The sequence below is a fragment of the Triticum aestivum genome, chromosome 5B (genome assembly GCF_018294505.1).
Source record: "Triticum aestivum cultivar Chinese Spring chromosome 5B, IWGSC CS RefSeq v2.1, whole genome shotgun sequence".
Lineage (NCBI taxonomy): Eukaryota > Viridiplantae > Streptophyta > Magnoliopsida > Poales > Poaceae > Triticum > Triticum aestivum.
The window spans coordinates 207,826,406-207,898,494 of NC_057807.1; the positions used below are offsets into that span (position 1 = coordinate 207,826,406).

At 48.9% G+C, this 72,089-nt stretch overlaps 1 protein-coding gene across 1 annotated transcript; it reads right to left on the reverse strand.

The window, feature by feature from the left end:
* Positions 1 to 21,539: 21,539 nt before the first annotated feature.
* Positions 21,540 to 27,272, reverse strand: LOC123111021 (uncharacterized). The gene is made up of 4 exons (XM_044531679.1): positions 27,260 to 27,272; positions 24,469 to 24,652; positions 22,189 to 22,275; positions 21,540 to 21,862 (listed from the first exon to the last, which is right to left on the reverse strand). Exons 2-4 carry the CDS (start codon positions 24,646 to 24,648, stop codon positions 21,773 to 21,775), a joined length of 357 nt encoding a protein of 118 aa, XP_044387614.1. The 5' UTR covers positions 24,649 to 24,652; positions 27,260 to 27,272; the 3' UTR covers positions 21,540 to 21,772.
* Positions 27,273 to 72,089: the final 44,817 nt, after the last annotated feature.

A 72,089-nucleotide genomic window follows, 5' to 3' on the forward strand; every position in this document is an offset into this window, starting at 1 on the left:
GGCCTCATGAGTCCCGCGCTGGCTCACGAGTGCCCAGATACACCTCGTCTAGCCCTGTCATGCAAGCCACGTGTCAGGGCGGGGCTGCGCACGCCCCGGGGGCTCCTCCCAGAGGGGACCCCCCTCCCACACACCAGTGGAAGCACCATGCTCCGTGCTGGCTGACGACACTGCCGAGGAGCGGCTATGCCCGTACACATACCGAAGCGCTATGCTCCGCACTGGTGATAAACAACTGAGGGCGGTTCATGACCGTATCAACCTCAGGGAGCCTAGAGCTCAGTGTCTGGCCTCACCGCAACACCTCCCCTCGGGAGCGTCACATGAGGGGGCTGGACACGGGGGCTGCGCCCGGGTCACGCTCGAGCACATGCCACCTAGCCAGTTCCCTCGGACCTAGTCATCGCGTGCCCCTCCCAGAGCGGAGCCAAGGTATGAAGATCATTTGAACGTCAAGGGGGAGTCTTGAGCATCGCTACTCAGGAGCCTAACTGGTCACGTATCATCTCACTCCTTAGCCCCGTCCTAGTGATCCGGTCGGAGTTAATGACAGTTGAGGTATGCGCGGGGCCAGGCCCTGCCAACGTAGAACGATAGATCTACTCCTATGTTCCCTCCCTATTTGTTGTTTGTGTGTCAAGGGGGACTCCTGAGCATCACGACTCGGGAGCCTAACTTGTCATGTAGCCCCTCACTCCTTGGTTCCGCCCTGGTGATCCAGTCGGGGCCAACAGCGGTCGAGATATGCGCGGGGCCGGGCTCTACCGACGTAAAACATAAAGCAAATAGGAAGGAAACCGCAAAACCTCGAAGCAAATCTAGAAGCAAATATTACAAACCATAATTGTCCTCGCGATACTAAACGCAAGTTTAAACGTCTCCATGAGGCGTAGTGCATGATGCAGGAATTAAACAGGAAAGAAGTCGCGAGAAGATCACAGAGGGAGTCCTGGACTAGGGGGTGTCCGGATAGCCGAACTATCATCACCGGTCGGACTCCAAGACTATGAAGATACAAGATTGAAGACTTCGTCCCGTGTCCGGATGGGACTTTCCTTGGCGTGGAAGGCAAGCTTGGCGATACGGATGTGTAGATCTCCTGCCATTGTAACCGACTCTGTGTAACCCTAGCCCTCTCCGGTGTCTATATAAATCGGAGGGTTTTAATCCGTAGGACAATCATAACAACAATCATACCATAGGCTAGCTTCTAGGGTTTAGCCTCCTTGATCTCGTGGTAGATCCACTCTTGTACTACCCATATCATCAATATCAATCAAGCAGGAGTAGGGTTTTACCTCCATCGAGAGGGCCCGAACCTGGGTAAAAACATCGTGTCCCTTGTCTTCTGTTACCATCCGCCTAGACGCACAGTTCGGGACCCCCACCCGAGATCCACCGGTTTTGACACCGACAATCACCCTTGGACAACACCGTCATCCGCCAGAGGATCTACCCCTGTGGTAGTGTTGCAACCACCAGCTCCACCTCCCGAGGCCGTTGGATTAGCAGCACTTGCCCCGGCCGCAGTGGCAAAGGCGCAGAACTTCGCCAGCAAGGCTTCCACCTCGCCCTTCACAGCTTTAGCAGCAGCGGCGAAGCGCTCGTTGTCCACGGGCTCCAGTAGCTCATCGAGATTGGTGCGAGGGTCGCAAAGGTAGACGTGGCTGAAGACGCGCGTTAGCGCCGCAGAAGAAAGGACGCGAGCCTCAGCCTCGGCCATGGGGCCTACGCCGGTCACAACTTCCTCGAGCGTCTCGACCAAGAAGGAAAGCAGCTGGGCGGGGCCGTCCTTGGCACCAGCCAGCGGCTTCTCCAAGCCGCTCTCGTAGAGCGTCTTCAGTGCCTTGCGAGATCTCTCCTCAAGGCGCGCGAAGGCCACGCGATACTCGGCCAGGACCTTTTCCTTGGCGTCCAGCTCGGCCCTCTCCGCCCTCAACTTCTGCTCCAAGGTCTCTAGCCGGCTGCGCTTAGCAGCCTGCGACTCCGACAGTCGCGTCACCTCGGTGTCGTGGTCCTTTACGGCGTCCTCCCGAGCCTTCATCTCCTTCCCCTTCGCCTGGTGGTCGCGAGCTTCTTTGGCCTGCTCGTCATGCAAGCCCTGCAACTCGGCCTCCAGCGCCTTAGAGCGGTCTTGGGCAACCGTGGCACCCTTTAGTGCCGCATCACGGGCGGCTACGGCCTGGGTGGTGGCTACGGCCTGGGTGGCGGCTTGGTTCTCCTCCTCAGAAGCTGCCGCGGCCCGCCTCAGCGCCACTCGGACGGAGGCGTCAGAATGAACCCAGCTGGAAACCAGCTCCAGGCGCCCGACTACCAGGAGGGAGTCGGTGCCTTGGAGGTCTTCTCGCAGCTGGCCCAACTCGGAGAGGGCATGGTCCAAGACAACAGAGGAGGCATAAGAATCCGGAACCAGCGGCGCAGGGGGAGCAGGCGGCAGCGTAACCATGGCTTGAGAGACTGGGGGCTCCCAAGCCTTGGGTACCTCAGCAGCAGCATCGGGCACCGGCACCTCCGGAACCAGCAGGCCACGGGGGCTGGCACCTCGCCACAGTGTTCCTCTAGGCCTCGCGAGGATGACCGAGAAGGGGAGGTGCGAACTTCACTGCCTCACCTTCCCGCGGATGAAGGCGCGGCCACGGTAGATGAGTCTGCCCCAGACGGAGCCACCGGGTCCCCCTTCTTCTTCTTCGCCGCAAGCGGCGGCCTAACCAATTGATGGAGAACGTCAAGCCCCGGCAGCAAAAACAAGAGCAAGATGAAGTTCGAGCACTTACTGGTCAATCGTGGCATAGGTCACCGACCTCTTGCCGAGCTTGAAGCCCGAGAGCCTCGTGGTCTGGGGTGCAGCCCCAAGAGGTCCAGAAGTGGAAAAGGGTGCAGCAGAAGGGCTGGAGGCGGCTTCGGGGGGAGCATGGGCAGAAGCAGCCCCTCGGGAGATCAGCGCCGACCTGTCCTCCTTCGGGATCGCAGGTGGATCCTCTTCCTCCCGCATGGCGGCGGCCTCGTCATCATCCGGCAAGGTGCGGAGGATGCTAGCCCTGCACCAGGGAGAGGTCTCCCCCGTCCCCTCAGTGGTCGCCTCCGAGTCACGCTCCTCTTCTTCTTCGTCTTCCTCTCCTCCCCCGCGGGAGTCGCCTAAAGACACTTCCACCGGCGCCGTCGCCCCCTGGGCCACAGGAGGCACCGCCGACACCAGGCCGCGCCCATCAAAGGTGGGCATGGCATCCACGACCTGTTTCTAGTCCTGACGGAGGAATAGGGGGGCAGGGACACTGTCGGTGTCAAAAACGGCGGATCTCAGGTAGGGGGACCCGAACTGTGCGTCTAAGCGGATGGTAACAGGAGACAAGGGACACGATGGTTTTACCCAGGTCCGGGCCCTCTTGATGGAGGTAAAACCTACTCCTGCTTGATTGATATTTATGATATGGGTAGTACAAGAGTGGATCTACCACGTGATCAAGGAGGCTAAACCCTAGAAGCTAGCCTATGGTATGATTGTTGTTCGTCCTATGGACTAAAACCCTCCGGTTTATATAGACACCGGAGAGGGCTAGGGTTACATAGAGTCGGTTACAATGGTAGGAGATCTACATATCCATATCGCCAACCTTGCCTTACACGCCAAGGAAAGTCCCATCCGGACACGGGACGAAGTCTTCAATCTTGTATCTTCATAATCTTGGAGTCCGGCCAATGATGATAGTTCGACTATCCGGACACCCCCTAGTCCAGGACTCCCTCAGGCACCCTCCAGACCTTCCTGGTCATCCCCTACCAAGAGGTGAAGAGCTGGGGCTAGATCCTCGTCAGCCAAGGCCGCCGGGTTCAGGGGAAGCTCGTTGTCTGCACCCCCAAGCATCCACAGCGGCTGCGAGTGTGCCTGAAATGGAGCCACCTGCTGCGTCAGGAACTCCCTCGGGAGCGTGGCCCCTTCCAACTTCACCGCCTTCGTGTAGCCCGGCTTCAAGTCGGCGTTCATCTTCTCCAGCACCAACTTCGCCCGGTCGTCTGTAAGCTTCATGCGAGACCACCCCTCGTCAGACTGGGGTGCCTCCGTTGGCAGCACCAACCGAGAGTGGATACATCTGGCATCCATAATGACCCACATGCTCCGTAAGTTGTCGACCCTCTTCCCGGTCTTCTAGATCGCGTTGGCCTTGGAGTACGCAATGAAGTTGGCGCACGCCGAGGTGTGCTCGCCATTGATTCGGAGGGAGAAGAAGTGGCGTAGCAAAGTCACGGACGACATCACCCCAACATGCGCCTCGCAGTAGTAGACGAAAATCGACAAAAGGAGAACGGAGTTGGGATGGAGATGAAGGGCCTACAACCTGTAATGGCGGAGGACGGTGTAGAAGAACTTGGAGAAGGGAGAAACCAGGCCGACAACGTCAGCGTTCATGAAGAAGGGGTAGAAGGTGCTCCCCTTAGCCTCCGGCTCGGTGGAGCCAGCCCGGAGTTTGGTATCCCCCATCTCGCTACCCTCCACCACTGTCATCAGGCATGTAGTGGCGAGATTCTTCTCCGACATATTGGGGCCGTCCAGGGTCGGCGAATACCAAGCCGACAGCGCGTCGACCTTGGCCTTGTGGGGCGGCATTGCTCGCCAAAGGTGAAGGAATGGAGCAGATCTAGAGATTTCAGAAGCAAGGGAGGAAGGAAGGGGATCTGGAGCAAGGCGAAGGAGAGCAACAAAGGCAAGCATTACCCCAAGCCAGCCTTTTTGTCAGTCGGGCAGTTGCCGAGGCAGCACGGGGAAGCAGAGACACCCACGTCCCATCAATCTCCACGCGACGACCAAGGCCACTGGCTGTTGGGGCCCGTGGCGCTCCGCACTTGCCCTTTGGCTTCGTTGCTAAGCCAAGTCCGAGCACGCCTTGGGCCCGGGGGCTACCGTGGGTGTTCTGGGAACGGGGGTCCCCAGACTTGCCTGCCTACGGCCTGCAACGTGGCTCAACTAGTGGCCCAGTACGGCCCGTCTTCATCAACAAATGCTCAAGACCCCCATGACGGGCCAAGCCTCGCGGGGCGGACGACGCAAGGCCTCCTCAGGGGCGGCCTCACTAGGCAGGCTCACGAGGAGGCGGAGAGATCAAGGTGAGGGGTACCTCGTGAGGTGCTCATGACGCAAGCCATGATAATCAAGACCAGGCGGGCGCTAGTCTACGCAGTGTCCTCATTTCCTCTTTGGTGCAACGGGGGCAAGTGTAGGCGCGGAGTACCGAGGCATCAGGCAAAGGTTTCCATATGGGTGCAACGAGACCAAGACCAGCAGAGCGGTAGGACGGAGGTCACCGTGGATCCCAAGACGGCGTCATCACCAGCACCTTTGGCAGTCGAAGACCACCTTTAGTCAGGATAGCTTGTACTAGCTGTCCCCTTTCTAAATGGCCGTTGTTGGCTCCCTTCCCGCTCAATATTTGGGAAGAGGACCAGGGCCTCTATAAATAGGGCTAGCCACCACAGTAGAAGAGGAACCTGATCAAAACCTAGCTCGTCTACACACCACCGAGCACAAGAACACCTCTCCTCGTGAGGCTGTTCTTCCTCTGTACTGTTCATCATCAGCCCAAGAGGCAATCCACCACACCACACACTGGATTAGGGTATTACACCACAATGGTGGCCCGAACCAGTATAAACCTCGCGTCTCTTGTGTTGTTCATCGATCTAGCCTAGCAATCGCGGCGAGGCTGAGTGCGAGTTTCGGTAGGGAGAAGATCTTCGTGCGCACCCAGAGTTCGAACCTTAAGGGTTTTGCCGGAACCGGATATCCGAAAACTACTACAACTGTAATGTGAAAATTTGGAAAATTCTAGGGGTCATTTCACCTTTTAAAGACATTTAAGTGATTTTCTAGCCATTTAATGATAGTAATTCAAATTTTAACTACATCAACATGCAATGCCTAACCATAACGGTTTGAAAAATCATATTTGTGTACTTGTGTGCGAGTAAATTCCATGTGCAGTAAATTAGAAGGCATTTTCAAACATATTTGTCTCATGACATGGACACATGCATATGTATGCATGCAGTGCCATGGCATTTTAATTCTAAAACGTTAAAACAACGATTAGAAAACATCAAACCTTGCTTCATGTAATGTCATGGCACCAAGATGATGTGGTAAAAAATTGGCATGTTTGACGAAAGTTTGGACACACACCCCTCCCAAACTGGAGCAACTCACTAGAAGGCTCATGGTTCCGAGTGGGAACAATGCATGTTTGATGATGAACAGGAGATAGCTTCCTCTTACAGCCTTCAATTTGTTTCTACGTTGAACTTGCACTACTACAACTGTACTGTGAAAATTTGGAAAATTCTAGCGGTCATTTGACCATTTAAAGACATTTAAGTGATTTTGTAGCCATTTAATGACCGTAATTTGAACTACATCTACATGCAACGGCTAACCATAACGGTTTGAAAAATCATATTTACGTACTTGTGTGCGAGTTAATTCCATGTGTAGTAAAATAGAAGGAATTTTTAAAACATATTGGTCTCACGGCATGGGCACATGCATGGAGTGCCATGGCATTTTAATTCCAAAAAATTAAGAAATGTTCAGAAAAACATGAAACATTGCTAGATGTATCGTCATGCCACCAAGATGATGTGGTAAAAAAATTGGCCTGTCTGACGAAAGTTTGGACCCACCCCCCTCACAAACTGGAGCAACTCACTAGAAGGTTCGTGGTTCCGAGAGGGAACAATGCATGTTTGATGATGAATGGGAGATTGCTTCCTCTTATGGCCTTCAAATTTTTTTCTATGTTTAACGTGCACCAATACAACTGTCATGTGAAAAATTGGAAAATTTCAGTGGTCATTTGGCCTTTTAAAGACATTTAAGTGATTTTCTAGCCATTTAATGACTGTAATAGAAATTTTAACTACATCTACATGCAATGTCTAACAAAAAGGTTTGAAAAATCATATTTGTGTACTTCTGTGCGAGTTATTTCCATGTGCAGTAAAATAGAAGGAATTTTCAAACATATTGGTCTAACGACATGGGAACATGTATGGAGTGTCATGGCATTTTAATTCCAAAAAATTAAAAAATGATGAGAAAAACATGAAACCTTGCTTGATGTAATGTCATGCCACCAACATGATGTGGTAAAGAAATTGGCCTGTTTGACAAAAGTTTGTACACAATCACCTCACAAACCGGAGCAACTCACTAGAAGGTTCGTGGTTTTGAGAGGGAACAATGCATGTTTGATGACGAACGGGAGATTGGTTCCTTTTACGGCCTTCAAATTTTTTTCCTACGTTTGACGTGCACTAATAGAAGTGTCATGTGAAAATTTGGAAAATTTCAGGGGTCCTTTGACCTTTTAAAGACATTTAATTGATTTTATAGCCATTTAATGACCGTAATTCAAATTTGAACTACATCTACATGCAACCGCTAACCATAACGGTTTGAAAAATCATATTTTTGTGTACTTGTGTGCGAGTTAAAATATCATTAGACGATGTAGATATCTGGTGTTCAAAAAAGAAAACGTAAAGATCTGGCAAGACAACCGCCCCCCATAGTGTCTTGCACCCTATCTCGCGGCTTGAGGTTTGGTAGGGGAGTGGCGGAGATCATTAATCAGAACCGGCTCTGTATTGGAAACCGCCAGCTATTATGTTCACACACGGATTCTGCTGCGGGAATCGTGTGTAATTATAACATCCCAATTATCAATTTGGATGTTATACATAGATCATCATATGCACATCATATTTTATTTGCATTTGGTTGTGATCCAATAAATCTTAAGCAACTCAAGGACCCCAAGGAGAGAGTTGAAGGTTTCATTTAAATTTCATATTTGAATTTATTCCAAATTTGAAAAGAGGATCAATAAATTTCATATTTTCAATAAACTTCTCTCCAATTATTTCCAACAATAAAAATAACGAGTGAAGATAAAATGACTTCTTCAAATCAGAGGAGAAATATTGGAGAAGAAATTTTGAAATCAAATAATTATTTTTATTTGAATTTTATTTGCATTTTATTTGAATTAGAGAAAAACATGCAAATAAAACTGCGCGCGTCCCAACTCAAGGACCCAAGGAGAGGGTTGAATTTTATTTGCATTTTATTTAAATGATTTGAATCTTAGGGACGGCGAAAATTGTTTCTGGAATTTTTAGAATTTTATTTTTATTTATTTGGATTTTCTTCATGGAAATCATTTAAAAAAACTGCGCGCGTCCCAACTGTGCCGGCCCAGCCGAGCCGGGCCACGGCCTAGCGCCGCCACCGCCTTCCCTGTCGCGTCCCGTGCACGCGCCGGACTCCGGCAGGAGTCCGGGTCGGTGTCCCCTCCGCTGCGCCCCGCTTGCCCATCGCGCAAGCCGAGGCCCCCCTCCTCGGGCCTTCAAATGCCGCCGCCACCGCCCCCTCTCCTCCCCAAGCTGCACCGCCGCTGCCTCCACCAAGCGCAGAAGCCGCCGCCCGTGTGTCGCCGCCGCCCACTGCTGCTGCCGTGCCGCCGTCACCTTCGCCTCGCGCCGCCGGGTCGCTAGGAGCCGCCGCCGCCGAAGCCCGACAGCGCTCACCTCGCCGGACGCCGCCGACCTGATCCGCCACCGCCGTCATTTTCACCCGCCATTGACCGAGTCGCTGGCCAAGTCCGGTTAACCAGTATAAACTGCCGGTCTTTTTCTCGGTTTAGTTTTTCGGTTTTTGGTTTTAGGTTTAGATCGGTTTTTAGTTTTAGTTCGTTATTTGACGAACGTTCACCAGTTAGTTACTTATAGCGAACGAATTAATTTGTTACGATCTGTTAGCTAACGTTCGTTTGGTAGGTTTTTCTTTTTAGTTTTATTTTTGGCCAGGGACCTATCTATGAATAAGTTTTATCGCGATTTAGCCCCTGATCTTAAAACTAGCGTACCTTTTTGCTCGTTTGTCCAAATTAGATGAAACTAACGCCTAAATATTCGTAACGATCTCTTCTTTCCAGTAAACCAACTTGACCATGATTTTGACAATTTAAAATTTGAGTTTAGTTCAGATTAATATTCGATCTTGTTTTGTTTGTATCTTGAGTTTCTTAACTCAGTTTGAGTTGATTCTTTTTGCAAATCCTAGCTAATCACATGTAACTACTGTTAAGATCTAGTCCACATGAAAATAATGCTGTTAGGTTTTGTTTTCTATTTAGTTTATGTTGGGGAATGTAGTAATTTCAAAATTTTCCTACGCACACGCAAGATCATGGTGATGCATAGCAACGAGAGGGAGAGTGTTGTCCACGTACCCTCGTAGACCAAAAGCGGAAGCGTTAGAACAACGCGGGTCATGTAGTCATACGTCTTCACAGCCCGACTGATCAAGCACCAAAACTACGGCACCTCCGAGTTCTAGCACATGGTCAACTCGATGACGATCCCCGGACTCCGATCCAGCAGAATGTCGGGGAAGAGTTCCGTCAGCATGACAGTGTGGTGACGATCTTGATGTTCTACCATCGCAGGGCTTCGTCTAAGCACCGCTACAATATTATCGAGGAGGACTATGGTGGAGGGGGCACCGCACACGGCTAAGAGATCAAGAGATCAATTGTTGTGTCTCCAAGGGGAGCCCCCTCCCCGTATATAAAGGAGTGGAGGAGGGGGAGGGCCGGCCCTCTCTCTATGGCGCGCCCTAGGGGAGTCCTACTCCCACCGGGAGTACGATTCCTAGTAGAACTAGGATCCCATCCAAGTAGAAGGAGTAGGAGAGAAGGAAAGGGAAGGGAGAAGGAGTAGGAAAGGAAGGGGGCGCCCCCCTCCCTAGTCCAATTCGGACTAGTCCATGGGGAGGGGTGCGGCCACCATTTGGGGCCTTTCTCTCCTTTCCCGTATGGCCCGTTAAGGCCCAATACGAATTCCCCTAACTCTTCGGTATTCCGAAAAATACCCGAATCACTCGGAACCTTTTTGATGTCCGAATATAGTCGTCCAATATATCGATCTTTACGTCTCGACCATTTCGAGACTCCTCGTCATGTCCCCGATCTCATCCGGGACTCCGAAATCCTTTGGTACATCAAAACTCATAAACTCATAATATAACTGTCATTGAAACCTTAAGCGTGCGGACCCTACGGGTTCGAGAACTATGTAGACATGACAGACACACGTTTCCGGTCAATAACCAATAGCGGAACCTGGATGCTCATATTGGCTCCTACATATTCTATGAAGATCTTTATCGGTCAAACCGCATAACAACATACGTTGTTCCCTTTGTCATCGGTATGTTACTTGCCCGAGATTCGATGGTCGGTATCTCAATACCTAGTTCAATCTTGTTACCGGCAAGTCTCTTTACTCGTTATGTAATGCCTCATACCGTAACTAACTCATTAGCTACATTGCTTGCAAGGCTTATAGTGATGTGCATTACCGAGAGGGCCCAGAGATACCTCTCCGACAATCGGAGTGACAAAACCTAATCTCGAAATATGCCAACTCAACATGTACCTTTGGAGACACCTGTAGAGCTCCTTTATAATCACCCAGTTACGTTGTGACGTTTGGTAGCACACAAAGTGTTCCTCCGGTAAACGGGGTTGCATAATCTCATAGTTGTAGGAACATGTATAAGTCATGAAGAAAGCAATAGCAACATACTAAACGACCAAGTGCTAAGCTAACGGAATGGGTCATGTCAATCACATCATTCTCCTAATGATGTGATCCCGTTAATTAAATGACAACTCATGTCTATGGTTAGGAAACATAACCATCTTTGATTAATGAGCTAGTCAAGTAGAGGCATACTAGTGACACTATGTTTGTCTATGTATTCACACATGTATTATGTTTCCGGTTAATACAATTCTAGCATGAATAATAAACATTTATCATGAAATAAGGAAATAAATAATAACTTTATTATTGCCTCTAGGGCATATTTCCTTCAGTCTCCCACTTGCACTAGAGTCAATAATCTAGTTCACATCGCCATGTGATTTAACACCAATATTCATATCTGTATATGATTAACACCCATAGTTCACATTGTCATGTGACCAACACCCAAAGGGTTTACTAGAGTCAATAATCTAGTTCAGATCGCTATGTGATTAACACCCAAAGAGTACTAAGGTGTGCTGATGTTTTGCTCATGAGAGAAGCTTAGTTAACGGGTCTGTCACATTCAGAGCCGTATGTATTTTGCAAATATTCTATGTCTACAATGCTCTGCACGGAGCTACTCTAGCTAATTGCTCCCACTTTCAATATGTATCCAGATTGAGACTTAGAGTCATCTGGATCGGTGTAAAAGCTTGCACCGATGTAACTCTTTACGATGGGCTCTTTTATCACCTCCATAATCGAGAAATATTTCCTTAGTCCTAACTAAGGATATTCATGACTAATGTCAAGTGATCTACTCCTAGATCACTATTGTACTCCCTTGCCAAATTCAGAGCAAGTATACAATAGGTCTGGTACATAGCATAGCATACTTTATAGAACCTATGACTGAGGAATAGGGAATGCCTTTCATTCTCTTTTCTATTTTCTGCCATGGTCGGGATTTGAGTCTTACTCAATTTCACACCTTTGCAACACAGACAAGAACCCTTTCTTTGACTGTTCCATTTTGAACTACTTCAAAATCTTGACAAGGTATGTACTTATTGAAAAACTTATCAAGCGTCTTGATCTATCTCAATAGATCTTGATGCTCAATATGTAAGTAGCTTTACTGAGTTCTTTGTTTTAAAGAACTCCTTTCAAATACTCCTTTATGCTTTCCAAAAAAATTCTACATCATTTCTGATCAACAATATGTTACTCACATATATTTATCAGAAAGGTGGTAGTGCTCCCACTCACTTTATTGTAAATACAGGCTTCACCGCAAGTCTGTATAAAACTATATGATTTGATCAACTTATCAAAGCGTATATTCCAACTCTGAGATGCTTGCACCAGTCCATAGATGGATCGCTGGAGCTTTCACATTTTGTTTGCACTTTAGGATTGACAAAACCTTCTGGTTGCATCACATACAACTCTTCTTTTAGAAAAACCATTAAGGAATGCAATTTTGACATCCATTTGCCAGATTTCATAAAATGTGGCAATTGCTAACATGATTCGGACAGACATAAGCATCGCTATAGTTGAGAACATCTCATTGTAGTCAACACCTTGAACTTGTCAAAAACCTTTTTGCGACAAGTCGATCTTTCTAGATAGTAACACTACTATCAGCGTCTGTCTTCCTCTTGAAGATCCATTTATACAATATGGCTTGCCGATCATCGGGCAACTCCACCAAAGTCCATACTTTGTTCTCATACATGGATCCCATCTTAGATTTCATGGCCTCAAGCCATTTCACGGAATCTGGGCTCATCATCGCTTCCTCATAGTTCGTAGGTTCATCATGGTCAAGTAACATGACTTCTAGAACAAGATTACCGTACCACTCTGGTGTGGACTGTACTTTGGAAGACCTACGAGGTTTTGTAGTAACTTAATCTGAAGTTTCATGATCATCATCATTAGCTTCCTCACTAATTGGTGTAGGAATCACTAGAACTGATTTCTGTGATGAACTACTTTCCAATTCGAGAGAAGGTACAAATTACCTTATCAAGCTCTACTTTCCTCCCACTCACTTCTTTCTAGAGAAACTCCTTCTCTAGAAAGGATCCATTCTTAGCAACGAATGTTTTGCCTTCGGATCTGTGATAGAAGGTGTACCCAACAGTTTCCTTTGGGTATTCTATGAAGACGCACTTCTCCGATTTGGGTTCGAGCTTATCAGGTTGAAACCTTTTTCACATAAGTATTGCAACTCCAAACTTTAAGAAACGATATCTTAGGTTTACTGCTAAACCATAGTTCATGCGGTTTCATCTCAACGGATTTGGATGGTGCCCTATTTAAAGTGAATGCAGCTATCTCTAATGCATAACCCCAAAACGATAGTGGTAAATCAGTAAGATACATCATAGATTGCACCATATCTAGTAAAGTGCAGTTACGACGTTCGAACACACCATTACACTGTGGTGTTCCATGTGGCGTGAACTGTGAAACTATTCCACATTATTTAAAATGAAGGCCAAACTCGTAACTCCAATATTCTTCTCTATGATCAGATTGTAGAAACTGTATTTTCTTGTTACGATGATTCTCCACTTCACTCTAAAATTCTTTGAACTTTTCAAATATTTCAGACTTGTGCTTCTTTAAGTAGATATACGCATATCTGCTCAAATCATCTGTGAAGGTTAGAAAATAACGATACCCTCCACGAGCATCAACACTCATTGGACCGCATACATTGGTATATTTTATTTCCAACAAGTTAGTAGCTCGTTCCATTGTTCCGGAGAACGGAGTTTTAGTCACAAGCATCAAATGATTCATAACCAAGTGATCCCGAAAATCCATCTTTATGGAGTTTCTTCATGTGCTTTACACCGATATGACCCAAATGGCAGTGCCACAAATAAGTTGCACTATCATTATTAACTTTGCATCTTTTGGCATCAACATTATGTATATGTGTACCACTATGATCAAGATTCAATAAACCATCACCATTGGGTGTATGACCATAGAAGGTTTTATTCATGTAAACAGAATAACAATTTATTCTCTATCTTAGATGAATAATCGTATCGCAATAAACATGATCTTATCATATTTATTCTCAACGCAAACACCAAATAACATTTATTTAGGTTTAACACTAATCTCGAAAATATAGGGAGTGTGAGATGATGATCATATCAATCTTGGAACTACTTCCAACACTCATCGTCACTTCCCCCTCAACTAGTCTCTATTTATTCTATAACTCCTGTTTCGAGTTACTAATCTCAGCAACTGAACAAGTATCAAATACTCATGGGCTACTATAAACACTAGTAAGGCACACATCAATAACATGTATATCAAATATACCCTTGTTCAATTTTCCGTCCTTCTTATCCACCAAATATTCAGGGCATTTCTACTTCCAGTGACCATTTCCTTTGGAGTGTAAGCACTTAGTTTCAGGCTTTGGTCCAGCTTTGGGCTTCTTCGCAGGAGTGACAACTTGCTTGTCATTCTACTTGAAGTTCCCTTTCTTTCCCTTTGCCCTTCTTTTGAAACTAGTGGTCTTGTCAATCATCAACACTTGATGCTCTTTCTTGATTTCTACCTTCGTCGATTTCAACATCACGAAGAGCTCGGGAATCGTTTTCGTCATCCCTTGCATACTATAGTTCATCACGAAGTTCTAGTAACTTGGTCATGGTGACTAGAGAACTCTGTCAATCACTATCTTATCTGGAAGATTAATTCCCACTTGATTCAAGTGATTGTAGTACCCAGACAATCTGAGCACATGCTCACTAGTTGAGCGATTCTCCTCCATCTTTTAGCTATAGAACTTGTTGGAGACTTCATATCTCTCAACTCGGGTATTTGCTTGAAGTATTAACTTCAATTCCTGGAACATCTCATATGGTCCATGACGTTCAAAATGTCTTTGAAGTCCCGATTATAAGCCGTTAAGCATGGTGCACTAAACTATCAAGTAGTCATCATATTGAGCTAGCCAAACATTCATAACGTTTGCATCTGCTCCTGCAATAGGTCTATCACCTAGCAATGCATTAAGGACATAATTCTTCTGTGCGGCAATGAGGATAAACCTCAGCACGGATCCAATCCGCATCATTGCTACTAACATCTTTCAACACAATTTTCTCTAGGAACATATCAAAATAAACATATGAAAGCAACAACGCGAGCTATTGACCTAGAACATAATTTGCAAAATACTATCAGGACTAAGTTCATGATAAATTAAAGTTCAATTAATCATATTACTTAAGAACTCCCACTTAGAGAGACATCTCTCTAGTCATCTAAGTGATCACGTGATCCAAATCAACTAAACCATGTCCGATCATCACGTGAGATGGAGTAGTTTTCAATGGTGAACATCACTATGTTGATCATATCTACTATATGATTCACGCTTGACCTTTCGGTCTCCGTGTTCCACATGTGCAACTGTTTTGGACCCGTTGTATTTGAACGTAGAGCCTATCACACCCGATCATCACGTGGTGTCTCAGCACGAAGAACTTTCGCAACGGTGCATACTCAGGGAGAACACTTCTTGATAATTAGTGAGAGATCATCTTATAATGCTACCGTCAATCAAAGCAAAATAAGATGCATAAAGGATAAACATCACATGCAATCAATATAAGTGATATGATATGGCCATCATCATCTTGTGCTTGTGATCTCCATCTCCGAAGCATCGTCGTGATCACCATCGTTACCGGCGCGACACCTTGATCTTCAGCATAGCATCATTGTCATCTCGCCACCTATTGCTTCTATGACTATCGCTGCCGCTTAGTGATAAAGTAAAGCAATTACAGGGCGCTTGCATTACATACAATAAAGCGACAACCATATGGCTCCTGCCAGTTGCCGATAACTCGGTTACAAAACATGATCATCTCATACAATAAAATATAGCATCACGTCTTGACCATATCACATCACAACATGCCCTGCAAAAACAAGTTAGACGTCCTCTACTTTGTTGTTGCAAATTTTACATGGCTGCTACGGGTTGAGCAAGAACCGTTCTTACCTACGCATCAAAACCACAACAATAGTTCGTCAAGTTAGTGCTATTTTAACCTTCGCAAGGACCGGCCGTAGCCACACTTGGTTCAACTAAAGTTGGAGAAACAGACACCCAGCCACCTGTGTGCAAAGCACGTCGGTAGAACCAGTCTCGCGTAAGCGTACGCATAATGTCGGTCCGGGCCGCTTCATCCAACAATACCGCCGAAACAAAGTATGACATGCTGGTAAGTAGTATGACTTGTATCACCCACAACTCACTTGTGTTCTACTCGTGCATATAACATCTACGCATAAAACCTGGCTCGGATGCCACTGTTGGGGAACGTAGTAATTTCAAAATTTTCCTACGCACACGCAAGATCATGGTGATGCATAGCAACGAGAGGGAGAGTGTTGTCCACGTAGCCTCGTAGACCGAAAGCGGAAGCGTTAGAACAACGCGGTTGATGTAGTCATACATCTTCACGGACCGATCAGGCACCAAAACTACAGCACCTCTGAGTTCTAGCACACGTTCAGCTCGATGACGATCCCCGGACTCCGATCCAGTAGAATGTCGGGGAAGAGTTCCGTCAGCACGACGGCGTGGTGACGATCTTGTTGTTCTACCGTCGCAGGGCTTCGTCTAAGCACCGCTACAATATTATCGAGGAGGACTATGGTGGAGGGGGGCACCGCACACGGCTAAGAGATCAAGAGATCAATTGTTGTGTCTCCAAGGGGTGCCCCCTCCCCATATATAAAGGAGTGGAGGAGGGGGAGGGCCGGCCCTCTCTCTATGGCGTGCCCTAGGGGAGTCCTACTCCCACCCGGAGTAGGATTCCCCCTTTCCTAGTAGAACTAGGATCCTTTCCAAGTAGAAGGAGTAGGAGAGAAGGAAAGGGAAGGGAGAAGGAGAAGGAAGGAAGGGGTGCCCCCCTCCCTAGTCCAATTCGGACTAGTCCAGGGGGAGGGGTGCGGCCACCCTTTGGGGCATTTCTCTCCTTTCCCGTATGGCCCATTAAGGCCCAATACGAATTCCCGTAACTCTTTGGTACTCCGAAAAATACCCGAATCACTTGGAACCTTTCCGTTGTCCGAATATAGTCGTCCAATATATCGATCTTTACGTCTCGACCATTTAGCGACTCATCGTCATGTCCCCGATCTCATCCGTGACTCCGAACTCCTTTGGTCCATCAAAACTCATAAACTCATAATATAACTGTCATCGAAACCTTAAGCGTGCAGACCCTACGGGTTCGAGAACTATGTAGACATGACTGAGACACGTTTCCGGTCAATAACCAATAGCGGAACCTGGATGCTCATATTGGCTCCTACATATTCTACGAAGATCTTTATCGGTCAAACCGCATAACAACATATGTTGTTCCCTTTGTCATCGGTATGTTACATGCCCGAGATTCAATCGTCGCTATCTCAATACCTAGTTCAATCTCGTTACCGGCAAGTCTCTTTACTCGTTATGTAATGCATCATCCCGTAACTAACTCATTAGCTACATTGCTTGCAAGGCTTATAGTGATGTGCATTACCGAGAGGGCCCAGAGATACCTAGTGACAAAACCTAATCTCGAAATACGCCAACTCAACATGTACCTTTGGAGACACCTGTAGAGTTTCTTTATAATCACCCAGTTACGTTGTGATGTTTGGTAGCACAAAAAGTGTTCCTCCGGTAAACGGGAGTTGCATAATATCATAGTTGTAGGAACATGTATAAGTCATGAAGAAAGCAATAGCAACATACTAAACGATCAAGTGCTAAGCTAACGGAATGGGTCATGTCAATCACATCATTCTCCTAATGATGTGATCCCGTTAATCAAATGACAACTCATGTGTATGGTTAGGAAACATAACCATCTTTGATTAATGAGCTAGTCAAGTAGAGGCATACTAGTGACACTATGTTTGTCTATGTATTTACACATGTATTATGTTTCCGGTTAATACAATTCTAGCATGAATAATAAACATTTATCATGAAATAAGGAAATAAATAATAACTTTATTATTGCCTCCAGGGCATATTTCCTTTAGTTTAGTCATTCCCTTGTTTCTAGTTTGATTTGGATCTTTCTTGATTTCTCTTTGTTTCGTTTGAGTGGTTGCTTATGTATGCTACTGTTTGTCAACGCTAGATTACCCAGAGTGCGAAGCTTGTTACTACGAATATCTAGAGTTTGCAGATTGTCAGCAAGGCAAGTTACACTTTGATCATACTCTTCTATACCCAGTTTTTACTGTGCATTAGCTCTGCCCTCAAATATTTGCATGAGTAGGATTGGGAACATGTGGTTTGGTTGTAGTACTTTAGGTAGGAACCTCATACCTTTGATCACCCCAGAATATACGTCATGCTTTATTATTGCTGAGCCATGCTCGTAGACGGGGATTGGATCGTGATACATATGGAAGTTATGGGAGTTGTTAATCTTGGATAACATTAAGGTGGCAACTTTAATACACATCTGGGTGGATTGGTTGGGGCACCTGGAGAATCCAGTGTTTGTCCATTGGGGAAAATCTCGGAGTACCCGTTTGATTTTTCCTCGGTTCGACACCCAGACTCAAAGGGATCATATGATATTTCATGCCTAGAAACTTTCGTGTGCAGCCACATGCCATTATGGGCTCTGGCATAGTTGAGTAAGTTGTATGAGCTCTCGAAGATGTGTACTAGCAGATGTAGGGGAAAGTAGGTGTACCGGTCTGCACGGAGTAGAGAGTGAATGCTTCAGAAAGACTATTGTGTCGATCTTCCGATCATGGATGCGGTCGAGTCTTGTGGGAAAAAGTGTGCAACCTCTGTAGAGTGTATAAACTAATCATGGTTAGCCATGTCCCTGGTTATGGACATCTTGAGTATCTAGAATTGGATATTATTGTTGATCTCATCACTCTTTAATTAATTGATTTGGGTTTAATGATGATACTTGTTTAATTGGGATTTGAGTTGGAGGAACCTTCTCAAATAGTGGCACACCTTGGGAGTAGTAAATAAAATTTATTAATTTGTTGTAGGGAAAAACTAGCTTTATGGAAAATCATAAACTTAGAGCCTCCACCAGCTAAATATTGCATGTAGATATAGTTCTTGTATTCATTGCTTTAAAGTGTAACTCTGCCAGCATATTCAATGTGCTGACCTACACGGCTGCAAGGTCTCATGTTGCAGACTACTTAGACGACGAATAAGGTGTGATAGGTCGTTGTCATGCACTCAGCTATGCCGTTCGAGTTGATGGACTCATTTACCTTCGAAGCTTCCGCAATTATTTAGTTTAGATGGTCTTCAGCCATATTATTTTGTGTAATCGTACTCTTTATGAGGACCTCGATGTAATTAGTGTGTGATTGAACTCTGCTATAATTCCTCGAGTACAGTGTGTGTCAGCATTACCGATCCCGTGGAATCGTGTGTAATTCAAACTACAGTACTCGTAAATTCCGGCGACCAGCGTGCGTACTGTTCCTGTCGATCTAGATTCTGGCCGCCAATAAGTACTAACTTGCTCATGTCGTCCCGCCTGCATTCTCATCTACATTCTCGCCTCGCTCGCCCTTTCTCTCTCTCTCTCAAATCTCTGCCATGGCGCCGCCGGTCTGCCCACGTGTCGACGAGGAGTCGCCGCCCCCCGAGGACGCTCACTCGAATAGCTGTGACGAGGACCCCTACGCGCCGCCGAACAAGGTTGCACCGGACCCCCCAACTTTGGATTGGTTTTGGGGCCAGTACAATCTTTGTCTTTGGAAGTCGCTGCCGCTGGTTGAGAAAGCCAGGCAAGTGGCGTTCAAGAAGGAGATGGCGAAGGAGGAAGCCAGGTACCAGGCGGCCTGTGAAGCCCTTGATGCCGCCTGGAAAAAGGAGGTGGTGGAGCTTTGGGGGCGGGCGCGTCGTCGTGTGGAGGGGGTGTACGAACACGAGTGCTTCGCGAGGAATGTCAAAGGCGCTGGGCGCCTCCTTGCTGCGTGGAGGTCGGCCGACAAGCTCGAGCGTGCCACCGACGAGGAGCTCCGGTGGGGGCCCAACAAAATGGAAAGATCGTTCGCGCTCGTCCGCCAGTTAGAGGCTGATCTGTACGTCAATTGCTGCGAGGCAGAGGAGGCAGAGTACTGCCTCCGTACTGGGCAGACGTCGTGCACCAAGGAGCTGCTGGCGAGGGGCTGCCGGAATACTAGCCCTAGGAGGGATTATTAATTTTATTATTGTTCGTTTTCAATTTTATGCATTGTACCTAGTAGTTAAGTACCATCACGTGTGTGTGTGTGTGTGTGTGTGTGTGTGTGTGTATAGACACACACACACACATCTAGGCTATTCTGTTCCGCATAACAAAATATTATTCTGTTACCCTTTTTGAACTGACGGTTTCAGGTGGTTGTACTGATGTTTTCGAAGCGGTTGAACTGATGCTTTCAGTTGTGTTTAAAAGATCGTCTTCTTTAGTTCAAAAACTTTTTGTAATTTTTTTGTCGGAACGGGACGTGTAATATATCATTGGAAAGCTCTTGATAACCATATTTCATGTATATTGAACGTTTTTGCAAAATCATTATGGTTTAAGAGCAGTTTTGAAAAAACCGTTTTTTTCAAAACCGAAAACGTGAATCGTATTTTGGACTCAATTTTTAAATGGTTTGTCGGAATTGAGCAAATAAGATGGCGTTGGAAAGCTTATGAAAATCCGCATCTTCCATATTTGTATTGTTTTTTCTAATTCTATATGATTTAAAAGTAATTTGAAAAACGGTGAAATTCTGGGCGAAACGTATTTTCGCAATTTTTTGCAAACGGTTTATCAGATTGACCCAAATGATACGGGGTTGGAAAGCTATGGAAGATGCGCAACTTTTCCGTATAGAAATGTTTTGGTAATTCCTTACGGTTTAAAAATGAATTCGAATATGGTCAAATCTGGTTTTGAACGCGATTTTTTTTAAAAGTTGGTCGAAATATGGCAAATGATATACCGTTGGATAGCTATCGAAAATGGAAACTTAGCCATTTTGAACGTTTTCTCTACTTCATAACCGTTTAAGAGTAATTTTGAATACGGCATGACGGATCCTGCTGTTTTCTCGTCTGAAAAACAGAGTAGTCGTACTGATATATGTGTATGTTTGTACTGAGCTATTTTTTGTAGAGTAATTTGAATGGTTCCGAAAAAGGGTACTTGCACTGATGCTTGCATGGGTTTGTACTAAGCGTGTTTTCAGTAACTAGACTTTGCTCTGTTTTGCTCGTAAGTTTTCAATAGTTTATTGTATCATCGCCCCTGTACTTGCATGATTTATATCATCAAACTGAATGATATTTTTTTAAAGAAAATGTTTTTTTAATAAACTTTTTTATGACGATTTTCTAGACTTCTCTTATTTTATGGCTTGTACTTTTCTCATTTGAATTGCATGGGGTTTCTTTTTTCTTGAACTTTTACAAGTTGAATTTCCGTCAATTTTTTTATTCCGAACGGACCACCATTTTTAATTGGTACTGATCAATATTTTTAATTCAACCATTTTTTCTTTCTAGAACGGACGAATATATATTCGGGAAAAAGAGTACTTAAACGAATGTATGTATAGTTTTGTACTGAGCGTGTTTTCACATACTGGGTGTGTTTTGTGTTGAGCAGTCGAACTTTCATCATTGAACCAACATAGTTTATATAGCTGAACTAAAATAAACTTTTTCCATAATAAATGTGATGTGCTTTTTCTTTTTTTTCTTTGAGCATATATTCCTCAGGTTCATGGACGAACTTCCTCAAATTCCATAGAAGAACCGACACCTATTTATGATCTAAACATATATGCTAGTAGTAATCAAACATTCCATACAATTTTTTGTCTGTTCATGGACATCAACCAAAATAGGAAGGAGGGAGCACTCGAACTGATAATTGTTTTTTATTCATACTGATGAATGTTCTTAATTCAAACCATTTTTTCCTTTCTTGTAGAAACATCAAACTATCATATACACTTCCTTTAAAAAGTAGCAATCATATTATCATACACAGAAGAACTTGGAGCTGCTGCTATGTTTATGGATTGCATGTTTTCATTGTCCTCATTGCCTTCATCGTGTACTTCATCCTTAGCTTGCTTGGTATCCTTCATGCTAGTGATCAGCATCGTCATCCCGGGCTTGCTTTGTAGGCATTATTCCCCAAGGTGCCATATCCTTACTCACTGTGCTGATGTGTTTGTACTGCCCAAACAAATATGTGAGAGCACAAAATAAAAAAATTCAAACACTATTTGGTGCTAACAGGAATAGAAACAAACACTAAAGAGCATGACACAACCAAATTATCTCTCTCATATGAATTCATTGTCCATGGATCCATGTGTTGTAGCATGTGAACCCCAAACCTAGCAATAGTAGTAGCTTCTCCGAGTAGCGACAACTCAAACTTGTGCAACAAACACCTACAAGTTTAGAACTTATGCAACAAACACCTACTTTTCTATTACATGCAGACAATTGATTAGCAGCAGTAAGTTGGAGCTGGGATGGATAGGAGATTGCATTACCAGCAGAGCTTCCCAGAGGTTTTCCTTGTTGGCAGCATCGCGAATGAGAGGAGAGCATTTGAAACAAGTGTTCCCATCTCGAACTTCCTGCAGAAGATGCTATTACAAGCAGAACGGTTGTAGTAAATTGAACTACAGCACCAGAGAAAAGCAACAACTTTTCGCACCAAAATATTTAGTTTCTTTCAGTCACACATTGTTTTATGTTATCCTCATTCTATCAGTTCTTAGTTACTTAATATTTAACCACCATCTTCTTTCCCTTCTCATTGTTCTTTTGCTAATTAGAACACTACTGCAGGAGCACCAACTCATATGTGACAGTGCATAGGATGTGAAGGTGCAGCTGGCTTTAGATTCGACAATCCTCTATCAATACATGGAACAACAGCAGCATCAAATCCCTCTCAGTAATCTCTTTCTCACTCACCTTACCCTATAGTAGCAGCGACCAGGGCACACGAACCACTGGCAGCTAGCAAGCCAACATTGCAGGCGGGGCGGCGCACTATATCGTTTTCATGAATTGAAATAAATAATGAACTACTAGAGCCATTTTCTGTAATGGCCTGATGCAATTACAGAATCATCAAAGCAAACTAGTTGCAAACAATCATCTCCGAACTTGTGACTTGACCTTTTAAATTACAAGATTGAAGTATATATGAGCTATCTAGGCCAAGTAGAAATTTTTGACTTAAACTTTTACCATTCGAATTCCCATTTGGGGTTTCTTTTTTGTTTACTCTTTTTCATGAACTTATCTGAGACGTCGTGGTGAACTTATAAACTTTTCAATCGATGACCCTTTACACCAACCAATTTTTTCTTCTGCACTTACACCCTCTCGAGTCAGAACTGATACAGTTATTTTTTGATAAGTTAACTGTGTTTTCACTAATGATATAACTTAATAGCATTTCTTCTGAATAAGTTAACAATAAACATGATCATAAGAACCTCATTTTCTCATGAACCCATTTTCTGTCAGATGTGTGCATGTTCACACATACTAGGAATTTGAGGCTACATTTGCACTAGAATAATCCAAAGTACACTAGTTCTGGTCACTAATTAACAACGAACCATTGTCCAACACTTCTTTTTTGACTCACATTAAGTACTAACGATAGTGACTAGCACTGCATTGTGTTATCCCCTGTAATTTCAGTATATTTTTCTTCGCTGGTTAACAAAAAACTCAGTACATTGTTCTTCAGTATATTGTTCTTCTCTGATTACTTTAGTTCATGTGGTTGAACTGAAGGAGGCTGCTAAATCAAACCACTGATTTAGTAGCATTTACATAGATGAAGCTATTTTGGGGTGGCGAACGGCAGCAGCATGTGGGCTGGGTTGTCGCGCACCGGGAAGGATGAGGAAAACGGCAACCCAACCACTATAGTGGAAATAGGAGCTGACGGTCGTGGACTGCTGCTCGGCATGAACTCGACCATCGGGATGCCACGGGACTGGACTGGGACGGTGCTGGACATATTGGAGAAGTGGCCAAAGAGCTTAGAGCAGCAGTGTACATCGGCAAAGGACTGCTCGTGCACAAGGAGATGTACTGCTCTCCTGGGATGGAGGGGCGAAGTGTGTGCCTCCCGAGCCGCGGCGTTGAACTGCTTTGGGTTGTGTCGTTCAACGATCCGGTGTGGTGGCGGTGAACGGTATGGGCAGTACGGCGATGGAGCCCCACCGGCGGTGGCAGGAGGCTCGACGCAATCGGCCTAGTAGCTGCGACGGTGAATTGCTTGGGACGACCAGGTTGGACCGAAATAAAAAATTATTTGCTGAACTTGGACCGCAGTCAGCGGTCAATTTGGACTAAAAAGGATGTTGTGGTTGTGCCTGGGAGGAATAAAAGGGGTTTGCCTAGGCACAAAGCCGTGCATGGTCTGGGGAAGAAGCCGTTTGATCCCGTTTATCCTGAAAACTGCAGATTATAGGATAGGACTATTATGCATCTTCCCACGATCCCATTTACTAGAAACTGGACCTGCTACTTCCCACCATTCCATTTTTTATCATGTCATGATCAAAATGAGTTTGATCCCAATGTTCAGACCGGAATACTACAGCGGTTTGTGATCTAAAAGTTAGCAACTATGGATCAAAAGTTATAATAAAGGTCCTTAACATTTGCCATTGCTTGAATTATACGAGCGGCTTCTGAGCGACCGACAATAAGAGAAGTTGTGAAAATGCTTATTGACATTGATCCTACTTCTATATTTGAAGGGCAAAGTACAAGAATAATAAGTAAATGCAGGTTACCTTTTCTTTGTAAGATGCCACCATCAACAAAATGAGGACCTTTACCCACAGAATAGCAACAGCGTTCTGAAGTAGCCGATTACGAACCTTAGAATGTGTTACTATCATGTTGGAAGCAAGTAAGTTGCAGGCTGTCAATAATCTGGAGGTGTAGTAGCCTCTGGTAGCCTCATAAGTCATGTATCTGCAGCAGTTTCTGTAGAAATTCAGTATATAGCGTGCAGTTCCTGTAAAAATGTTAGATCATGATTTACTATACTACACTATAAGATCTCCACTGTAAGATAATGATGTACTCCACTTAGATAACGATGTATGCACAGTTAGATAACGATAAAACATAGCATCCTAGTCCAATCATGACTACTCTGAATGGGCTAGATTTTATCAACAAGGAGCATGTACCGGTTTACACATTAATTCTGTATACATTTGCTGAAGTTACCTTTGACTTGCATCTAGTTTTGGCACACCCAATAATAGTTGTACTGAGATGGTCAACTAATTGTACTGAGATAGTGAACTTATTATTGCAAAAAGAAAGTCTAAATCATGGCTGAAATTTATTCTAAATCATAAGATTGATGGGAGTATAAGGTAACTTCAGCAAATGTATACGGAATTTTAAATTTCCAAGCACATACCTTCTGTTCTTGTTTGTTGCCGGGCATGACGCTCCTACTCCTGTGGACTGACGACACCGGCGAAGTCGAGCTGAAGGAGCAGGGATCATGAGCGGCGGCTGGGTGCGCCGGGATTTTGCCGCTGTAAGGGGATCCCAGCTACTACCAAATCATTCCCGAGGAGCTTATAGAGGCGGCGCAGTTGGTCGCAGGCCATGTGTAAGTTTCAACTATCAGGTGTGCCAGGATTTCGCCTGAGTAGAGAAACAAGAAGTCGGAACAAACAGGAGTTATATAGGTTACATATTTTTGCCTTCTATACTAACGTGCTTCCTGAGTTATATAGGGATCACTCCCAGTCAGCCCCACTGCTACCTGTGCTGCAGAGAACATGAATATAAAGCAGATGGTGACTCATCAATTTTTCTTTCTGATATATCTAAACTTACAGAATTTTCAAACTTGCACTGGCGATACTTTAGGTGATATATCTAAACTTTACAAAATTTTGAAGAAACTTGCTGCAAATCATTACTTATTTAGGTGATATATCTAAACTTACAGAGTTTTGAAACTTGCACTGACGATATTTATGCACACACACCAACTATTCTGTTATTTTTCATGGACTAATGATAGATTACACATCGAACTAATACTATGTCTGGTACAAAAATTCTCTATCACGTAGTTGAACAGGCTCTCTTCGCAATGGTGTACGGCCTGGGGTGGCGGAGGTGAACGGCCTATGCGCTGAGGCGGCGGAGGGTGACGCCGGAAAATTGGCCCGCGACACAGCGGGGGCGCTTCGTCGGGAGGATGCCACACACGGCGTGGTGAGTGCATGATGCGACAGTGCGAGAATGAGGGGCCGTGGCGATGGTCAGGGTGTAGGGCCATGTTGTTGGCCGGCGGTGTTGGTTAGGGAGCAGGGCCACAGCGATGGGTAAAGAGCAAAGTATTTTGCAATCAACCAATATAATCCAATATCAACTGGTTGAAGTGAACTGAACTTAGAGAGAGAGAGAGAGAGGGAGAGAGCTCACGAGGGAGAAGATTACAAGCCTTGCATCACCGAGTGAAAGCACCTTGGTGGAAGAAAGTTATAGTGATCCATTGATAACAGGTCAAACCCTCCTTATGCTTGAGTGCACTAGAACTGACAACAAACTGATGCTCTATCAAAAGTTTAACCAGGCCAAAATTTGAAACTGGCCAAACCAGTAGTTGACAGGCAATACTACATTCTTCTCTACTATCTACTATCATTTCAAGAGTCGAGATGGACAGAGTTCATCAAGCCTGCACTATCCGTCCACACAAGCTACAGAGCCTGGAGAGTGAGTCTCAAATATCAGTTCACAGAAACTACAGATCATAGCAATAATTATCTATAATCATTCTTTCATCCATCAGCTAGTTTGTGTCCATGTTGTAGGGAGGGAGCAGCAACATTGCATCATGGCAGCCGCTGAAACCAGATCAGGGCTGTGGGAGGAGGAGGGGTGGAGAGACGACATCCAGCGATGGAAGCAAGGCCGAGGTTCTCAACCGTGGTTGATGGATCGCATGGGGGCGCTGGGCTGGCGGCGGATGTACAAGAAGAACTAGAGAAATATGGCAGATCAAATACAGTTTAAAAGTGGCAGATCAAATGGTTTGTCGGATGGGTTCAATGTGCAAATTCATGTAAAAAGAACCAAGCAAGTTCATGTTCAGTAACATTAGAAGTTACCAAACAAACCTAAAAAGATTTTTGTACTTTGAAATACTTCATTTTTACTTCCCAAATACTTCATTTGTTTGGAAATATGAACTTCTACAGTTATTTCCTAGAACTTGTTATCTTTTCCCTGTGAATTCCATGGGGTTTTTGTGTTTCATTATTTTTTTTATCTTATTTTCTGTTTTGTATGAACTTATAGGGTTATACATGTTGAACTTATAGACCAGCGGCGCTCAGAGGCAGGGGGTAGGCGGCAGCGGCGCGTTGGACTATGCCATACATTTTTTCTACACTAGATAGTGTGTAGACATGCTGTCAAGGTCTCACACATGTTTTCCTAGAACAAGTTGAACTGAATATCTTTTCATTTTGAACTTCGAAAGAAGCTACCACTTTCTGCTGCCTAAATGTGTATATAATTTCAAGTTTTCCAAGCACATACCTTCTGTTCTTGTTTGTTGACGGGCACGCCGCCCCTACTTCTGTGGACTGACGGCGCCGACAAAGTGGAGCTTAAGAAGCAAGGATCATGAGCAACCTATGGGCTAAAACTCACAGCGAATGGTTCGACACCAACGATATCTATGGAAGGGCAATGACAGTCAACATCTTATAGCCCCCTATTTTGATAAAATAGATGAACTTATTAGCAATAAAATAGTTGAACTTATATGAATTGATGGAGTAAACAGTAAGACAAATTTGGATTTCCCGCACTCCATCGATTGATTGAAAACAGAGTAGGTTCATTTTAGCAAGTCAAGATTCGGATACTAAATCAATCAAAGCACACAGATGTAATCCTCAACAGCCATCATCAAACTAAACTTGATTTCCAATTTCTTCAGAAATTAGAACAAATAGAGGACAACCGAGCGATGAGCAGAGAGCCTTCTTACAGTGAAGAAATAGGGGTAGACGGGGATGGCGGTGGACATCCAGAACTAGAGGATCCTAAAGGACTCAAACTTTATTGTTAGTTCATTATAGTAATCCTAATTAGTTGGTCTTTTTAGTACTCTGCAAGGTGCCACATATGTACTAATTATAGCGATGTATTTGTACTGCCCCAAAACACACCTGAAACATGACAAGAACATAAAAAAGAATGTTTATTAGTTCACAAACCTATCAACAATAGTAGTCCTGCTACTCCAGTGCAGCTGCCGTTGTTGATTTTCTTCTAAAAATACACATTGAACTGCTGTAACAAAACATAGAGAAACTTTAAGCCGCAAGATTTAGCAAGATGAACCACTAGTCTACTAACCAGAAGAACTGAATGAATTACAAATATTTGAACTTTTCCTAATGCTTTGTAGGCCGGACAATGGAGGATTAAAGTTTGTAGCAGTAGTGCTCATGGCTATATAGGGCTCTCCCAGGACAAGCCCTCGTGTATAAAAAAGCTAGTGGCTTAAATTCAAAACATGGACAACGCCACCAAACATTTGATTAGTATATATTCTCACCTTATCCTCCACTACCTGTTTTGTGTTATATGAAGATGGAAAACATAAAGGCAATTGTACTTACGATTTGGAATTAGATGTACTGAATAGCATACAGAAGATGGACTGAAAAATTGAACTAGCACAACCATTCTACTTTTTGAAAATCTTTTGAACTAGCTCTACAACAATTTTTTAAACTTACTATGCAGATGAAGCGAACTTTTCGACACATATCTTTTGTTTGTAACCATACCCAACTCACACTCTCCTTGATATTGTGTTGAACTACTGTTGCATTTTTTATGTGGTGAACTTTTTTATAAAAAAATACTGAATACTATTTTCTAATTTACAACAATACTTCACTTCTTTTTGTATGAATTGTTTTGTATAATGCAGATTTGAACTATTGTTTTCTTTTCATGAACCAATTACATCAGACTAATTTAGAGAATGTACTTCTTGGCAGCAACACAATGAACCTCCAGCAAAATAAGATTTTTACCACTTTCTCTCCAATGTCACTAGCCATGCTAACAAAAAACAGAGTTCATGGGAAAAAAATTCTTCTCTTTTCAAACATTAACACAAACACCTGGCATAAAATCTCTATGAAGGGAGCAGCAAGAGCCATGGGGGGGGGTAACCTCGATGTGTGACGACCTACGACGTAGATGGCTGCAACAAGTAGAGGAAGGGGATGTGGAGAAGGTGAGCTCTGCCTCAAGCTCATAGGGGAATGTCTCCATGGACAGCGCAGGGGGGAGAGGTGCCCCGCGGCAGGGAGGACAGCCAGCGGTAGGAAGTTGAACGGCCCACCGTGTCCGTTGGCCGGTAGAGGAACATGCCGCGGTGGCTTCTAGGGAGGGAGCCGGGCGGCGCTCTGGGGAGGAAGCCTGGAGGCGGAGCACTGGGGAAGGAATCGGGCGGCGGCGCGCTGGGAGGTAACCGGGCGGCGGAGCGATGGGGAAGGAGCCGGGCGGCGACGCGCTGGGGAGGGAGCAGGGCGGCGGCACGCTGGGGAGGGATCCGGCCGGCGGCGCGCTGGGCGGGGATCCGGCTGGCGGCGCGCTGGGCAGTGATCTGGCCGACGGCGCCCTGGGCAGGGGGTTGGGGAGGATCGGGCGTGGGAATGGGGATGACGAGTCTCTGCGGGGCACGGTGACTTTTTCCTTTATTTGATTCGCATGTGATCGCCACCTTATAGAGCCGACAGTAACATAATATTATTCTGTTACTGGTAACAGAATAGCCCATTCCTATATATATATATATATATATATATACACACTCTATGATGAACTAATGAACAATTAATATTTTCACATAGACATTATCAATCGCAAATGGCGGGAAACAAGTGAGGAATGGCGGGAAACGGTGGCGTGTTCATAAAACGCCGTCAATTAATGGAAACTTAGCATAGAAGGAACATCGAGCTAGCACAAGAAGTAGATGATGATCAGATGAACACGGACCACACTAGGGAACCCGTTGGTGATGAATTCATCAATCGGAAACATTTGAATACTAGCAAACGTTTTCCCACAAAACATTCGACTTATCCCATCACAAACAGGTCGGATGGATCAACTATATGCCATGTATCGCACATTGTCAAAAAGTAATGCGTTAGGCCTTCTTTAACGTGTGTGAAAAAATAAATGAAAAATAAAACACAAGGACCTCGAAGTTAAATTAACACATGGGATGGGTTATATCGGTCATTTAGTTTGACAAATACGACCCATCCTATCAGTTAATTTAACATCAACACAACTTCCATTCTAGTCACCCATCTGATGGTTGCTCCAGGCTGAGCACACTTAACTTGAGAGTTCTCTTACATGAGGTGCTGGTGGAACAACTAGTCCTTGCTGATATAGGATGCCTCTTCGCATCCTTATGGCGTATCCGGATGACCGCCCGTCCCCCAATGGCCAATAGATGTTGGGAAGACAGAGCATATCACATACGTCTTATTAGAAGCAATCGTCTGTGTTATTATTGGTCTTCACACACATTTCTGATTACAGACCTGTTTGTCGCGTTAACACACATCTTGATATATTGAACCATTTTTGTTCTCTTGTCTCAACGCAAACAATTCATCTGAGTGAACCGCATGCCATATATCGCACACACCTTGATCTGGCTGACCATTTCTTTTGTGTTTCCTAATCACAAACAGTTCATCCGAGTGAACCGTATGCTGTATATCACACACACCTTCATCTGGCTGCCCGTTTCTTTGTTCCAACTCATCACAAATAGTTAATTGAACGGAACCATATGCCCTCCATCACACACGCAAGTAAAATCTGAATAGTGTTTGATGCATCCTCCATCGCAAATGTTTTGCACCTTTTTTGACGGTTATTTTACACCATCGTTTGTGATTATTGCATTGCACACAGTTTCGTTGAAGGGTCTTTGATCGTAGTTTCGCGTTAGCAGCATCCTGCATTAGTGGTCGCGCGCCTGGTGTGCCTCGGCGCGCTTGGTCCGGCCGCCGTTTCGCAGATGTGCCGTGAGGGTGTAGTTCGCCTGCGTTTCATGGTTAGCATAACATGTCCTGAAAATACTTGTTTTAGCGGGAGGGGGTCATTTAACAGCGCGGTCAAGGCCCTAGCATGGGCCCGCTTGCACCTCCCTGGCATCGTGAGGCCTTGTCAATCTTTGGGGACCGAGCCGGCGGAGGCCTGCCCTCCGTCAACCTCCCGGCTCTTCAACCTCGCTGATCGCCACCCCTACCAACCGGTCACAATGGGCACGAAGTGGCTCGCCGTGGCGCCTCCCTCAGGGGGTCACCTACTCTGCTTGAAGCCCTGGGGGCACTTCCCGGGCCAAAGGAGGGATCTTGCTCACCTCCTTTCCGTTCGCGGCCCACCATGTCCTCTCCAAAATGACGAGCAAATGTAGGAAGGGCATGTCCGGGCCCGTGGCGTCGGTTGAGGCACGGGCGGGGGGAAGAGAGGCTTCGTAACCCTACAGGCGATGTCGAGCAGCTCAGCGACCCGGTCGAGCCAAGCGGCATGGTCGCCATCAGCGGGGTGATAGCATAGTAATTCATGCAATGCGAGTAGCACGGCTTGCGCGCTCGTCAGCCCCCATAGGGCACGGAGGGGCGATGTCGTGGCGATGCCAACAGAGGGTGCGACGGCATGGCTGTTGCGCTGCACGGAGGGTGATGGGAACGTATCCTACCGTTGGCGGCAGTGTTCGGAGGAAGTCGGGGCACGACAAGGGATGTCGCGGCTGAAGGGCGTTGTTCGGCTGAAATGTGCGGCCCACCACTCGGCGCGGGCTCGGCTAGCTCTTGTCATGGATGTGGCAGGGCAAGGATGGTGCGTGGCTGATGAGGAGGTGGGGCTTCTACACGCCCCTACCTGGCAAACCAAATGTTGGATTCAGGACTCCACAGACCCAAGAATGTTCAAACTCTGGGGCGCGTTCGAAGATCTCAACGTCTCAAGCCTCGAGCTCGTCGCCCTACAGCCTAGCCTCACCGGATTCACGTGAGTGGGGAAGAAGATTAACACATCAGTTTACCCAGGTTCAGGCCACCTTGCGGTGTAAAACCCTACTCCTGCTTTTTGGTGGATTGGCCTCACGAGGGGCTGAGGATGAACAAGTACAGTGGATGAACAGCCTCACGAGGGCTATGGTGGTGAGGGTGGAAAGGATCGGATTAGGATCCCCCTCTATGGTGGTGGCTGACCTATATTTATAGTGGCCTCGGCCCTCTTCCCAAAACTTAGGTGGGAAGGGATCCCATAGTGGCCAATTCGAAAAGGGACAAGTAGTACATCTTATCCTGACGAAAGGTGGTCTTCACCTGCAAAGCTTCTGTTAGTGATGCAGTGGTGGGCTCGGCGATGACATCTGGCCTGCCGAGCTCGTGGTATTGGTCTCGTTGCACCAGAATGGAATCCATTGGAGGGCTCCTCAGGAACCCATGCCTGTCCTTGCTCCCTTAGCACCGAAAGGGAAACTGCCTCCTCTGTGCCCTCTGGTGCCCGCCTGGCCTTGCTCGTCATGGCTCACATCATCATGGCCTCGGGAGGCTGGGTACCTGAATAGGAATTTTCATTCCTTGGGAGGCAGCCTGGGGATGCCGCTCCACTAGAGGTCTTTGTGTTGTCCGCCTAGCGAGGACAGTGAGCCCTCGCGAGGATCTTGTTTTGGTGGCCTTGCCACTAGGCCGTACCGGGCCGTCGACGGAGCCGCGTTATGGGCCGCAGGCAGGCAGGTCTGGGTACCCCCAATCCTAGAACGCTGACAAACACCTGGACGCTGTGGTGAGGTTGTTAGCTCACAGCAAGTTAACCATCCTTGATGTGATGGCCGCTAGCTTTACTCGATACGTTCAACCTCTCCAATAAAGGATGCCCCCCTATGGTGTTATAATGGGACAAACGATGCGACCCGTTATAAATGGAAGGGGCCTAATAACCAGGTAGCAATGGAATCCATACTGGTCGATCTCTTCAAGGGAGAAGAAGAAGAGTTTGCCCACCTAAAGAACATGGACGGCTATTCGATCTACAATCCCATCGAACGGGTAAGTTCCACTTCATTTTCGTAGTCCGGACGTTACATCTATGTTTGCTGATTGGATTTTCCACTTTTCTGAACAGAATTGGAGGCACTAGGTCGAGATGGTCAGCATCCCCTCCCCTCAACCGAAGAGCTATTCCCGTGAAGATGACCCAGGATTCCACGACGATCCAGAGATGTCAATCAATTTAGAAGTCGGGGTCTTTTACAAGGAGAGTGTCGATGGCTCTAAGGTGGTCCTTATGGCCAAGCACCCTGGGACCCTCCTTTCTTCCACTGTAAGTAGCAGGAAGGCCTCTTCCCGAAAAGGGCGTTTGCTACACCGACCACACCCCCCGACCAATAGGATTTGAGTTTATAGTTCAGCCATTATTGTGGCCGATACGAATACTCATAATCTTTGCTAAGACCGGTAGAAGGTGTGTACCGCCTCGATCGTCCAAAGACGTCAAGGGGGCACCAGGGTGTAATCCGAACCGAGGTCCTCGGCAAGGACCAGGGTCAATGCGGAGGTTCCTGCCGCAGACCAGCTTCTAGAGGATCACGGCGATGTCTCGGTTACTAATTCCAAAGTCAAAAGTGTGATGAATGACCAATGACGGAAGGAGTCACTGCTTCATTCTGTATTTTCCGAATAGGAGTTCAATGCACTTAGTTCGGTGGATGCATACCTTCGTGCCACGTGAAACGTACTTGAGGGGATCGCCCATCTTCTGTCGACCAACATGCAGATATGTGGCTGGTTTTGAGAACCAAACATAACTCCTGGCCCAGTAGCCCCCGAGCCTTAATTTGAGTAGGACGAGTTAAGGGTCTTAAGGAGTATATCTTCGCAACATGGTGCCTGTCTCGAGGGAACAAAACAAAAAATTGGCCAGGGACGTTTAGATGGACCGAACATAGTTGGCTGCCGAAAATGCTGAACTGGAGGAGGTCAAGAAATTCACCAGGGAAGGAGATGGTGAGTAAAAAGTTTTACCGTGCATAAATTGTTTAGGGCGTCTGTTGTGAGAAAAGATTACCTTGTATCAGCTGAGTCCATAAGCCAACTGGAGAAAGACCTGAAGGCGGCCAAAGAGGCTCAAAGTTACGCTGAATCACAGCATGAAGCCGGCTGCCGGGTATTGGCCCAACGCCATGAGGACAAGAACAAGCTTAAAGCAGAGAATCAGCAACAAGTCGAAGAAACTAAGATATTCAAATCCCAGTTGGCATAAGCACTCGAGGAGAACCATAGATTGAAAGGTGGCATGTTCGATAAGTGAAATTTCAACTTGTGATCACGCAAAGCATGCATATGAGGTAAATGTAAAAACATTGCCACGTCTCTTGTTAGGTCTCCTAACTGGACATCCCAAAGAAGAGTCTATCTCGTTTGGAGGGAACCTACTAAAGGAACTATCCATCATGCACGAGTTAGCTCGGAAGGCTATGATAAGCATGGTCAAGGCATTATGGCCAACCGAGACACCTCCAGAAGGAATGGCTGAACTGGCTAATCGATTTAAAGGAGCTCGGTGTTGCTTCGAGCTATGGAAGGTGTCAGCTTGCCAAGAAGGAGCACGGGAGGCATGGGAAATGGTGAAGACCCGCTTTACCAAAGTAAACCTGGAGCATTTCTTGGGTTGGGCCGGCAGTGCCCGATGGGCGGGAAGTGCCGCTTCATTTGGTGTACGACCAAGTCATGCCAGCCGCTCGGCTATCTCAAGAAGACTGCACCCTGGATGCTATAATAGATAATCTTGACCAAGAGCAGGGTGCTTGATTCTATGTATCAATGTACTTACATCTAACAATCTCCACTCGTGTTGTAAGCGTTGTCTTAATCGGCCTTCGGCTTTTACCTCCCCCGCCATTGGCCGGGGAGTGTTCCGTACTGTGTGACCTGTGGTAACAGAAAATCACTTCGGAGAAACAAGTAATCAGGCCATTTGGTGTGAACAGATAGAATGCGCACATGGAGTTATGTTATATTACTTTTTAATGTAAGAAACATCTTCCAAAGAAAATAGTTCCGCAATGGGTTCCTTTCTTTGGGTTGTTATGTTGACCATAACATTCTAACCGGACACCTGTGGTATGCAGGTGGTGGTTACTTCGGGAAAGTAGACCTGGATGTTTGGTGATGATCACCAATAATTTTCACTTCCCTCGTAGCCGATCAATTATGTTCTTAAGAACGCTAGCTTTCAGCTTCACCCGTGTGAGGTACTATCCGGGTAATCCGGTCGTAACAATCACAGAGGTGCTCCCTTTACCCTCTAGCTGAGCAATCGGGAATGTAGAGGGTAAGCATAGGAGCAAGGCAACCCAGCTTGGTCAAAACTTAAGTCAAATTGATTCATATGATGGCTTAAAAATGATACTAGAAGGGTGCAAGCACGACAGAGGTGGATAAATGCACGGATGGTATACTGATCGGCTTCATTAAAGAAACCCCCAGGTATAACCGGGAAGTACATTGAAAGATGTATGCCCAAGGAATCTTATCATAGTTCTGTTTAAACGAACACAGCCTCGGAGGTGCTATCCACCCGGAAAAAATAAAAATAAAAGGAAAATTTAAACAAAAGAAAGGCTAGTTGAAGTGACACCGGACTAGCCGTAGAAGCGGCGGAGACGAGCTGCGTTCCATGGGTTTGGTTTGAGGTGATTGTCCTTTGGGTTACGGAGACGATACGCTCCTCCTTTGAGTACTTCATTGATTATGAAGGGACCCTCCCATTTGGGCGAGAGCTTGGTCTTCTGCTTATTGGAGAGACATAGGATGAGTTCGCCTATGTTGTAAGCCTTCGCCCAAACTTCCCTACTCTGGTAGTGCCGGGCCTGCTATTGATAGAACATAGAGCGGGCCAGAGCTGTATTACACTCTCCTTCCAGGGCATCTAGGACGTCCTGACGATCTAACTCGGCTTCCTTTTCTTCGTACATGCGCACTCTAGGCGCGTCGTGAATAAGGTCACAGGGGAGGACTGCCTCTGCGCCGTACACCATGAAGAACGTGTGCAGCCCGTTGATCGATTTGGGGTGATGTGCAGTCCCCATAGTATGGAGTCAACCTCGTCCACCTAGTGGCAATCAGATTCTTTCAGCGAACGAACTAGGCGAGGCTTAATGGCGCTCATGATTAATCCATTGGCCCATTCGACCTGTCCGTTGGTCTATGGGTAATATACCGAAGCATTATCGAGCTTGATGCCCATGTTAGCACACTAGTCCTTTATCTCATGGGCTGTGAAATTGGATCCATTGTCAGTTATTATACTGTGGGGGACATTGTAACAGTGGACCACATCGGATATAAAGTCGATGACTGGTCCGGACTTAGCTGAAGTTACTGGTTTCGCCTCGATCAACTTAGTGAATTTTTCAACCATGACCAGTAGATATTTATTCTTCTTGGTCCCCCCCCTTTAAGTGGTCTACCATGTCCAGCCCCCAGACCATGAAAGGCCAGGTAATCAGCATTATTCGGAGAGCCGTGGGGGGCATGTGGCTTTGGTTTGCAAAGAGCTGGCATCCAACACAATGTTGGACAAGTGTCTATGCCTTCAGATGAGCGGTGGGCCAGAAGAACCCAACTCGGAAGGCCTTGCTGACCAGGGCTTGAGGTGGCACGTGGTGATCACCCATGCCGGCGTGTATCTTAGCCAAAAGTTGCTGCCCTCTTCTTCATATATGCATCTCTGGAGGACTCTGGTAGTGCTTTTTTTTGTACATTTCACCCTCCGGACCTTATAAGCTTTAGAGCACCAAGTTATGCGTTGTTCCTCGGTCCCGTCATCGGCGAGCTCTTGGCGAAGAAGATAGGAGAGGAAGAGCCCAGTCCATGGCGTGGTTAATGCCATGACTTAGTGAGCCGAAGATGTTTCTTCGAGTGCCAAGCCTCCGATGATTTCCTCAACTTGTTCGATGGTAGGAGGGATGATCTATTCTTGGCCATTGGCTCCAGTGTCCTTTCCATCATCCTACCACATCACGGATCGCTTGAAAAGCCGCTCAAGAAGGTGTTTTTAGGGACCGGGTCATTCTTGGCGCCCATGTGAGCAAGGACATCAGCAGCTTGATTGCTGTCTTTGGAGACATGATGAAATTCCAACCCTTCGAATCGGGCGGATATTTTAAGGATAGTATTCCAATATGCCGCCATCTTTGGGTCTTTAGCGTCAAATTCACCGTTGACTTGGGAGATTGCGAGGTTAGAATCTCCCCGCACCTCACGCCGGTGTACGCCCTTTGACATTGCCATCCGAAGTCCATGCAACAGAGCCTCATATTTGGCCACATTTTTGGAATTAGTGTACATAATCTGGAGTACATACCGGATATTGTCATCGGTGGAGGATGTATGGATCACCCCAGCCCCCAGTCTTACTAACATTTTGGAGATATTGAAGTACATCGTCTAATGTGACTATGTATTGTATTCTCTAGGAGCTCGGCTTCTGTCCATTCGGCGAGAAAGTCAGCCATCACATAAGATTTAATAGCTCGGCTTGGTTTGTACACGATTTAGAAAGGCAGGAGCTCTATGGCCCATTTGGCAATGCGGTCAGTGGTGTCCCTGTTGTCGATTATGTCATTCAGCGGTACTTCGGATGGCACTGTGACTGAACACTCTTGAAAGTACTGTCAGAGTTTTCAGGATGCCATAAACACTGTATAAGCTATCTTCTGCTAATGAGGGTATTGAGACTTGCACAGGGTGAGTACGTCTGATACGTAGTAGACTGGGTTCTTCACCCGGAATTTGTGGTTCTCCAATTCTCATTCTACCACGAGAACCGCACTCACAACTTGATTTGTGGCCGAGATGTACAACAACATGGGATCACCTATGCCGGGTGCCGCTAGTATAGGATGCCGACTAATAACATTTTTATTTCTTATAGTGCGGCGGTTGATTCATCAGTCCACTCGAAGTTTTTGGTCCGTTTGAGTAGTTTGTAGAGTGGAACTGCCATTTTGCCAAGGCAGGAGATAAAGTGGCTCAAGGCCGCCACACAACCTGCCAGTTTTTGGACATGCTTCAGCTTCGTAGGAATCGCTAGTTTGGACAGGCTCAGATTTTAGCCCGATTGGTCTCTATTCCTCTATGTGAGACAATAAATCCGAGCAGTTTTCTGGCAGGAAGTTCGAAGAGGCATTTGTACGTATGTCGTCCACCAACTGGCTAGCATTTTGTAACCCAAAGGGCATTGTGTTGAAGCAGAATGGCCCATAGAGGGTGATGAAGGTGATTGCGGTTGGTCAGACTCCTTCATTTTGATTTGATGGTATCTAGAGTAGGCGTTGAGGAAGCACAGTGAGTTGTGTCCGGCGATGGTGTTAATGATCTGGTCTATGCGCAGTAAAGGGAAGGGATCCTTACTGTAGGCTTTATTTAGGTCTTTAATATCGATGCACAACCACCAGGATTTGTCCTTCTTGGGCACCATGACCAGATTTGCCAACCACTCGGGGTGTTTGATTTCCCAAATGAATCCGGCTATGAGTAATTTTGCTAATTCTTCCCCCATAGCTTGACGCTTGGGTTCGAAAAAGCGGCACATCGCCTATTTGACTGGCTTAAAGCCCTTGATTATGTTCAGGCTATGCTCCGCTAGTCTTCATGGGATTCCTGGCATATCTGAGGTGTGCCAGGAAAATATGTCCCGGTTTTCGCGCAAGAACATCGCAATGCTTTGTCAACTGCGGTGTCTAGCTGAGCTCAATGGACGTTGTTTTGTTGGGGTACGTTGGATGCACTTGGAATTTGGCGATTTCATCTTCTTGTTTGAAGGATGTGGTTTTGGGCCTTTTACTGAGGATTATATCGTCACTATACACCATTGAGCGAAGTGTGGTTAATTCCTCGGCTGCGAGAGCCTCGGATAGTGCTTTGAGGGCAAGCGATGGTGTTTTGTTTTCGTCCCAAAGAGATCTATATGGGTCATTTGCAATTGTGATCACGCCATTCACTAGTGCACGTCGGTGCTATAGAAACGGTTTTTAAAACCTTTCCGCGATGGCATTAGGAACCATCCCCAAGTGAGTGTTAGTGATAGGGGGTCCTTCCCACATGACCCAGAAACCATCGGGGATAGGGGGCCTTGGTGCATACAATTGTCCCTATATAATCGTTTCCAATATCTCGAATATCCCAAATGCTTCATCCTTGCTACTCGTTTGTGCTCGCATTGCCATCGCAGTCGGAGTTATGTGGTTTTACCTAAAACTAGGCAGATTTCAAGCACGAGAGTTTTCCAGGCACGTACCAAACTGGCTCTACATTTACGATGCCTGGCACATCACAAATAGTTCATGATTATAAACCGTGTATGATAGGTAGACAATCACACACATTCTGTTTTCCAGCACCGTATGTGATAGTGTCTGACATCACACACGCTTTGCAAACGGCAACTGTGTGCATTGTTACACATGTTTCCTGTCCGTGAAACATGTTGGATTATAATGTATATCGCACACATTGTGCTTTATTAACCGTGTGCGCCTTAATGACCTACACACCATAATTTCACCCTAATTTAGTTGCGGCTATTTAAAATTGTACCTAATTTAAACTTGAAAGTAGGCTATAGCTTTATTCATATCCATTAGGTTCAAACAACCAATGCATTATTCGATTCACAGGTACATATGTTTAAGAATTACATAAGCACCAAATAAATAATGATGAACTAGGGTTCTATACTTGTTGTATTACAGATGGTAAAGAAAGAGGCGACAAACATTCTAGTTGCTGAACAAGGTGAAGAGGAATGGCCCTATTCCGCTCTCCTGGATGCAGAAGGCACGCACGACTCTAGTCCAACCCCTTGTGATGGTCGGCCAACAATCATGTAATTTGAGAGATAATCTTGAGTAAACTACTTCAGGATCCACTGCAAAGGAAAAAAGATCCAGACATTGTCATCTAACACAACTCATTATGGGCAGTAAAAAGAAGGCTACAGGGTTCTTACTTACCATCATGTAGTTCACTGTTGTCTTGCATAAAGTGTAAACAAATAGTTTGATTGACATCTTTTGACCCATTTTAATAACAATCTTTATCAGTTTCCTCACTTGATGCTAGTTCATGAATATCTCATTGGCCCATACGCAGAAAGGGCCGAAGTGTGGATCTTTGGCAATGACATATGTATCTAAAAGCACCAAGTTAATATTACAAGCTAAACAACAACTACAAAATGATGTAGTACAACACTCCCTCTATCCCATTATATAAGATTTTATTACATGTATATCTAAACATCATCAGAACATTAAGGTAACACTCTTCGTTGTTGCTACATAGCCTGGGATTGCATATTTAGTCATTCAGTACAATGCATGTTGCTATGTAGCCTCATATATATTAAATATGGCCCTAGTTAACCTAATGATAAATGGGTTACAGATATATTTAGTGAAATGTCTGATTCGACGATTAATCCCTTATCAGCCCCCATGCTATATGGTACCACCTACCGAGATTGAGAACAGTGAGTACATATAAGCAATGCCATGAAACTAACCTCGATGGAAAACAACACTGTTCTCAATATTGTCCTGTATGAGTACATATAAAGGCATGTGAAGCACAACAGGCTAAACATCAACCAAATATTGTCAGATTATGGGTTCCACAAACCCTTGAGAGGTTCAAATCTGGGGTGCGTGCGGCGATCTCAACCTACCCAGCTAGCCTACTCGTGAATCTCCTAAGCCTAGCGCAACGAGATCGAAGAGACAAAGAGACACATCAGTTTATCCTGGTTTGGGCCACCTTGTAGTGTAATACCCTACTCCAGCATTTTGGTGGATTGCCTCGAAGGGCTGAGGATGAACTAGTACAGTGGATGAACTGGCCTCAGGATGTGAGGTGTTCTTGAGCTCAAGAGAGCTGGTGGATGTGAACTAGATCTCGACCTCCTTTCTATGGTGGTGGCTAAGTCCTGTTTATAGTGCCCTTGGTCCTCTTCCCAAATAATGGCAGGAAGGGATCCCACAACGGAAAAATTCGAATGGGGACAAGCAGTACAGCTTATCCTGAGAAAAGTAGTCTTCGCCTGTGAAAGCCCCTGGTCGTGACACTGCGGTGGGCTCGGTGATGACCTCCGTCCTGCAGTCCTGGCGGTCTTGGTCTTGTTGCACCAGAATGGAAACTGTCGGTGTTCTAGGAACGGGGGTCCCGAGACTTGCCTGCCTGCGGCCCACTACCTTGCTCCACCAGTGGCCCAGTATGGCCCGTCTTCGCAGCTGGCACTCAAGACCCTCGCGAGGCCGGCGACACAAGGCCTCATTAGGAGCGGCCTCACCAGGCAGGCTCGTGAGGGGGCGGAGAAATCAAGGCAAGGGGTACCTCGTGAGGTTCCTGTGACGCAAGCCATGATGACCAAGGCCAGGCGGGTGCTAGGCGGGTGCTAGCGCGCAGTGTCCTCATTCCCCTTTGGTGCTAAGGGGGCAGGCGCAGGCATGGAGTACCGAGGCATCAGGCAAAGGTTTCCATATCGATGCAACAAGACCAAGACCAGCAGGACGGTAGGACGGAGGTGATCGTGGAGCCCAAGACGGCGTCACCACCAGCGCCTTTGGCAGGCGAAGACCAACTTTAGTCAGGATAGCTTGTACAAGCTGTCCCCTTTCAAATTAGTCGTTGTTGGATCCCTTCCCGCTCAGTATTTGTGGAGAGGACCAGGGCCTCTATCAATAAGACTAGCCACAATAGTAGAAGAGAGATGGAAATGAACTCAGTTCATCCTAGCACCCACCAAGCACAAGAACACCTCTCCTCAGGAGACTGTTCTTCCCTTGCACTATTCATCATCAGCCCAAGAAGTAATCCACCACACCCACACTGGAGTAGGGTATTACACCACAACGGTGGCCTGAACCAGTATAAATCTTGTCTCCCTTGCGTTGCAATTTCATCGAGCTAAGCTTAGAGACTGCGGTGAGGCTGATGGCGAGATTCGGTAGGGGGAAATCTTCGTGCGCACCCCAGTGTTCGAACCTCAAGGGTTTTGCCGGAACCCTAAATCCGACATTTGGCGCGCTAGGTAAGGGTGCGCCGGAACTTTCCTCCCGTCGGCCCGCACTCCGCCAACATCGCGCTTCACCCTCATGGAGGACATCGCGCCTTCGGCCCAGGTGACCAGTGCCAGGGGGCTCCGAGCCTTGGCCCCCGCTTTACAGCGACTGCAGTGGCCGCCCAAGTTCAAGCTAGAGATGCTGCCGCACTACGACGACACAACGGGCCCGGTGGTTTTCCTGCTGTCTTACAAGGAGGTCGTCCTTAAGCCCGGGGGCAACGACATGGTCATGGCCAACTGGCTTCCCATGGCCCTTACTGGTGTCCCCCATGCCTGGCTGCTCAACCTTCCCTGGTCCACGGTGGCATCTTGGGAGGAGCTGCACAGTCTCTTGGCTACGCGCTTCGCGACTCCGGCGCCCCCCGCGGTCACGGCCCTCCTCGGCCGCTCACAAGCACCACCCTCAGACCGCCACACCAAGCCGTTCTTTCGCCAGATCAGCACCATCCTCGCGCGGCAAGGAGCTCCCTCGGGTTGTGTGGCGCCCAAGGCCAACCCGACCTTCGATTCGGAAGATCACCCCGTCACCACCGCCTGCTCGGGTGCGCTCCCGATGCTCTGCACGCCCACCGTCTGCCACGTGGCCGTCACCAAAACCCTCATCGACGGTGGTGCCAGCCTCAATGTGCTCTCGGTGGAGGCCTTTAGCCTCCTCCACGTACTGCTGGAGCGGCTCCGTCTCGGCAAGCCCTTCTCAGGCGTCGGAAGCGGTTCCTCTAGTCCCCTGGGGCAGATCCGCCTTCCCATGACCTTTGGCACCCGCGACAACTACCGCACTGGTCTGGTCGACTTCGACATTGCTCACATCGGCCTCCCGTACAACGCCATCCTCGGATACCCTGCCCTGGCTCAGTTCATGGCAGCAACCCATCTGGCCTACAACCTCATGAAGATGCCCGGAAGCAAGGGCGTCCTCACCATAGCTGGAGATACCAAGGATGCTCTTATGGCGCTCAAGCTTGCCCTCAAGCCCGCCGCCGCGGCGTAGCCGGCCGACGCGGACGCCTCCAAGGCCAAGGAAGTTGCACCGGCCAAAAAGAAGCAGCTATTCACTCAGGATAAGGCGGAGACCAAGCAGGTGCCAGTTGAGGAAGACAGGTCCTCGGGAACCACCTTCACCATAGGTGCCGACCTTGACCCCGACCAAGAGAAGGCATTGGTGAAGTTCTTGCGCTCGAACAAGGAGGTGTTCGCATGGGAAACCAAGCAGCTAGTAGGGCTCCCAAGGGGGGTGATTGAGCATCACCTGAAGGTGTGCCCCAATGTACGCCCTATGAAGCAGAAGGCAAGGCGGCAGTCCACGGAGAAGTAGGCCTTCATCGTCCAAGAAACCCGCAAGCTGGAGGCAGCAGGTATTATTCACGAGGTTCGCTACCCCGAACGGCTGGCGAACCCCATTGTCGTGCCAAAAAAGGGGGAAAGGAGAGCATGTGCGTCGACTTCACCAACCTCAATAAGGCCTTCCCCCAAGATCCGTTCCCGCTTCCCCGCATCGACCAGATCGTCGACTCCACCGCCGAGTGCGACCTTCTGTGTTTCCTGGATGCATTTTCAGGTTATCACCAGATCAAGATGGCGGTAGAAGACATGGAGAAGACAGCCTTCCTGACCCTATGTGGGGTATACTGCTACAGTTGCATGCCGTTCGGGTTGCGCTATGCGGGCGCAACCTTCCAACGGTTGATGCACATTGCCTTGGGCCGGCAGCTCGGGAGAAACGCCGAGGCTTACGTCGACGACATTGTGGTGAAATCTCGGGAGGCAAGGACCTTGATCCAGGACTTGGAGAAGACCTTCGCGAGCCTCCGCCAGGTAGACCTGAGACTCAACCCAAAGAAGTGCGTGTTCAGCGTCCCTTCCGGCAAGCTGCTGGGCTTCCTCGTGTCCCACAAGGGGATCGAGGCCAACCCAGAGAAGGTCAAGGCGATCGAAGACATGAGTCCGCCGCAAACCATCAGAGAAATGCAGAAGCTCGCCGGTCGCGTGACCGCGTTAGGATGCTTCATCTCCAGGATGGGGGAGCGTGCCCTACCGTCCTTAAAGCTGATGAAGAAAAAGGGCCCATTTGAGTGGACACAGGAGGCCAACCAAGCGTTTCAAGACCTCAAGAAATACCTAACCAGCCCCCCCGTGATGGTGGCGCCACGCCCTCTCGAGCCCCTGGTGCTCTACCTTGCCGCCACTCCCTACTCCGCCAGCGCAGCCCTGGTGGCAGTTCGGGAGGAGCGCTAGGCTAAGTCCGTGTCCCGCCCAGCTATGGCCTCAGCCGGGGCAACACAAAACTAGGAAATCATCGTGAGGACCCCGACAACGGCAGCAAGGGACCAAGCTCAGCAGGATGATGACCCGGGGCCGAAGAGGCCCCACCAAGTTACCAGGCGCTGGGGGCCCCATTATCTCAGGAGGCGCCTCAACCTCTGGAAGACGCAAGCCACGTCAGGGCCCCCACCCTCGTCGAGCATCCGGTGTACTTCGTCAGCACGGTGTTCCGGGATGCAAGAGCACGGTACCCCATGCCTCAGAAGCTCTTACTCGCGCTCTTGGTGGCCTCGTGCAAGCTGCGGCACTACTTTCAAGGTCACCCCATCAAGGTCGTCTCGGCCTACCTATTGGAAAGGGTACTCAGGAGCCCCAACTCCGTTGGGAGGGTCGCCGAATGGAACATCGAGCTGCAGGCATTTCAGTTGGAGTTCAACACAACCAGGGTCATCAAGGGAGTCGCACTTGCTGATTTCATGGCTGAATGGACGGATGCTCCAGAGCTCAAGGTGGGCGAGGATCGGTCTCTCTCCCCAGGAAGTGAGGTTCCAGATGGCTGGGTCATGTATTTCGATGGCGCCTTCTCGCGGCAGGGCGCGGGGGCTGGTGCGGTGCTTATATCACCCACTCAGGACAAGCTGTACTACGCCGTACAATCTGTTTCTAGCAGGGCGAGAAGGTCTCCAACAACATAGCAGAATACAAGGGCCTCATAGCAGGCCTAAAAGCTGCAGCACTACTGGGACTGAAGCACCTCGTCATCAAGGACGATTCACAACTCCTCATCAACTTCTCCAACAAGGTGTACGAGCCGAAGGACGAGCACATGGAAGCAGACCTCGCGGAAGTACGCAAGATAACGAAGTTGTTCTGGGGGCTGGTGTTGCAGCATGTGCCCCACAACACCAACCAAGAGGCTGACGACATTGCCAGGAGGGCGTCCAAACCGCTACCCCAGGAGCCTGGCATTTTTGAGGAACGACTCTTCAAGCCCTCGGCAGCACCACCACTTTCAAGAACGGCACAACCTCGGGAAGAACTCCCTCAGCCACCTGCCACAGGAGCCCCAGCCTATGGCCCGACATCGGGAGCGCGCCTACTCTTGGCGCTGGAGCCTCGAGAGGGATGTTGGACCAAGGAATTCAAGGAATACCTGACGCAAGGGATGCTGCTGGAGAAAGAGGAGGACGCGGAGCGCGTGGCCCGGTAGGCCACGGCCTACTGCATCCAAGACGGTGAGTTATACCGGAAGCGGCCAAATGACATCTCCCTACGTTGCATCTCTAGGGAACTGGGAAAGAGCTGCTGGCCGACATACACGGTGGAGATTTCGGACACCACTCGTAGTCATGGACCCTCGTCAGCAAGGCATTTCGCAGCAGATTCTATTGTCCTACGACACCAACGACGCGATCGAGCTGGTGAAGTCCTGCAAGGCCTGCCAATTCCACGCCAAGCAGATCCATCAGCCAGCTCAGGGCCTACAGACCATCCCGCTCTCATGGTTGTTCGCGGTATGGGGGCTGGACATCTTGGGCCCATTCCCTCGAGCACCTGGGGGCTACCGCTACCTCTATGTCGCCATCGACAAGTTCACCAAGTGGGCAGAAGTGGAAGCCGTCCGCACCATCCCAGCCGGCTCCGCGGTCAAGTTCATCAAAGGCCTCGTGAGCCGGTTTGGGGTCCCTAACCGCATCATCACCGACAACGGTATGCAGTTCACTAGCAATCGCTTCAAGATGTATTGTGCTAACCTTGGAATGCAGATCTGCTACGCTTCGCTGGGCACCCCCGGAGCAACGACTAGACCGAACACGCCAATGCGGAGGTCCTGAGGGGCCTCAAGACCAGGACCTTCAAGAAGAAGCTGGAGGCTTGCGGCAGGGGCTGGCATGACAAGCTCCAGTCCGTGCTATGGTCCATACTCACTACCACCACCAAGCCAATGGGCGAGACCCCGTTCTTCCTCGTCTATGGAGCAGAAGCGGTTCTCCCTCACGAGGTCAGGTGTCGCTCCACGCGGGTCCTGGCATTTGATGAGGCGCAGCAGGACGCCATGCGGGGGATGGACCTCGTGCTAGGGGAGGAACGTCATCAAGAAGCCATGCTATGGGAGGCAAGATACCAGCAGGCGCTGCAGCGGTATCACTATTGCAGCATCTGCCCTAGGACGCTCGAGGTGGGTGACCTCGTCCTGAGGCTGGTGCTCTCCAGGGAAGGGCTGCATAAGCTCTCACCCATGTGGGAGGGCCCGTTCAAGGTCGTCCATGTCTCCAGGCCCGGCGCCACGCGCCTGGAGACCCAGGACGGGGTACCCATCCCGAACGCCTGGAACATCCAGCACCTCCAGAAGTTCTACCCCTAAAGAATGGCTCGGTGCCTATGAACAAGGCCCAGTTCCTGTGAAGCTCGCCGCCCATGACACTCTCACGTAATAGTGAGTGGGGCTGTACACGCCCCGGAGTCTCAGGAGTGCTGCCCTTGGGCCTCGGGGGCTCCCTTCCATGCCTAGTGGCAGCACTTTTCTCCGCGCTGGTGAGAAGACTTGAAGACTAGACTAGGTGTCGGATGCGGTTTTTCAGTTGCTTTGTGCAATTGGCTCGCTCTTCCTTGATTGAAATTGATTTAGGTGTTCTTTGTCGGTTCTGTTCCATCGCCTTCTGCCTCCATTTTCTATCTTCAGCTCTTTGTCTGACTTGCTCTCTCTCGCATACCTCACGAGGGGGTTGTACGGGTGACCTCGTGAGCCTTTTTTCTTCTGATTTTCGCGAGGCACTCTTGTTCGAATTCGCAGCGGGAGCACCCCTATCATTCCGTGCCCCTCGGGTACCATGACATGAAGCGCCGAGCCACTTCAGGAAGCCCTTGCGACCAGGGTTCGAAAAATGATAGTCTCTCAACGAGTTTTTTGCAGCTCCTAAGGCGCCCGACAAGGCCTGAAGCGGGAACCTCGCGAGGCGGAAACTACTTCAAACGTGCCAAGATATGTTGTTCCTACATGCCAACGTACAACAACGACGCCATGATACAACACAGGAACAATAAATGCAACATGTTAACTAGGAAATCATAGTTTGTTGCATGCCCCCATGGGGCCCCATACTTGTCTCTCTCAATGCAGGAAGGAAGGAAAACAAAACAAAAGTAGCACGCGCCTTGCAGCAGTTCACGAGGAGGGATCTACAGCGACCTCTTGAGCTCAACCATACCCCACCTCGCGCTTCACCGGAGCGTAGTGACGGGACGACCCGCTGCCGCCCTCGACGCGGGCACGGCGGCGTGGCGGTTTATCGTAGCCGCCATTAGAGGATCTGTCGCTGGAGGAAGAGCCATCGTAGCTTGACGAGCCGCGGTTGCCGCCGGGACCAAGTTCGCCTTCACCCTTATCAAGACCGTCGCCAAGACCGAGCACCTCGTCGCCGCTTTGTCTTCAGGGCAGCACCCAACACGACAGCCATCCTCTCCGAACAACCTCACATAGAGGGTCATGTCACCATCGTACTTGAAGTGGAGGGTGCACCGCCTGCCCAGACCCCGCGCACGGGCAAACGTCTGCGGGCCTCGGGCCAAGGGTGCGTTGCCGGCGACGGAGACCTCCACCGCGACCCAGGAGGCCCTGCTGCAGCAGACGTCGATCTACAACCAGAGCCTGCCTGGGCCAGTGGCCGGTAGCTCGCCAACGAAGAAGCGCGGGAGCTGAAGCCAGTTGCCAGCCGGGTTTACCGACGACGCGCTGAATTCCGGCAGCACCTCCGCTGAGTGGAAGCGCGGCCGGGGAGGCCGCGCAGCCACAGCACGCCTTCCTCCACTAACCGGGCTGCCTCAACATGGGCGACCCCCACCACGTGAAGGACCACCGCCGCGGCCACGGGGAGCCATGGCAGGGGTCGCGGAGTACTTGCGAGGGCGACCGCGTCCGCGCTTGGGCGGAGGAGAGCCAGGCCCTTTATGGCGAGCCTTCCCCTTCTCCGCGTCCGAAAACCTCTTCGCAGGCACCATGGGGGATGCTACAAGAAACGGAGCAAGGGAGGTGAAGCGAGCGGAATGGGAAGAGATGGGTGACGGGGGGCCTCACCCCTCCTCATTTATAGCCAAAGGGAAGCCAACCGTCGACCTCCATGATCGCAGGTAATGATAACCCTTTTTGCATGCAGCAGGGACTCGTCAAGTCGGGCGGTTGCCGAGGCAGCGTGGGGAAGCGGAGACGCACACGTCCAATCGGTCACCACGCGTCGACCAAGGCCGCAGGCTATTGGGGCCCGCGGCGCTCCGCACTTGCCCTTTGGATTTACCACTAAGCCAAGTCCGAGCGCGCCTTGGGCCCGGGGGCTACTGTCGGCGTTCTGGGAACGGGGGTCCCCAGACTTGCCTGCATGCGGCCCATGGCGTGGCTCCACCAATGGCCTAGTATGGCCCATCTTTGTCAGCTGGCAATCAAGACCCTCGCGAGGGGCCAAGCCTCGCGAGGCGGGCGACACAAGGCCTCCTTAGGAGCGGCCTCACCAGGAAGGCTCGCGAGGGGGTGGAGAGATCAAGGCAAGGGGTACCTCATGAGGTTCCTGTGATGCAAGCCATGACGACCAAGGCCAGGCGGGCGCTAGGCGGGCGCCAGCGTGCAGTGTCCTTGTTTCCCCTTTGGTGCTAAGGGGGCAAGTGCAGGCGCGGAGTAGCGAGGCATCAGGCAAAGGTTTTCATATCGGTGCAACAAGACCAAGACCAGTAGGACGGCAGGACGGAGGTCATTGTGGACCCAAGACGGCGTCACCACAGCGCCTTTGGAAGGCGAAGACCACCTTTAGTTAGGATAGCTTGTACTAGTTGTCCTCTTTCAAATTGGCCGTTGTTGGATACCTTCCTGCTCAATATTTGGGGAGAGGACCAGTGCCTCTATACATAGGACTAGCCACAATAGTAGAAGAGAGACGGAAACGAACAAAGTTCATCCTCGCACAGTCCAAGCACAAGAACAACTCTCCTCAGGAGGCTATTCTTTCCTTGTACTGTTCATCATCAGCCCAAGAGGCAATCCACCACACCCACACTAGAGTAGAGTATTACACCACAACGGTGGCCTGAACCTCTCCTACTGTTTTAGGTGTCAAAAAACGGTGGCCCGAACCAGTATAAATCTTGTGTCTCTTGCGTTTCGAGTTCATTGAGCTAAGCTTAGAGATCGTGGCGAGGCTAAGGGCGAGATTCGGTAGGGGGAAATCTTTGTGCGCACCCCAGTGTACGAACCTCAAGGGTTTTGCTGGAACGCTAAATCCGACAGAAACCTTTGGCTGATTCCTCAAGACTCTGCGCCTGTGGCTTGCCTTCCTTGCACCAAAGAGGAAACTGGTGCTCTACGCCCGCTGGCGCCCGCCTGGTACCCGCCTGGCCTTGGTCGTCATGGCTCATGTCAGCCGAGCCTCGTGAGGGGCACCTTGCATAGAACTCTCCGCCCCACAGGAGCCAGCCTGAAGAGGCCGATCCCCTCGAAGGTCTTGGCGTCGCCCGCCTCGTGAGGCTTGGCCCCTCGCGAGGGTCTTGAGCTGTTGATGTCGAAGCTGGGCCATACCAGGCCGTCGATGGATCCACATGGTGGGCCGCAGGCAGGCAAGTATGGATACCCCCATATCCAGAACATCGACAGTAGCCCTCGGGCCAAAGGCGCGCTTGGACTTGTCTTGTAGGCGAAGCCAAACGGCAAGTGCGGAGCGCCGCGGTCCCTAACCGCCCGCGTCCTTGATGACGCATGCCGATTGATGGGACGTGGGCATCTCCAGTTCCCACACTGCCTCGGAAACTGTTTTTGTCTGACAAAAGGGCTGCCATCTGCCGCCAGGCTTTCATTGCCTCCTCTTTGTCTTGCTCCAGATCCCCTTCGTCACCGAGGAGAAGCTCCAGACCGCGCTTCTCCTGACGGCGAGCAGGGACAATGAGTGGAAGGAGACAGTGCTCAGGGTCGCCGCCGTTGCGCCGGAACCCGCGAACAGTACCTTCTACCCTTTCTTCCTGCACAGCATCTACTCGGGGCTGGTGCCCCCATTCTCCCGCTTCTTCTATGTCGTTCTTCACTACTACGGCCTTCATGCGCTCCACATTCATCCCAATTCCATCCTTCTCCTGTCCATCTTTGCCTTCTACTACGAGGCATTTGTGGGGGTGATGCCGTCCGTCACCATGCTCCGCCACTTCTTCTTCCTCTGCATGGGCGGCGACCATCCCACTGGGTGCGTCGGCTTCATTGCAGCCCGAGGCGGCAACGTGATCTCCCATGCCGGGAAGAAGGTGGAAGATGCCCTGAAGAGGTGGGTTCTGATGAATGCCAAGTGTTCGCAGGAATTGTTGGAGCTGCCGACCGAGTTCCACTCCTCCGTGAAGGGGTGGTTTTCTGAGAAGATCACCGACCCTTCCGTGAAGCTGTTGATGAAGAAGATGGAGGAGGACCTAAAGAGCGAGAAGCTGACGGGGGCCTTGATCGTCAGGGAGTTCTTGATGCAGCGCCTGGCGCCGCTCCAAGATCGCTCTTGCCCCTTGTGGAAGCTTGGGGGCGCCGATGACAAGATCCGCCTGCGCCAGGACCCCCTTCCTGAGGCGGAACTGAGCAAGGTGTTTCTTTACTTGACTGGGAAAGACCCGAGCGGTCCTCCAGAGGATTGGCTCCCGCTATACCGTCGAGTCGATGGGGAGGAAGTTGTTGCCACCATGCTGGTCTTCAATGAGTTCGGGCTTGTGCTGGTGGGGCCTCCCCCGCCACCTACCTCCATGGTGGACCTGTCCTCTGGCTACCAATCTTATGAGGCCACCGAGGCAGAGGGAGCTCCTCCGCGACTTCCCTGACGATGATGCGCATCCGGTGGTGGAGCTGGCTCGCCCCTCTGGGGTTACTACGAGGTGTGGAGTGGCTTCCTCGAAGCAGCCCAAGCGGTCGGCCGCGAAGAAGGGCGGGACCATGCTGATCCCTCGGGCAGTGCTTCGCCTTTTCCAGCAGCGTCCTGAGTGGTGTCGACCGCGAGTTCTCCTGCTCCCAAGAGTGTGGCTCCGACTACCACGGCTCGGCCCCCATTGTTGAGCCTAAAGAGGAACTATGTCTTCGCCGATCGGTAAGTCTCTCCCCTTGGTTCTGTTATTGATTCCTGACGCGATGCTTAGCATCTTCGTTTCGTATTAGGTAGCAGTCGTCGAAGAAGCAGAAGGAGGGCACGGGAGTTGCCGTGGTCGAGCGCGCTGGGCGGCCACCGCAGCCTTGGCGAAGGAGAGCATCGCAGCCCTTGCAACTCCATTGGTGGTGCCGTCTCCCTAGGGCGCGGAAGCCCGTCCTTAGGAAGTGCCAGTGCCTTCAGCAGGGCTGACCCCACCAGCTTCCATCCTTGCTACGGCTGCTGAGGTCGCCTAGCCTTCGGAGCCCCAGCCCTTCCTGCTGCTATGGTTTCCTCTGTCTTGGCGCCAAGGACGTCTTCTCTCCTGCCTGGTGTGCAGCTGGGCTATGGCGCCCCTGCCACCTCTGGAGCCTTGGAGGAGGCAAGGGCGACGCTGGACCTTCTCCAGGGTGAACTTCGGGGCCCGGACTGGCGCGCAGCGTTGGGACGCCTAGGGCTGATTTCTGGATCGCTCCAAACCGACGCGTCTATCCGAGCAGCCTGGGGCTCTGTGAAGGAGGCACCGAAGGTGTCTGGGGTGGCTGCCGCCGCGCGTGACCTGGCACAAAAGAAAGCCACGGAAGCCGAGGATCGGTGCCTCATGGTGGAGGCTGAACTGAAGGCTCTTCAGGATCAACAGGACACCTAGGCCAGCCAGCTCGAGGAGCGTGAGGAGAAGTTGAAGGCCCAAGAGGCTGCTGTTGCTGATCGAGACACCGAGCTGAAGAAGGCGGCCATGGACAAGCTGCAGAGCGCGACCGCCTGAGGAAGCTGAAGGAGGAGGCGGAAACGGCCGAGGCGTCCCTTGCCGAGGCTAAGAAAGCGGCCACCATGGAGCACAGCACCCTTGCCTTCCTGAAGGCGAGGTTCCACAAGGCTCGACGGTCACTCTTCAGGGACGATGTTTTGAAGAAGACGACGGTGACGACTCCGAGGGACCCTGCCGCTCTGCTCCCTGAGGTGTTGGCAGTGCTTGAGGATGCTGTCGACGGGTTTGGCTCTTTGGTGGAAGGTGAGGAACACTTGCTTTCTTCCTTAGCCCTTACGTGCGTCTTCAGCCATCTCTATCTTCGGGATGCCAGCTTTGACTTCTCCTCCTTCCTCGATCCAGTGGACTCCAACTCCCAGGACGCTACTGCTGCTGCCGTGAAGGGCTCCATGGACACCCTGCTGAGCAAGTTCCTTGTCGTCGGTCCTTTGGTCGGGGCCGAGGGGACGGGTGACGCGTCTAGCGACGGGGCTCCACTGGAGGGTGACGGCGGCACCCAGGGCTGAAGAGGTGTCTTGGTAATGCTGCTCCTTCCTATTCGTCTTGTATCATGTAGCATGCCTCACGGATGCGTTTAAAACTGTTTGCTTGGAACAATACATTTTGTAATAATTAGATTATGGTCCTTCGACTTTTTTCGTTTGCTTTATTGTTCTTCGTCGGCAGAGCCGAGCCCCGCGCATACCTCAGCCGCCGTTGGGTCGTCCGGATCGCCAGGACGAGCCCAAGGGGCGAGGGGCTACGTGACCAGTTAGGCTCATGAGACACGATGCTCAGTAGTCCTCCTTGACGTGTGAACAACTTGGGAAAAAGTGCGAAGGCAAGCCTTGCTGTTCTGCGTCAGCAGGGCCCGGCTCCGCGCATGCCTCAACCGCCGTTGGGTCGTTCGGATCGCCAGGACGAGACCAAGGGGTGAGGGGCTACGTGACTAGTTAGGCTCCTCAGACGCGATGCTCAAGAGTCCCCCTTGACGTACGAATGGCTTGAACATGGCGAAAGTCAGGCCTTGGCCTTCTGCATTGGCAGGGCCCGGCCCCGCGCATGCCTCAACCGCCGTTGGGTCATCCGGATCACCAGGACGAGACCAAGGGCTGAGGGGCTACTTGACCAGTTAGCCTCCTGAGACGCGATGCTTGGGAGTTCCCCTTGACGTACGAACTGACCATCATACCTTTCCTCGCCAAGCTCTCGCTTGGGAGGGGCGCGCGAAGACCAGGCCCGTGGCGCCTGGTGAGGTGGGGTACGCCAGGCGTGACCTGAGCGTAGCCCCTATGCCCAGCCACCTCGCGCTACCCTCCTGAGGGAGAGCAGCGCGGTGAGGCTGGCCACCGAGCTCGAAAGCTCCCCAAGGTTAAAGCAGCCGTGAGGCCACCCCCAGTTGCACTAAAAAAATACACTTCCGTGATGATACGTGTTTGTCACAGTACGTCATGTTTTTTGTCATGCATGTACATCCATGATGATTTTATGACAGAATCAATATAGTCATACATGTTCTGTCGTAGAAGTGTTCCATGACATTATCAAAATTATCATCACGGAAGTGTCCACTTCCATGATGATAAATCGCGTGTCACAGAAGTGCTTTCGTCAAGGGTGAACGACACGTGGCATCCACCATAACGGAACACCGTTAAGCTATCGGGTCCAGTTTTGGATCCGATAACCCGTTAATAGCCCCGACTAGTGGGGATTTTCCACTTGTAAAATCATCATTGGCTGGAGGAAACATGTGTCGGCTCACCGTTGGGTCAGATGTCATCCACTCATTGGACCCAAGGCGCCTATGATACATCTACACGTGGCACGGACCAACAGAGGCCCATTCCTGTGAAAAGGCTGGCCCGTTTGACTTGGTAAAAAGGTGGCGGGCCGGCCCATGGAAATCCTGTTAACGCCATGTTCGCATATAGCCCATTTACATCCCGCTAACCTAGTGCCCGTTACAACCTCTCCGAATTCAGCCTAGTAGCTTCATCTGGGCCGTCCAATATGATTCCATCCCGTTTTAACTTTCAGCCCATGTATGGTCCATGACATATTTTGGCCCATATGAGGCCCTTTGTAACTCTTGGCCCATTAACGGCCCGTGGTGAAACTGGCCCGTAATGAACAGTGTATCACTTTATACCCATTAACGGACCATTATTCCATTGGGCCGTTTCCAGCCCAAGTTATCTTTTGGCATTCTCAGGGCCCATTTATTCTTGGGCTCATTTCCAGCATACGGTTACTTACGGCCCATTACTGTCATTTTCTGCTTGTGGGCAAAATTCAGCCCGTCATTACAGTCGGCCGGTTTGTGGCCCGTTAATAAGTTGGGCCATTTTCATGTCAAAAAAACCCGTTGGGCTTTGTTCACAGATTTATCAAATACAACCTATTAACGGCCCATTATTGTCCACCGATTGTACAGCCCATGATTGGCGAAATGATGATACGCCCCGTAGAAGGTCCATGGATCCTATGGCCTATAGAAGGCCCATGGATCGTACGGCTGGTAGAAGGCCCATGGATCGTACGGCCCGTAGAAGGCCCATGGATCCTATGGCCCGTAGAAGGCCCATGTATCCTACGTGATGCGGAGCATCCCACATCCATCCCCATGTACACTCCGACTACTCTCCAAGCCCCAATAGGACATATGACGAGACCTCGAACATACACCATTGGACACAAGGTGAATTCACTCCTCTTCGAATTGTCCCTTTCCGCATGTGAGACATGGCTACTACCTCATGCATGGACCGTTCATATACTCAGGTACAACCGAGATGACCATGGAGAATCCAAGGACCAAGGCCAAGCATGGAAGAGGAGAAGGAAGAAGAAGAACGGACAAGACAGGATTTGCCCGGATCATCCGGACCCCCAGCCGGACGATCCGGACTAAGCCCGGAAGATCCGGACCCCCACCCGAACGATCCGGGTAATGTGCCCGAAGATACCCAAAGCCTGCTCGGCGAAGCCGGATCATCCGGATGGTCGGCCGGATCATCTGGACCCCCGACACCCGGATCATCCGGGCCACCATCCGGATCATCCGGACCCTGCCTGTGTGCGTGACTTGGGCCGAGGCCCGTGTACCCCTTCACCCCTCACTTAACCCTTCGTGTCTTAGCACTATAAATAGACCTTCTCCTCCCCATTTTGAGGATTAGCGTTGTGATAGCTCATTTCGAGATAGAACATAGCTCATCCATACCGGATCTACTCCACGTGAGGGACCGTGCCTCTTCGGAGAAGATCCATTCGGATTCAAGGCCTCCATCCGGAGAAGACAATCAAGACCTCCTCATGGAGAAGAACGGATACCCTTGTATCTTCCCTTTGTTGATTTTGGATCATGTGTTACCTTGTGCTTTCGGTGATATAGCCCTTGTGTGATCGATCTCTTGTCGGTTGAGTGTTTCTCTCGTTTGCCCCTGTGATTTCCTCAAGTTCTTCCGCGTGTTCTTCGTGTTTCCCCCATAGGATCCTCTCCAAACGCGAAAGATCGGCCCCTAGGGTTACTCTACATCATCTTGGTATCATTTGCCACGTTGATCACGTTTTTGGAGCCCCTACCCTTTGTTTTCTTGCTTGATTTTGTTGATTTCGTCCTAAATCTGAAAATCCCCACCAAAAATAGCCCCCAAATTTTGTTGTGATTTGTTGGTTTTGATGATGTTTTGTTGATTTTGATCCGTGGATTTGCTTGGTTTCAAGTGGATCTAGCATCTCCCCAAGTTTCCCCACCTTCCATCCACGAAATCAATCAAAATTTGCCCCAAAAATCATCCATTTCCGCCACAAAAATTCGTCTCCGAGAGGAAATCCCGAGCAGTTTGACTTGGCCGGATCATCCGGACCTTCTCCCGGATCATCCGGACACCTCCCGGATCAGCTGGACCCTCTCCCGGACGTATGGATAACCCACGCGCCTGAATTCCCGAACCGGAGCTGACGAACCCGGATCATCCGGAAGTACTCCCGGATCATCCGGACCTCCTCCCGGATGTCCGGTTAACCCTGACACTGACTCGGCTGAAATTTTGTTTTGGCCATAACTAATTCATCCGAACTCCGTTTTTGACGTTCTTTAGCTCGTTTTGAAGCTATTGACAACCCCCATCTCAAAAAAATACCACCAACATCATTTGACTCCATCATGTTTTGTGAATTTTGGCATCTTTGCCTAGGGCTTCCACCACATCGTCCGCTACACCACCACCGTCTTCCGCAACCTAACCCATTTTGCTCATCATAGCATTAGTGGTTGCTTGAGTAGTGATTTGAGTCTCCTATGGTGTTTCGGCTACTTAGGGACGGTTGCTTCTTCATCAACCAGCACCACCACCTCCATGTCCACATAACCTTGCCGACCATACACTTCCGCCAACCAAACTTAACCCTATTTTGTTTGAGCTTGTTTGAGTTGTGGCTTGTGTCTCGTAAGGTGTTTCGGCTACTTAGGGACGGCAACTTCAACTCCGACACGTGTATAGCCCATCCTTCCACTTCCGCTTTGCCAAGTGCAAACCACCACCGCCTTTCCGCTACCACCATTTGACATTTGCCTTTGGAGATTTTGAGTTTGCGGTTTTTCCGTTCCTAGGGTGTTTCGGCTAACTAGGAACGGGTCGACATCGGCAACACCGCCTCTCATCATCACCAAGGACGGTAACCTCGACGACACCATTGTATATTCCCCTTGCAAATTGCGTTGATAACCCCTAGCCCATTTTGCGTTACTTGCCTATCGAGACTAGCCATTTGAGTATTGCCGTCAACGTCACTTGTGCACATTAGCGATCATACCTCCCATAGCATACATACCATATCATCGTGGTGAATATGTTGGTATCATATCTTGTGTCACAAGTTTGTTCCCGCATATACACAATTGCTATCTTGGTTTGTGCATTGTGCAAAATTGGCCATAAAAAAAGAGAATAAGCTTTTAAGCAAAAGAGAAAGAGCAAAGAAGCTTGTAAGCAAGTGCCATAGCATCATACCACATTGCGTATAAGATTGTCATATCCGATCATCTTGGATCATCTTGAGAGAAACACCGGGAACCATACATACATAGCATACTTCGGATAGAAGTCCATATATTTTGCATCTTATAGGTTGTGCACAAGTGTCGTATCCACCTATAGATCAATCATGCTAGCGTCTCTCTTGAGTTGTGCAACACGATCGTTTTCCGTGGATTCCACATTTTGTGCTCATTCCTTGGTTGCATGACCCCATTTATCTATGTGTGTGTGTGTTTCCGTGTGCCACATATTGCTATTGGTCTACTTGTTTTGCTTGCGAATCTGTGAATCTCTTTCAACATTATTGACTCTTGCCAACATTTTGCATTAAATTTTTGTGCCACTATCCACACTGAGCTCCACCATAAGCTTTACTTGTGTAGGTGTGATAACCGACAATAATTGGTACCAATTGTGCTATTTCCTTGTTACACATTTGAGTGATCATTGATCCATCTTCAACATTGGTCAAGGTACATTTGGTATAGTTCTTCTCTTTCTCCCACTCATATTTGCTCGAGTCTTGTGATGGATAGGAAAGGCATTTCCTCTCCGGTCTACAACAACCACGACGGCATGAACAACTACATCACCAAAGAGTCCATCTTTGATCTACAACAACAAATGCAAGGCGCACAATCAAGATTGCGAGAGCGCATCGAGAACATCTCCATCGACATTCGTCACTCCGAAGCAAGGAAAAGGGACTACATCGACAAGAAGCTTTCCGCACATAAAGAGGAGCAAGATGCAAGGATGGAGGAGATTAGAGCCTTGATTAAGTCTTCTTCCCCTTCATCATCTTCAAGGCGGCGACATTCAAGCCACAAGTCTTCGGAGCACGGAAATGATGCAAGTGCAAATCGTCCTCGTCAACATCTACATGGCGACCATCATCACGTTCGTGATCCACATCGTCATGAAGGCCAAGTCACCTCCAAGCAACATGTGCATGACAACGACGAATGACATCTACTATGAGCTCAAGAACGACAACGACATCATCATCATGAAGATTCTCCACAAGCGCAAACGTACGAGTCCCAACAAGCCCTACTTCACGCCAAGTCCAAGCTTCATGAGCAAAAGAGAAGACCGCGAGACGAGCACCACCAAGACGGAGCTACGGCTACCACCACCACTTCGGCATCTTCGCCAAGTGCTATCAAGGCATCTTCGCCTTCGGACGTACGGCATCTTCGCCTACTTCCCAAGAGTACGCCTACAACGACTTCATCAAGTCCAAGGCGACCACCTACAAGTGAGGGCGACACTTCCATCTTCGGAAGCCCCCCAAGGAAGATGGCCGAGCATGGGAAACTCCCTTCGGTCATGGAGACGAGCTACGAGGTTCCACATCATATGGACCTCCAAAACCAAGATGGTGACAAGACGGTTGAGCAAGGGCCATCCCCTTCGACCACGGCGACAAGCGTGAACCTCTTCAGCACCATGACGATGGCGGCCATATTGGACTCATACTCCGAGTCAAGCTACGCGACCGCGCATGGAGACATTTGCTACATCTCTCCGACACCCACATATGTTGAGATGCCCCATTTGTCATGTGATGAGAGCCACCACCACATGAGTGACATGAATGACTCCACCATATATGACATTGAGACCATTTCCTATGAGAGGATGAGTGTGACCACTAGTAGCCCCACACATGAGAGCATGCAATACATCCTATGTGAGGTTGAGCGCCATTTGAGTGACTCCACCAACCATATGAGTGAGTGCATCCTTAAGGGAGTGAGTGAGCCGCAACACTTAGAGAGTGAGGTAGTTGACACGGCATGTGAGGCCACTTTGATTTCTAACGACTTAGCCTCTACTCCTAGTGTGTTTTCTTCTTTGGTGCTAGGTCTCCTACATGAAGACATACCTATCCTCGACGAGTCCATCCCTCCAATGGAGACGACGATGGCCATGGTGGACAATGATGCACCCCCTACATGGTTCCATCAAAACGAAGATGACAACGAGTGGATCTTCGACACCTCACCTACAACACATGAGCGATGCTCCAAAGGTAACATAGGTGACGGTGCTTCTCTTGTCCCACTAGTGGACGCTCTTGACATTGATTGCTCCCATGATGTTGACCCACCTATTCCCATGCTTCATGCTAGTGAGACTTCTTCATGCCTGGACTTACCTATTTATGATGAATATGATGATGAGCATGTTGAGTTGCCTAGTTGTGATGCTATGCTCCATAGGATATCATGTGAAAATTCTTTTGGTCACATCATGTTTGACAATCCTTTGAACTTGTCATATGCTATGAGTGAGATCTCCCATATTGCATCATTACAATCTCAACATAGTAACTATGCATGCCCCATTAAAATCCATCCCATTTGCACTTATGGCATAGATGACGAGATGATGGTCATTGGCTTTTGTTTTTCATGTGATGATATTGCCATGCTTCCTTTACATGATTTGCGCAACTCATCTACAATGCCATGCCATGATTACATTGTTCCATATATGAATTGTTTTCGATGTTGTCAATATTATCCACGTGATGTTTCAATTAATGCTCATGAGGAGACCCCCATAGTGCCCTCATACATATTAGGAGATTTTGATGCATTCCATACTTTGCATAATTTCCATGATTGCGTGCACCATATGCATTCCATGAATAACAATGTTCTAGATATTTCTCATGATGCATTACATCCTTTGGGTCTCCATTATGAAATACATAACAACAAACCCATCATGACGGATGACATGTTTCTATATCACGCATCTCATTTATTTGAGCATTGGATATTTTGTGCTAACCGACACATGAACGTGCGCATCATGATGGATGATGTGTACATATACCACACACACACAATTTTTCCTTCGCCTTTGTTTTGTGTAGGTACTCACATATACTCGTCAACCTCTCAATCCCAAGAGTTGACAAAACGAGCTCTTGAGAGCAACGACGGTTTGAGATCCCGTGGACTATCCTTACCACTGTTCCCTTCGCGCAAGGACTACGCGCATATCTTCTACTTGTCTCTCACACGGCTATGGGCTATTTACCACTTGTCACCTTATGCCCATACTATCGTGTTCACTTTGCAGGTTATGCCTCTTTACATGATGTTGCCATGCAATAGTGACCCTTGTTTGCATCTACCCATGCTTCACCATTTTGATACTCCTATGTGTATTTGCATGCTTGGTGGAGATCCTTGTTGCTATTGCCATGTTTATCACGTTCCCTATGCTATTGATGCTTGTTGTGTTGGGAGAGTCTTGATGTCCCATTGCTATTCACATATGGCCTCTCACCAATACATTGATGATATGTTGCTCATATCTTGCTTTCATGCTTGTGCTATGACATGTGAATTATTCATGCCCACTATTTGCACACATGACATGCTTGCCATGATTCCTTCTAGTATGTTGCATCTTCGCACTACTAGCTTGCTTTTCTTGATCACTATGATTGCTTGCTATGTTGCATCACCCATGTTCCACTATTACTTGCTTTCTTGGGTTGATGACATATATGCTCATGCCTCTCGCATGATATATCTTGATCATTGTCTCTTGTGTCCATTAGTTGCCTCTTTCATATCCACTTATACTGAGTGCAACCATACTCAGCTTATTGCTCTTGGAGACTTTGACACTTTACTTGTGATGCATGCTTGTTTGATTGAGCCTCTTGTATTTGGTTGTTCTTACATCATATGCCTCCATACTATGAAATGCTCCCTTGTACTTTCTTATGATGAGCATGATGCATACACTTGTTGGGTATTGTCGGTGTCAAAACCGGCGGATCTCGGGTAGGGGGTCCTGAACTGTGCGTCTAGGCGGATGGTAACAGGAGACAAGGGACACGATGTTTTACCCAGGTTCGGGCCCTCTTGATGGAGGTAAAACCCTATGCCCTGCTTGATTAATATTGATGATATGGGTAGTACAAGAGTGGATCTACCACGAGATCAAGGAGGCTAAACCCTAAAGCTAGCCTATGGTATGATTGTTGTAATGTATGTTGTGTTCTACGAACTAAAGCCCTCCGATTTATATAGACACTGGAGAAGGCTAGGGTTACACAGAGTCGGTTACATTGGTAGGAGATCTACATATCCGTATCGCCAAGCTTGCCTTCCACGCCAAGGAAAGTCCCATCCGGACACGGGACGGAGTCTTCAATCTTGTATCTTCATGGTCTTGGAGTCCGGCGGACGATGATAGTCCGGCTGTCCGGACACCCCCTAGTCCAGGACTCCCTCAGTAGCCCCTGAACCTGGCTTCAATGACGATGAGTCCGGCGCGCATAATGTTCGGCATTGCAAGGCGGGTTCCTCCCTTGAATAATCCAGAGAAGATTGTGAACACCCGGATAGTGTCCGGCTCTGCAAAATAAATTCCACATTCCACCGTAGAGAGAATAAAATGTACACATGCTCAATCTGCTGACGTATTTTGCGGCATGTGGTCACGCCACTACCAAGCCTTTACTTGAATCATTTTTTATTATACCACCTCATCACGTTTAGCGAAGCGGTTTCCTTGGCACGTCTTGTCGAAGCAGAGATCGTGTTCCCCTTATTCCGGGATTCTCATCAATATGGACGTGGGTAACCCAACCGCGCCATTGAAGGTGGCGCTTGGGAGATAAGCGAGTTTTACCAGGCTGGTGGGGGACGCATAGTCTTCGTTCGCCCCTCTATAAGGGATAAGGATTTACCCTCTCACCCACACCTTCTTCCTCCTTTGCTTATCCGTTTCCGTGCACTCGAGCTCCAGCGCCCAAATTCGCGCATCTCGCCTTGACCTTCTCCGACCATGTCCGGAGCGGGAGGCAAATGGTTGGCCTCCACCGTTAAGGAGGAGCACATCATCAAGCTTCGCGGCGCCGGATACCTTTCCGGCGACGTCGCGCATCGGCTGCCCGACGAGGGGCAGCTCATCCCCACCCCCAGGCCCCATGAGAGGGTCGTTTTTCTCCCCCACTTCCTCCGCGGACTGGGCTTTCCACTTCACCCCTTTGTTCGGGGGCTCATGTTCTACTACGGCCTGGATTTCCATGATCTGGCGCCGAACTTCATCCTCAACATCTCGGCGTTTATCGTCGTGTGTGAGGCCTTCCTCTGCATCCAGCCCCACTTCGGCCTGTGGCTCAAGACCTTCAATGTCAAGCCGAAGGTAATGAAGGGCACGCAAGCGGAGTGCGGAGGCGCCATGTTGGGCAAGATGCCCAACGTCCTTTGGTTCGAAGGGGCCTTCGTGGACTCCGTCAAGGGGTGGCAATCGGGGTGGTTCTATATCACCGAGCCGTGCGACGCTACATGGGCGGCGGCCCCCGAGTTCAGATCTGGTATCCCCACGCATCTCACCTCCTGGAAGGAGAAGGGATTGTGGTGGGGTAATTCGAAGGAGGTGACATGACTCCAAGCCTGCATCCGGAAGCTGGTGGATAAGAAGCTCAGGCTGGTTGACGTAGTCCAAGTCATGCTCGTTCGCCGGATTCTCCCATGCCAAGAGCGGGCATTCAATCTGTGGGAGTTTGATCCGAAATAGCACCAGGCGCTGAGCGAGCTCTTCGATATGACATACGAAGGCGCCTAGAGGGTGCTGTTTAAGGGCGCCGAAGCCCCCGCATCCGCGACAGAAGATCGCGGATTCCACTCGCAGCATCCGGTTGACGAGGTAAGTGATTCTACCCCTTTACGGGACACTTGTGGTAAATAGATTGATTCTAAGAGGGTTTCAATCTCCCTTTTCCTTTGACAGGATGGATGAAGAAGGCCGAGCAGCTCATCTGCCCGGCTCCCATGTCGGAAGACCCAGTAGATGCCCGTCTAGCGGGGTTGCTGGTTTCGGCACTGCACGTGGTGCCGGAGAAGAAGGCCAAGAAGGTGGCCACGGGTACTCGGAAGAGTACCCGTTTTCAAGTGTCCGACGACGAGGCGGATTCCTCCCCCGAAGATGAGGAGGAGGAAGAAGACTCTCTCCCAGAGGAGGGAGAGAGAAAGAGGAAGGCCTCCCCTACAGGGGGGCCGAAGGGTCCAAGAGGGGAAGAACTATTCCCCCGGACAGCTCCGCCAACACCAACGTCGGCGAAGAAGAATGGCCCTACAGGGGGGCCGAAGGGTCCAAGAGGGGAAGAGGGGAAGAACTATTCCCCCAGGCCTCAGGCGAGATCGTGAGTATCCGGATCCCTGTATAACCTGAAATTTCTTTCGTGCCACATAGTGTCTTTCTAATGCCGCATACTGCCTATAGTCCGGCCGACGATGATCTCCCTGCTTCATCGAGCGGGTCGTTGGCGGCGTCGGATGTGGAGTCCATCCCGACTGCCTCCACCCCTCGCGCTGACGAGGACGCCGAGGTGGGATCCCGGAAAGGGACCCATCAGGAGGAGGCCCCGGAGGCGCCACAAGGCAGCCTCCCGGACTATGCGCTGGACTCTACGTCGGAACCTGCAGTGGTTCCAGAGTCCGGCCGGCGGCCCCTTCGCAAGAAGGACAAGACCGTGCCACCGGCGGCCCCCGTCCAACCGGAGGTGCCGGACAACTTGTTGGAAGCGCTCAAAGGCGCTTCCATCGAGGAAGAACACCGCACTATTATGAGTGCGGTGATTCAGAAGGTTCAGCTCGCCAAGAGCAGGCTGACCGAAGCCTGCAGCAGCCTTCTAACAGGCTTTGAGGTAAGACGTTAAAATTATGTAATGTAATACCGCATAGACAGTAGCCCCTGATGCTCAGTTCGGTGTTCGGAAAGAAAAGCCGGACTGAGGATCTTAAAAGATATATGCAGGGTTGCTTGAAATATGTTAATATGGGTTTGCAGGCTGCGCTGCTGACCTCTGCCGCACTGACTACGAAGGTCGGTGCCTTAAAACAGGATCTCGAGCGGTCCGAGCGGGAGCTCGACCATGCCAAGAAGCAGCTCGAGGACAAAGAAGGTGAGTAACACCACTTTGAAGATTTACCTTACAGAAAAGGATTTAGGTTGCAAATAAAAATGACAAGGATAACGTTGGTACTGCAGGGGCCACTGACGAGGTGGCAGCCCTGAAGGAGGCTGTGTCCGCGGCCGAATGCACTACGGCTGCGGAACAGGTCGAGCGAGAGAAGCAAGAGGCGCGGGTGGCGGAAGTGCGGCAAGAGCTCCAGGCTCTCATGGAAAAGCATGAGAGTTTGGAGCGCGACTCCAAGACTCGAGAGTCCGAGCTCGCCTCGGCTCTTGAAAGTGCCAAGTCCACCAAGGCCGAGGCCCGTAAGGCCCTTCAGGAGGTTGAAGATGTGAAGAAGATAGCGGCGGGTAAGGCATTTTTCATGCAAAGCAAGCATGTTAATGTAAACTACCTGACACTTACCCGCATTCGGAGCTCTCCAGGGGCATTTGCAGATCTGCCGCGTAGTGTGTCCGATGCCGCCACATTCTACCGTGGCGAGGAGGGGAGCTCAACGGAGAACGTCTTCTGGTCTCAGTATGCTGAGGCCGGCCATCCGGTGCCCCCAAGCGACCAGCTGAAGCAGCTGGTCGAACTCCACAAGGTAGCTGAGGAGGCCATGAAGGGGCTTGTAGTCCGGCTCTGGCCTGGACAGGCCATGCCTGGGAGCTACTTCGGCCTCGTGCGGCGGCTGGTGGATGCGTGCCCCTGGGTGGAGGTCATCAAGCGCTCCGCCTGTATTGAAGGTGCTCGTCGGGCCCTTGCCCGCACAAAGGTGCACTGGGGCAGGCTGGATGCGGAGAAGCTTCTTACTGATCCGCCGCCACCGGGCAAGGAGTATCGTACGCCCGAAATATATTATAAAACTATCCTGAAGGGAGCCCGCGATATTGCGGATGAATGCCCTAGAGATGTAATTTTTGAGTAAACTCGCTATGTATTATCCTGTGCGCTGAAAACTATGTTCATGTGCGCTTTAAGCAACGCTTGTTTTAATTTGAAATATTACCTTCTGTGCGGCCGTTTATGAAATCTGAGAGATGGCAAGTCGTTGGCTTCAGCCCCCAAGCCGCAAGTGCTGGGGTGTTCGGGATAACTTGAGCACTCTTGTTCCCATTTTTGGGTCCATCTAGGGAGGCGTTCAATGCAACGAACAAGGCAACCGGACTTATAATGCTTGAACACTCTCACTTAGCCATAGAATTCTATAATTTTAAATTTCGGCGAAGCCCGTAGTATTCGGAAGACCGAATTTGGGGCGCTATCCACGCCTTCGTCGGACATTATCCGGAACTTCGCTCGAAGCGGCGTGAGTCTTTAAGGACCCGAAAAGACCTCCCGAACAGCGACCAGTCTCTCGCCTTATCATGCCGGTCAGTTTTAGCTTTCTCCACTGAGGCGCTCGCCCGGCTCAACCGGGGCGCAATCGCAGTGGTTCTCCCAGTGCCACCTTAGCCGACGGAACGGAACATAAGGCACCAAAACGTGGGAGCCGGGCAAACCCAACTATTGACCCAAGACATGATTCAGAGCCGATTCATATAATGCTATAAGTTCGGGGTGCCGCACTTGTGAAAGTGTTCGGACTTATCACACCATAACGTGGGGAACATAAGCCCCTAGTGTATTCGGCCGTACCAAAATATACGGGTGCAAGATGTCATGGAATGAACATGTATATGTAATAACAGGCAAAAAGGTGTTGCGTCATTTATTAAAGGAAGTCTGCTATGAGTGCGGACTGATACAAATAGTGCGGTAAGCAAGGGTTTTGGACTAGTTGAACATGTCCCCCTCCAGGGATGGGCTGCGGACTTGGTGTATATAATCAAATTTAATGCTCGTAATTGAGACCACCTGAGTGTTAGTCGCCGCATTCTTTCTTCCCCGGCTGTTGCATCATGAGTTCGGCGGGTTCACCGCCGGACAGGGCCTCTGGCTAACGGAGTCCTGTGTATACAAAGAAGGAAAAATAATAATAATAAAAAGAGTGGCGCACTTGCGAGCCCCTGGTGCGGTCAAGCCGCACTCTGGGTCTCTTGCGATCGTGCCCGTTCCCCTACGCCCATGGTATCTCCAAAGCGTAATGATGTACGCGGAGGGTTGTCCTTGCGATCATGCGAGGGCGGGGGTTAGGGCCGCATTGCTACGCGTGCTCGGATCGTGCCAGGTGGTCTTGGATGGTGTTGCTTCGGGCGCGTTTGGCTGTATCCGGTCGTTTAACGGCCAGACTCGGAAATTTCCTTAAAAGGCTGCTCTGTACTTCTGGTGCGAGCGCTGCTGTATGTTCCTTCGTTCGGAGGGAGCGTTCCGTATTTCCGTTGACCGTGATGACTCCACGAGGTCCTGGCATCTTGAGCTTGAGGTATGCATAATGCGGCACCGCGTTGAACTTTGCAAACGCGGTTCATCCGAGCAGAGCGTGATAGCCGCTGCGAAATGGGACTATGTCGAAGATTAACTCCTCGCTCCGGAAATTATCCGGGGATCCGAAGACCACTTCCAGTGTGACTGAGCCTGTACAGTTGGCCTCCACACCTGGTATGACGCCTTTAAAGGTTGTCTTTGTAGGTTTAATCCTTGAGGGGTCTATGCCCATCTTGCGCACTGTATCCTGATAAAGCAGGTTCATGCTACTGCCGCCGTCCATCAGGACTCTCGTGAGGTGAAATCCATCGACGATTGGGTCTAAAACCAATGCGGCGAATCCGCCATGGTGGATGCTGGTCGGATGGTCTCTTTGATCGAAAGTGATCGGACAAGAGGACCATGGATTGAACTTCGGGGCGACTGGCTCCATCGCGTATACGTCCCTTAGTGCACGCTTCCGCTCCCTCTTGGGTATATGGGTCGCATAAATCATGTTCACCGTCCGGACTTGTGGGGGGAAACCCTTCTGTCCTCTATGGTTCGGCGGTCGGGTCTCATCCTCGTCGTCGTTGTTTAGCCCCTTGTCGTTGTTTTCGGCAATGAACTTGCCTGCCTGCTTGAACACCCAACAATCTCTGTTGGTGTGATTAGCTGGCTTTTCAGGGGTGCCGTGTATCTGGCATAAGCGGTCGAGTATTCGGTCCAAATTGGATGGACCCGGAGTGGTTCTTTTGAATGGCTTCTTCCACTGACCGGGTTTAGAGCCTCAGAATCCAGCGTTGATTGCCGTATCCTCCTTATCATCGCCGTTAATGCGGCGTTTATTTTTGCTTCGACGCGACCTGCCATTGTGGTCCTTAGTATCCGGACTGCCAGAATTTTTACTGAGGTTGTTCCTGCGAGCTAGCCAGCTATCCTCTCCCACGCAGAAGCGGGTCATTAATGATGTGAGGGCTGCCATAGATTTCGGCTTTTCCTGTCCCAGGTGCCGGGCTAGCCACTCGTCACGGATGTTATGTTTGAAGGCTGCGAGGGCCTCTGCATCCGGATAGTCGACGATTTGGTTTTTCTTTGTCAAGAACCGTGTCCAGAATTGTCTGGCCGATTTGTCTAGCTGCTGAATTATGTGGCTTAGGTTGTCGGCGTCTGGTGGCCGCACATACGTGCCCTGGAAGTTGTCGAGGAATGCGGCTTCCAGGTCTTCCCAACACCCAATTGACTCCGCGGGCAAGCTGTTAAGCCAATGCCGAGCTGGTCCTTTAAGCTTGAGTGGGAGATACTTGATGGCATGGAGATCGTCGCCGCGGGCCATATGGATGTGAAGGAGATAATCTTCGATCCAAACCGCGGGGTCTGTTGTGCCATCATAGGATTCGATGTTTATGGGTTTAAACCCTTCAGGGATTTGATGATCCATTACTTCGTCGGTGAAGCATAGCGGGTGTGCGGCGCCTCTATATTGAGCAATATCACGACGTAGCTCGAGAGAGCATTGTCTGCTGTGTTCGGCCCGGCCGGAGTTATTGTATCTGGCGCGACGTTATTCGTCGTGGGTCGTGGGGCGCCCCTGTGATCCGTAGATGGATCTGGATTGCCTTGCTTTGTCCTCCAATATATCTCGCAAGTCCGGCGCGTTCCCTCTTGGCTTCGCACTTTTGGAGCGATGCCGGGGTACGGTCTTGGTGGAGGGCCTGGATGCCTCTCTGTCGCGACCACGGGGTGGTCGGTCTGCCGTATCGTGCGCTGGTGATGAAGGTATGTATGCTTCCTCCTCTAATCGGGGGAGCAACTTGCGTCTTGGGTAGCTTTTGGAGGGTCGTTCGAGTGTATACTCTTCGGCCGCGAGGACCTCGGTCCATCGATCGGCCAGCAGGTCCTGATCAGCTTGAAGCTGCTGCTGCTTTTTCCTTAGGCTATTTACCACACGAATGATAGGTTTTGCACTTCCGCTAACCTCGTTTGTTTTTCCAAGTGTTTGCCATGTTCTTTCGTTTTGAAGGATTCACAAGGCGGTACCATGACGAGACAACTTGGTCATGCGAAGGCATACACGATGTGCAACAACAATATTTTCGACATCCTCATAAAGGTGAACTCCTTCCCTTTGAGACATCCTCAAGTACGCATATTGGATGGGTCACTCTTTCATTGTTGTTTCCTTCTTGTTGTCTACATGATAGATCTCGTGAACGGAGGAGCAACATTGGAGATTGGCTACATGGACCTTCACATTGAGGAGCGCTCACACTTATTGGATGCATCTTCGGAATTCCACTCATGCCACAACATCGAGCATTGGTACACCAACACCTCCATATTTGTTGATTGTGCTCATACATGTCGTGCTCAATGGACATTTCATACTCACCACAAGTTTGCACCTCATGCATTGATTGACTCACGTTATGATTGCCTTGTTGCATCTTGTATTCCCATGTCATCCATGATATATGAGCTTGTGCATTTCCTTAGCAATTTTGTTGTGATCTTTCTCGATGGCATATTCATACATAATGATAACATTGCCTACCATCAATTGCATGATAACATAATCATATTGAGCATCCATTGCCATATTCATGCTATTGATAAATCGTCCCTCAATGACATCATTTTGCACAATGGAGAATTTGTATCTTTGTGCACCATGCTAATTACCCCATGAATGCTTTTCATATCAATCTATATCATCTTGATAAGCTTCATGCGCTTTGTCATGAACCATCTTGCCGCACGGACTCATATTTACTTCATGGACACTTTGTGTGTGCTAACCATTGTATTTCCAAGTGTACTTTGTGTTTGCTCATTTTGCATGTACCACATACCGAAGACACCTTGGAGTACTTGGATTGCGCAATGCATTCATCTATGTCCAACTACATGTCCGTCCATGACAACCGTTTCCATGGTGATGAGGATCACGATCCGAGGTCGGATCTTTCCCAAGGGGGGGAGATGATGCGGAGCATCCCACGTTCATCCCCATGTACAGTCCAACTACTCTCCAAGCCCCAAGAGGACATATGACGAGACCTCGAACATACGTCATTGGACACAAGGTGAATTCACTCCTCTTCGAACCGTCACTTTCCGCATGTGAGACATGGCTACTACCTCATGCATGGACCGTTCATATACTCAGGTACAACCGAGATGACCATGGAGAATCCAAGGACCAAGGCCAAGCATGGAAGAGGAGAAGGAAGAAGAAGAATGGACAAGACAGGACTTGCCCAGATCATCCGGACCCCCAGACGGACGATCCGGACCCCCACCCGGACGATCCAGGTAATGTGCCCAAAGACACCTGAAGCCTGCTCAGCGAAGCCGGATCATCCGGATGGTCGCCCGGATCATCCGGACCCCCGACACCCGGATCATCCGGGCCATCATCCGGATCATCTGGACCCCGCCTGCGTGCGTAACTTGGGCCGAGGCCCGTGTACCCCTTCGCCCCTCACTTACCCCTTCATGGCTTAGCACTATAAATAGACCTCCTCCTCCCAATTTTGAGGGTTAGCATTGTGATAGCTCATTTCGAGATAGATCATAGCTCATCCGTACCGGATCTACTCAACATGAGGGACCGTGCCTCTTCGGAGAAGATTCATTCGGATTCAAGGCCTCCATCCGGAGAAGACAATCAAGACCTCCTCACGGAGAAGAACGGTTACCCTTGTATCTTCCCTTTGTTGTTTTTGGATCATGTGTTACCTTGTTCTTTCGGTGATCTAGCCCTTGTGTGATCGATCTCTTGTCGGTTGAGTGTTTCTCTCGTTTGCCCCCATGATTTCCTCGTGTTCTTCTGCGCGTGATCCTCTCCAAACGTGAAAGATCGGCCCCCAGGGTTCCACCCTACATCACTACGGCCCATATAGAAGGCCAATGGATCCTACGGCTAGTAGAAGGTCCATGGATCATACGGCCCACAGGAGGCCCACGGTTACAACAGTCCATGTGTTGCCATGCGTATTTTAGCCTGGTTACCAAAAATAGGCTATTGTGGCCACTAGAAAAACATAGAAAAAGAACAACAGTGACTACAAGCGAACAACTAAACAAGACAGTAAGTAAATAAAAAAGCAAGCAATTAACGCTAGCCTATTACCGCTATTACACATATTACATCCACTGGGCATCAAAGTTCGCCACCAGTGAAAATATATGGAACAAAGCAGCATATTACATACACTGGCCGTCAAAATTGGCCACCAGTGCAAATAAACGAGACAGCAAAACAAGAGCATAACTGAAACAACTTCAGAAGGGCTCAAGAAACGTTATCCGAGGTATCCACCATGCTGAAAATAAGCTTAGCAAGCTTATTAGCTTTGTCCTATTTGGCGCTAAAATCCTCCGATGCTTGCTATTGCACTAGAAAGTATGCATCTGAATGCTCCAGGGACTTCCGTAGTCCTTCCGCTTCTTGTCGCAGCACAGCTTATCGATGTCTTTCAGCTTGTAGTTGAGGCTGAAGAAACTGAACTGATTTAGACAGTGAGTTTGAATAGCTTGTGCAAGCGGTAGTGGCCAGTAAGTTGAACACTAAACCAAGACAGGACTTTGGCGTTGTCTCACTGTCTTCAAGATAGTCTTCCTTAGTTGTTTTATCAGCTTTATTGGAGACCAACAAGGATGTGTCACTATCCTGAACCTTATCTGCATTACTTCCTTTACCATTGCTTAATAAGGCACTCTTCCCCAATATTCTGTCAGCATTCTAAAAGAAGAAACAAGCAGACACACAACAGGTTTAGCATGTACTAGTATATGAAACTCATTTCGGTGAACCAGTTCATTAGTAAGGTGGACATGATTAAACTACCAAGTATTCTATTGCCAAGTACTAGTACATGATAAAAGCATCAAACAAACATATATCTATGTCCTATGGTCACTGCATTGTCTTGCCAAATCAAAATAGAGACACGGTTCAAATCATATCAGTTCAAGATAAAGCAGCAGTGAAAGAATACAAAGCGTGGGAAACTACACGGCACAACAAGATTTCAGATGGGTACCACGGGTCTACATGTACAACAACACTATTGGCTCTGTTGTGATGCTAGTAATGTGCATGATATGAGAAGTTAACTCTATACACAATTGAAATTGAAATCAACAAAGCTATTGATAAGAGCAAACATGTCAAAGAAACATGCATGAACGTACCTGCTGTGTCATTGGAGTTTCGATTGGATCCTTCAATTTAGAAATAAGGTTGTATGAGTAAATACAGTGATACAAGAGCAAAGAGGTATGCACGATACCAATCATAGTTAAAAAAGGCGCGCCTAAGCGAGCGCTTAAGCGCGCCTAGGCTCTAGGCGTTGGCAAAACGCATTACGCATAACTACACTTAATCTGTGCATAACTGCGCATAAGCATGCGCTTTGGTCAGTAAAGCGCAAGGCGGTGGCAAAACGCACAATTAATGCCTAACGCTTTTTTGAACTATGATAGCAATGGAATCTTAAATTAGAACAGTTGTTCTTCAGGTTTAGGCACTTGTTCTACATGAACAGAGTATAGTAAGACGCATGAATATAGTACTTAAAATAGAAAATGAGCTCATAGACCTTACCACATTCTTGGTTTGGGACCAGTACAGAACAAGGCGTTCCCAGTCATCGTCTAGTAAATGTGTCTCAGGAGAACATAAGGGAATTTGATGAGTTTCTTTGCCGGTGAA

What these genes read in the sequence shown, in the direction of transcription:
- LOC123111021 (XM_044531679.1), bottom strand. Translation starts at nt 24,648, where the DNA reads ATGACTTATGAGGCTACCAGAGGCTACTACACCTCCAGATTATTGACA. An exon ending in TGGCATCTTACAAAGAAAAG is followed by an intron (nt 22,276 to 24,468) that starts GTAACCTGCATT and finishes CATCTTCTGCAG; the next exon opens with GAAGTTCGAGATGGGAACAC. An exon ending in ACCTCTGGGAAGCTCTGCTG is followed by an intron (nt 21,863 to 22,188) that starts GTAATGCAATCT and finishes TTGTTTGGGCAG; the next exon opens with TACAAACACATCAGCACAGT.